General features: G+C 36.7%; 3 protein-coding genes and 1 long non-coding RNA gene across 4 annotated transcripts; 1 reads left to right on the top strand and 3 right to left on the bottom strand.

Annotated features, from left to right (window-relative positions):
• Window positions 1-723: 723 nt before the first annotated feature.
• On the top strand, window positions 724-17,684 carry LOC132267371 (uncharacterized). Its single transcript, XM_059768535.1, has 5 exons — window positions 724-1,167; window positions 6,064-6,991; window positions 8,342-8,751; window positions 17,174-17,243; window positions 17,402-17,684. Exons 2-5 carry the CDS (start codon window positions 6,225-6,227, stop codon window positions 17,463-17,465), a joined length of 1,311 nt encoding a protein of 436 aa, XP_059624518.1. The 5' UTR covers window positions 724-1,167; window positions 6,064-6,224; the 3' UTR covers window positions 17,466-17,684.
• A 592-nt stretch (window positions 17,685-18,276) lies between these two features.
• LOC132267370 (STOREKEEPER protein-like) lies at window positions 18,277-22,388 on the bottom strand. The gene has a single exon (XM_059768534.1). The coding sequence runs from the start codon at window positions 21,086-21,088 to the stop codon at window positions 19,601-19,603; it is 1,488 nt and encodes a 495-aa protein (XP_059624517.1). The 5' UTR covers window positions 21,089-22,388; the 3' UTR covers window positions 18,277-19,600.
• A 13,858-nt stretch (window positions 22,389-36,246) lies between these two features.
• Window positions 36,247-67,304, bottom strand: LOC132267368 (uncharacterized). The gene is made up of 8 exons (XM_059768533.1): window positions 66,791-67,304; window positions 66,219-66,354; window positions 66,041-66,110; window positions 65,817-65,910; window positions 64,659-64,872; window positions 56,932-57,073; window positions 47,488-47,658; window positions 36,247-36,569 (listed from the first exon to the last, which is right to left on the bottom strand). Exons 1-8 carry the CDS (start codon window positions 67,113-67,115, stop codon window positions 36,378-36,380), a joined length of 1,344 nt encoding a protein of 447 aa, XP_059624516.1. The 5' UTR covers window positions 67,116-67,304; the 3' UTR covers window positions 36,247-36,377.
• Window positions 48,247-55,877, bottom strand: LOC132267369 (uncharacterized). The gene is made up of 2 exons (XR_009469003.1): window positions 52,732-55,877; window positions 48,247-52,582 (listed from the first exon to the last, which is right to left on the bottom strand). It is a non-coding gene; the product is annotated as an uncharacterized LOC132267369 (long non-coding RNA).
• Window positions 67,305-72,089: the final 4,785 nt, after the last annotated feature.

Here is a 72,089-nt window from a genome sequence, read left to right as displayed (position 1 = left end):
TCGGAGATATTTTGAAAGATATTTTTGGGAAAAAGGACAAAAGTGGTTAGTGGGTGGTACAGCTGTAGATAGGATCAATCATTTGAATAAGGACAAAAGTGTTCGATCGATCGAAGGGTGGTGTTCGATCGATCGAACTTTTGGACTTTATACTTTTGGGTCAAGGTTTGGATCTATCTTGAAGTGCTGAGATCGATCATTGTTCGATCGATCGAACCTTGAAGTTGGATCGATCGAACTTTGCTGCTTCTCACCTTTAGTTTCATTTGCTTCTTTCTTTCTCCACTTTATCGAACCTTGAAGTTGGATCGATCGAACTTTGCTGCTTCTCACATTTGGCTTCATTTGCTTCTTTCTTTCTCCACCTTGCTCATTTCTTTGTTTAATCCCAGAATTGCTTCAATTAAGCTCTTATTTGGTTAAGTTAGCTTATTTTCGGAATACGTGCCTGAAAATAAAAATAATATGAAATTAATCTAAAACGGTAAAATAAGATAGATAAAGGTGCTAGAATGCCTAAGTTTAAGGATTTTAAATACGCACTTTTCAGTGTTCATCAGCGGGGATAAAAAAAAATCCAACCTAATAAAAAGTAAATCTACTCCATCAAGCCAAAAATAAGTCTAACAGTGGTAGATTTAACAAAACAACAACGAAAACGGCCTAAACAGCCTAAAAAAACTACCACCGAGCGACTAGGAACAACACTGCCGCCGAGTTTATTATGCGAACCTGAAAATAAAAAAAATAAAAAACGCGTTATCGGAAAAGGTCATCTTGTGTAATTTCACACGTGATAACAATTGGCCATTGACTTTTGTTCCCTCTCTCAAACTCTCACCGTCGGAGACCGATTCGGAGAATCTCTCTCTAAAAACTCTCTCAGAAATTCTCAAAGAAGGCTTAGGGCGATTGGGAGAATCTTTCTCTAAAACTCTTACCGGCTAAGGATTCTCGCAGGAGGGTTTATGGATTACGGTTGCAGATGTTCTTCTTCGTCTTCTCTGATTGTTTATGACTCGTCCTTCCGTCTGATTCTTCTTACCCTATTTCAACCGTCCGATCTCTTGCTGTCTCTCTCCATTCGATTCACACCTTGGTTACGAGACCTCCGCTAACATAGACCACTTCGTATTTATTTATAATACACAAAATCCACAAAGAAAGGTATTATTGCTATTCCAAATTTCAAAATTTTCAGTTGCAATTATATGAAATTCCATCATTCTGTATTTTAAAGAAAGTATTGCTATTATATTTGCTCTCAATGTTGTCATTTATTTTCCCCAATGTGTTCTGAATGTTATAATTTTGATTAAACATTAAACACCTAACTTAATGTCTGCAAAGGTAAGTGCCTTATTTAGGGTCAATGGTGGACTTATTTATTTAATAAGTGTGAAAAAGAAAACGCCAACAAATATGGTTCATTATTGAGTTCTGCTAGTTTTGATTGCTTCTCTCTCTATATTAATCCTTTATATAAAGTATAGAACCGGGAGCGGATAAAAAAAAAAAAAAAAAAAAAAAAAAAAAAAACTACACAAGATTGAAACGAGGCCCCTAATATCCCAGCCTAAGAAGTGCACTCTTGGACACGTTTTTGACACATCATGAACATGTCCATAATTTAAAAATAATTTTATCATTTCAGACACTTTATGGGACACTTGGCCAACACATTTGGACACTTGGTCATCACATTCTACACTCCGTTTTATGAAAATTAAAAAACCACAATTCTGGAAACAATATTATGGACAGACATCAAAGTGTCAAAATTTTTTTTTTTTTTTTCTAAAAAATTGACATTAAATATGTCACATAATGTAATGAACAAAAACATAACTATAATAACAAGATAGGAGAGTAATAAGATATATAATAAAAAATATATATATATTTTTTGTAGTTGAATAGTTTCATTCTCTAACTTATATAACTTTAGTATAGAAATTATAAATTAATTAAAGTATTATAATTATTTTAATCATTAGATATATAAATAAAAATTTATATTATATTAGTTGTGTCCATGTTGTGTGTGTGTCTTACTATTTTAGAATTTGCGTGTTGGCAGATCTGTGTCATATCATGTTCATGACTCCATGTTCCGTGTTCGTGTCTTTGTTTGTGTCTATGTCTGTGTCTGTGTCCATGCTTCTTTCCTTTGCTTCGGCCATTGTATAGTCTTCGGGTTTCTTTCCCCTTTTGAATGCTTTCTAATATTCTTACATATCATTTTACATTGCCCAATGGCTCAAGATTGATGGCTTTTGTTTTTTGGTTTGTTTGGGATTCATTGGGTTATGCCACGAGCTACCAAAGGCTGGATTGAGGCTTAGAGAGGGTGTATAGTGGGGGTCCAAGCTAGAGACTCTTGGAGGGTTACTTCGCTGTGCATTTGGTGGTGTTTGTGGCTTAAAAGGAAATGGAGATCCTTTGAAGGAAAGGAAAATCATATTGGGTCATTGAAGTTATCCATTTTTAGCACTCTTTTTTGTTGGGTTCTAGGGAGAAGTTGTAAATCCTTGGATGAGCTTGTAGAGTTTTTGGATTTGTTGAGGGTTTAGAGGCCCTACTTGGCCTTCTGTTGTTTCTGAGGGATGTGTTCCCCTATTAAAGGCTTTTAATGAATTCTTACTTATAAAAAACAGAAGAAGAAAAAAGTCTGTGTCCTTCTTAGCTCTCAGTATCCACAAAATCCCCTAATAATTTACAATTCCTCCCATAAACCCAAAAAAGAAAAAAAGAAAAAAGAAAAATAGAAAACTAATAATAAATCATGGTCACTTACGTGTTGAGGCTTAGACAGATGCTGATTATGCAGGATCAATTTCAGATAGGAGGTCTACTTCAGGTTATTGTACCACTATTGGCGGTAACTTGGTTACTTGGCGCAGTAAGAAGTAGGATGTTGTCTCTCGATCTAGTACAGAGGCAGAGTATAGGGCTATGGCTCTTGGGGTAGGTGAGTTGCTTTGGCTGAAAACCTTGATGACAGACTTGTGCCTTCCAGTGTCGCTTCCATTCTCACTCTACTGCGACAACAAGTCTGCCATTAGCATAGCAGCAAATCCCGTTCAACATGACAGGACTAAGCATATAGAGGTGGACCGTCACTTCATTCGAGAGAAGATCATCTCTGGTCAAATTTGCACTCCATTTGTCACAAGTTCTCAGCAGCTTGCAGACATTCTTACAAAGGGCGTCAGCAAGATTGTGTTTGAGAATGCATTGTCCAAGTTGGGCGTTTCAGATATCCACGCACCAACTTGAGGGGGAGTGTTAGCATTTATGATACTACGATTTATGGTATAACTTACCATAATAGCAGAGATTTGACTATGCATATAATAGCATATATATGATACCACGATTTATGGTATGACTTACCATAATAGCAGAGATTTGACTATGCCATAGAATATGCTTTAGAATAAGTTGTGATTTGATTTTGATTTGATTTAGTTTCCTTTCTTGTAATATGAGCATGTGCTCATTTTATCTATAAATATTAGACCTGTGAATGAGTAATTCATCTCATTTAAGCCTTTACGCAATTCTCTCTTTTCTTTTCTTTTTATATATTTCTACTAATATCAAATATAAAAAGTAAATCCATCAACTGTATAAGCATTCAAGAACCATAAACAGACCACAAATTTGTTTTCTTGAAAGGCAAAACAGAGCACAAAAGGAGTTAAATCTATTAACAAAAAAAAAAAAATAGTTGTTAACAAGAAAAGAAAAGAAAAGAAAAATAGAGTCAAAGAAACAAAAAAGATGCCGAGACAAAAGAAGTAGATGAAGAGAGAGAGAATGTGTTAAAGAAGAAAAGGAGAAAAAATAGAGCTAAAAAAAAAAAAATAAAAAGACAGAGAGGAGAACTAGACGAAGAGAGAAGTAAACATAGATGAGAAGAGAGGAGTAGAGGAAAAGAGAGAGGAGAAGAAGAAGAAAGAACTGACATGGTTTTGTCGTTCATCTCTGCCACTAGTGCTTTGTCGTTCGTCTCCACCAATAGGGTTTTGTCGTTGGTCTCGCAGCCTCACTCTTTCTATGTTCGGTTGACACTTTGACTCTTGGACTTTTTTATTTGTTTACTCTTTTGAACAAAAGTTATTTCTCTCATACACAGGTTTTCTTATTTGTTTATTAAATTGCCAAAAGTATCCTTTTTGGCTTAAGAAATAGAATAATCATTTAAAAAAAAAAAAGCAGTGAGACGCGTTTGACAAATAGGACGAAGTGCAACCAAGTCACGCGCCTAGTAAACTTTACTGCGCCTAGGATGACAACAAGCGCTAGATTTGTGCCTCGAGCACCTAGGCGCGACTTTAACAACATTGGGCTCAACAATGTACTCTTCATTAAATTTAGCCTCCCTTCCTTCGAGCGGTATTGCTTCTTCCAGCCTACTAACCTTCACTCGAAGCTCTCAATTACCTTATCCCAGACAAACACGCTCCTCGAAGCCAACCCTAAAGGTAGCCCCATGTACGAAATCAGAAATGCCCCGACACCGCACCCCAGAATGTCTGCCAAAGAAGAAACCACTACAACCTCTCCCACCGGCACAATATGCTCTTTCCATTGTTCATTTTCGGAACAGAGACTGCTTGAAAGCAAATCAAAACGCATCTCAAGTATCTTAGCTAAGACTCGACTACATCACAAAAAACTATGGTAAGACTACAAATGAAGAGCTCTAGCTCTGCTTGACTCGGTAAAAGTTCAATTGTATTTCTTTCCCAAGTAAACGAGGTTGAGGTTGAGGTTGAGGTTGAACAATATTTTTGAACTCCTTTAGCAAAAGAGCCGAGGCATAATAACTCATAACTTGACTCGTTAGGTTCTCAATGAACACTAGTTCATGCTTATGGCTTGTGCATATGGTTCACTTTTTACTAGAATTTGTTTTGTGAATTGGCTAGTGCATTTGGCTCTTTTCTACTAGAGTTTGTTTTCTTGTATAGTAACTTTTCTCCTTATCAATCCTGTTCTAAAGCTTGAGTTACAGCTCCTTTTGTCTGAACTCAAGACTAGCTAAACGGGCCAAGATCGAGCTTGGTAAGCAGTGTCTGAGCTAGAACAGTTTTCAATTGATTGACCCGAGCTTGACACCTAAGTATTTGGATCTGCTCAGTTCAATTACAGTCATAATCATTGGATTATATACGTTTATCAAGTTACACATTTCAAATATGAAGTCAAAGGTAGCTGGTCGAATAATTCAAAATTCTTTAAGTGAAATATTAAAAGAAAACACTAACTGAGAGCTTGATTTGATAGTATGTAGGAACACTAAATCTCTGATTATTATTATTTTTATAAGTAAACTATTATAAAAGGCACTCAATTGGGGGAGCACATCCTACAAAAATTACACAAGGACCAAATGGAGCCCATATAATCTCAAAATCCACTAATTCCCCTATTGATTTGGGCTATTCTCTATGGCTTGTCTGGGGTCCACTCGGTCATACCTCTTTCCACAATGAGCATGCTCGAGATATGGAGAGGTTGTATGGTGGGGTCTCAGGCTACCAATTAATTTGATTTTTGGTGTGTATTATAAATATGAGAAGGGTATTTAAATTCTCACCAAGATTGAGATTGAACTTTGTATATAGTTGATCCCCTCATATCAAGCACTAATTGAGCAAAATTGACTGACTTACTTGCTTATAATACACAGCAATACGAATGCTAGTATTTGGTAGTAGAGAAACCCCATGCACAATGGATGTTTGGTTTGTGCAGAACAACACTGTACTGCTTACTGGTTGATCTTTATGTCGCTGTTTAAGAAAAGGGGGTTAAATTTTGTGTGGACACAGTGGACTACTTCCAAATAACACATGGGATGTGCATTTTCTCAATTGTCATGAATTGAGAAGTCTTAAATGTATTTTTTTTTTTTTTGATAAGTAAAGATTGTATAAAGAAGCCTTCAAAAGGGGAACACATCCCTCAGAAGATACACAAGAAGTCTTAAATTCTTGGGGTTATGGTGTTTTTTTTTTATTAACCCCTTTTTGGAAAATCATTCTATTTCAGGTCTCTGAAAGAGAAGTTTTTGCCTTGTGGTGCTGTACAAACAAATTAAAGAGTTACTTCATTACCTAGTAAATACATATAGCAGAGGAACACACTTAAAGAATGATATGTGCCATCCTAGTGCATGACATAAGACGACCATTTCAGCTAGCACTTTGCATATGAAGATGTCAATGAGGAGGACTAAATCACCTGGGTGGGCTGCATTTGACCTCAAACAGCGACAGAAAAAAGTTTTTGTACCTGAAGGTGAAGCTGATTCTTACCCACCTATGTCGAGCGCTATCGCTCCTCTTCAAACATGCCAAAACCTTGTGAAGAACAATGATCCCTCGGCAAAGTCTTTCTCATCTGTGCTACTCCCTTCTGCAAATTTTCCGTCTTTGGTGAATAAGGATTTTGGGAAGCCATTATCAAACAGCAATTCTAATGAAAAACATTGCAATGCAGTCTCTGAGGAATACTCTGTTATTCTGGCTTGTAAAAAGCTTAGAGAGATCCACTGTTGGGCTGACAGAAGCTTGATTGAGGATATTATGAAAGCTGTAGATAATGACATTGACAAGGCCTCAACTTTATTGAAAGAAATGGTTTCTTCTGGTAGCTCTGAGGGGAATAACAGAACAGTCAGCGGACTTAAATCTAATTCTAAGGATTTTCTCTGTGACAACAATTTATTGCGAGATAAAGGTGTTTCTTTAGGAGAGAGCACAAGCCTTGCAGAACTTAGCCATGTTCTTGAAGATTGTTTTAATGACAAGAATAAAGAACCAATACATGGCCATACTTCTCGAGTAGAAAAGCTTTCTGATGACATTGAATGTATGAAACTGACTTTGCAGCAGTTGAGTTCTATACCTGTTGAGCCTGATTGGGAGGAAGATGACATTTACTTGATTCATCGAAAAGATGCATTAAGGATGATGAGGTTTGTGTTCAATATTCATAATCTGCTTTTGGAATTTATTTAGCATTGGCTTAAATGATTTAAATGACTTTTTAATACTTAGAAAAGATCTTTCTGATTCTTATTTCCATTTTCATTATTTCCACAATTTCACTTGCTTATGGACCATGAATGGTGCACTCCCCATTGAACATTTTTTACATGGCATGGGATATTTTCTACACACTTCATTTGGAGAAAAATAATGTATATCATATGCCAAAAGCATTTCTTAGAAGGATTATGTCGGTGACCGATAAATGTGTTAGTGGTGAATTTTGATGCTGTTTCATAACTTTGGTATCAAATCCCAAATCTTTGGACGTAAGAACATGAGTAAATATTAATCCCAAATATTAAATGATTTAAATGACTTTTTAATACTTAGAAAAGATCTTTCTGATTCTTATTTCCATTTTCATTATTTCCACAATTTCACTTGCTTATGGACCATGAATGGTGCACTCCCCATTGAACATTTTTTACATGGCATGGGATATTTTCTACACACTTCATTTGGAGAAAAATAATGTATATCATATGCCAAAAGCATTTCTTAGAAGGATTATGTCGGTGACTGATAAATGTGTTAGTGGTGAATTTTGATGCTGTTTCATAACTTTGGTATCAAATCCCAAATCTTTGGACATAAGAACATGAGTAAATATTAATCTAATAATATTTTTGGGGATTAAATAATGTAGTTATGTAACATATAGTGTTCAATTTCGCACTTCACTTGTTTTGGAGCAGTTTTGTAACAAAATAAAAGTAATAAGTGAAATTAAATTAAATTATTGAATATACTTACTGATGATTGCTCAACCAAACATGTCAGATACACATCTCATATCCATACCCAAGTGTTGTGTGTTTGGCATTGGTACTTCACACATTTAGAATAGTTCATATAACACAGGAAATTATAAATGTCTGGTTTTCTCCTTTTAGGTTACTTTACTTTGGAGAAGTCTACTGCATTTGTGCAAAGCTTGATAGGAAATGTGTGTTATATCCTTAACTAAGTCATGCATTATTTGTTGATCCTTTTGAAAAAATCCCATGCTTGTCACCATAATAGTTAAAAACATGCATAGTCTCCAAAAAGCCCCATGATCGTCAAGGCTCAGCTTGAGCATCCACGTACACTGTGATATGAATTTCTTCCTGAAATGGAGGCAATTTTTAAACACTCGTAGAATGTATTTGTTACATTTGTGGTCCCAATGTACTCATGCTTCCAACTACCCTGGACTATGGTTTGTCAAATACTATGGTTTGTTGGTTGCTTTGTAGTCATATATGAAGTTCCTATTCTTTTTATTGTTGCAGGTCAGCGTCTCATCATTCAAGGGCAGCTACTGATGCTTATCTAAGAGGTGATCACTTCTCTGCCCAACAGTCTTCAATAAAGGCTCGGAAGGAATGGCTGGCTGCTGAAAAGCTTAATGCAAAGGCAGCGAAGGAAATTATAAGTATCAGGAATTGTAACAACGATACCTGGAAATTGGACTTACATGGTCTTCATGCAGTAGAAGCGGTTCAAGCTTTGCAGGAACACTTGCAGAAGATCGAATCCCAGGTATTATTAAATCGTTCAGTATCTCCTAGTAGAACCAACGAGAAAGCTGGTTTTGTATGTTCTGCATCTCTTGAATCTTTGGGTTGTATGGACATGGAGAAGTTGGATACACAACAGGCATCATCAAGGCAGAGACCAACATCATTGCATGTTATAACAGGTATTGTTATTTATTCGGTGAATAACATATAATTCCTATCCACACCTGTGCTACATTTGAAGTTGCTCCAGGCTATTTTGCTTTACATACCTACATAACTAGATTAATTTTAACTGTTCCATAGCCTACAATATGCGCAGATTTTCATTCCTAAACCTAAAAGAAAGATTTATTGCCAGTTATATGCCTAGAACATCCATTATCAATCTACCAATTATCATTTGCTTTAAGAGTCATGTGGATTACTATGCATTTTACCTCTTCTTTTTCATCCAAATTTCATTTTTATTAGAAGTGTTTTTTATTTCTATTTTTATTTGCCGGTAGAGACTTAATTGGGAAAGGTTTAACCATCTCTGTACTTCCTCTAGTCTTTTCTTGGAGAAAGAATGTTTAATGCTTTATTTCTTCTTCTTAAGATAATTTATGCGTTTAGTGCATTGTTTTTTATAAGTATTTATGAGTTTAGTGCATTTAAATCATATATGACCCTTTTCCAAACAATAATGACTTGTTGGATTATGTTTAAGGAGATCTAACTTCTTAGACTCACTAGATTTCTTATGGCTATCTTACTTAATATATTACCAATCTTAGCCTTAGAATGTACTTTTCCAACTGCATTATTTTTTGTCCTTTGAATCAATTCTAGCTTTTCTAATCTAGTTTACAGTTCTTTGTTCATATTTCTAGACCGTGCAGTTTCTAGTTCATCTTTGTTCATCTCTTTCCATCTTAAGTTTAGTCACTGGAACTGTTGTACTAGCAATTTCTAACTTCAGACTTTCTGTTCAAAGTTCCATTGCTTTTAATTTATTCAACAGTTCAAAATTTCAGTTTTTAAACTTAAGAAATCATTAATGCAGCTCAGCAAAAGCAAGCCAAAAAATATAATCTTCATTATATTCAAAAGTACATACCTTGGGAGATTATATATTAGCCAATTCATGATCAGAAGCGTCACAAGAAGAGTTGCATGCTTTTTAAAGCTAAGTTCCTTATCACAGTCACTATCAGAAGTTGTATTAGATAAACTAGGATGATCTTTAGGCATCAAATTGTCAAATGAAACATAATCATCAGTATAAACACATTCAACTGATTCTATCTTCCATTTACCGGGAAAAGAAACTTATTATATCTTCTTAATATCCATATTTTTCCTATAGATCAACTATTTGTATTGAGTAATACGTTGTGATACCAGTTGATGAATCTACAATCGATAAGCTCTAATACCAATTGATATTTCGTGAGATTGATACCTAGGCTCTGATGTGTGAGTGGTGATCTAGACCTAGAGGGAAGGGGGTGGAAGAGTTCTTATGGAATTATAAAAAAAAAAAAAAAGTTCTTATGGATACCTTTTTGGCAATTAATTTTTAAAATTATCATTAATTCTTTTTGAAATTCAGTTATGATGATTGATATTCAAATTTCTATTTATACCTATTAGATTTTAAATTTCATCCATCATATCCACAATCATGCATTAATAGAAAATCAATTAGAGCATACCTACAAATTTTTACATGCAAAACCGAATGTGGAAAAACCAAGGGACCTAGTTCAGATTGGCACAATGCACCATATGAGAAAGAAACTACAACCACATTGACAATTCCTACACCCTAGAACCCCTAGTTATATTTTGACATAAACTGACACCAAACTCTCCACTTGCGTCTTCAGGTTGTTCGTCCGCTTGTCAACAGACTTTCCTCTTCACGTATCTGCTGCTCTATTGATTGTTTACCTTTTTGCTCTGAAACATGATTGATTGATTGGTATTGAATTGATGAATTTTTCCTTGATCAACACTTGATCACATATAATGGTGTCCAAGGAAACCCTAGATTGAGTAATAAGAAATTCTACTCCCCCCCAAGGTCTTTCTCTCTATATATGATTAGAGGCTTCAATTTCACACCTAGACTGACTATAACTGTATATTTATAGCCATTATAGGTAGCCCATACGTTTTAAATAGTTGAATTCTTGTAATTTTATATTTTATATATTTTTTAATCTTTTTTTGGGAGTGTTTTCAAAATATATGTTTGTTAGGTTCAATCAATCAACTCTTTGATCATCACCCTGAGGAGTCGCTTTGATTGATCATTCGATCACTTATTTGATTGATGCTCTTAGTAATTCAACCCAGTACTCAAATGACTTAAAACACTTCGACACATTACAACTCAAGTTTTGAGTAGAAAATTGCCAACACACGATTCTTATTCCTAACACCTTGCATAGGCAGCAACATCGAGGCCCTATATGGAGTTTAATGCTGTCATACATTCTTTGATCGTTACTTTCAGCAGTAGACTCAATGTGTGAGGTATTAGACCCAAGTTGACCAAACTAGAGCACCATCTCCATTGTTTCAACCTTGTCATATTCATTAAATGAATTCATAAGTCATGATGGCTGAAAATATCTCTCTGCTGGAAGTTGAGTTTCGGGATATCGATTTTGCTGTCCTATCATCCATACGGACTGATTTCACAAAAAAAATGTCAACGTATTAAATGACTGCATGGTATTTGCAAGCAAAAGGACATTAGATAACATCTATATGAACATTACGTGGGAAACCAATCTTGAAGTTATAGCATTTACTGGTTTGAAGTGTGTTGGTGAGATACTTGCATAAGAAAGCTTAGGCTGCGTTCATTAACGTGAAACATTTTCTATTTTTGCTTCTGCAAGAAATAGAAATATAATTTCGTTTTTTATGAGTGAAAATAGAAAACGGAAAACGGAAATGGTGTTTATTAAAATCATTTTGTCGTCACAATTTGCAAAAGTAAAAACAGAAAACCGTTTAGTAACACATTTGTTGAACATTTTTTGTTTCCTATTATATTTCAGATTCATCTATTAAAAACTTACCTTCAAATCCTAACAGTACATGGTTTACTTAATAATTTGGAGTAGATACATGGAATACATTCAGGGAAAAAAAAAATACAACATCAAATTTAAAGCAACACATTCTAACAATAACATTTACATGAACATAAAATATATCCAATTTAAAGTCATAATTTGTGATTGAATCACGAACTCCTTATTCTTCAATACATTCTCATTTTCATATTCATCAAATAAAATGCAAGTGGCTTTGAGTAGCTATACAATAGTGATCTCTTGCTCAAGCAAGAAATTTTCTACACATTTACCATTGGATTAAATCCAACAGTGATATTACAAATCTACCTTTCTACCTTCCTAATCCAGCAAAACCATTTTTCTACCCATTTAGAGTTTCCTAAACCACTTTTCTCCCTATTTAAAGTTTACTAAATTGATTTTACCAAAAAAATCCCAGTATAAATTAATATTTCGAATTTAGAAATTTTTGACGACTCATTCAATTTTTGATAAAGTATTGTTATTGATGTGAATAAAAATATTGTTTCATACTTTTCATTTTTGGGAATTAAAATTGATTTACTATACATTGATATGGTTGGCACATTACTTTGTTTTTAATCATTTTTTGAATTCTTTGATTTTTTATTCTTAATTTCAACCGTTTATTAGTTCAATTCAGTCAAGACGAGACGAAAAAAATTCTATTGGATTTTCATCTTCTTGAAAAAATTCTATTGGATTTATATCTTATCGAAAAAATTCAACATGTACATATTCTTTTATTATTTAAACTTTTAACTTTGCCATTTAAAAAAACAAACAAAAAAATTTCCAAAAAGTGACGTGCTACAGTGATGAAAATGTTTTGGCCGCTACAGTGAGAAAAAAAGGAAACGACTTTTATGTTTTCTCTTTTCTTCATAAATTTGAGAAACGGTTGAGAAACGTTTGCACTATGAAAAAGTAAAAACACATTATTTAACATATTTTCTGCTTTTGTTTTGCCTTTTTAGGAAATAAAAACAGAAAACAAAAAATGTTTCTTGTTAGTGAACACACCCTTAATTATATAGAGGGGGAGAGAGAATGAGAGAGTTAGTGAGAGAGAGAGATTGGGATCGTGCAAGAACATTTGGTGACCATACTTGTTTGATCGTTATATATATATATATATTTTTTGACTAATTCATAGAAACACTAGGACTAAACATCTGATATTTCTCAGTGACTTATACATATACAATAAATGTATATGACATATCACTACCAAGCATACGATATTGATTCTCCATTTCTGGATTAAAAGTAATAATAAAAAAATTCACACACACACACACACACTGACAAACAAGTACAGAATTCACCTTTAGAGCAATAACAAAGTAGTTAAATTATGTTATAAATGCAATTTCTATGTTCAACACTGAGAAGTTCTTGAAAGAATCCATTCTTGCTCTCATTTAAGAAAACTAATGCTATGTTTGGTTAAGGGAAATATTGAGGAAGGATGGAAGAGAGGAGGGATGGATGAGCTTTCTCATGTTTGGTTGGAAGGAACGGAAGAGAGGGAGGAAGCAAGTTTTCTTATCCGTTCAAAATTGGGTGAAAGAGAGGAGGGAAAGAGTGAATGACTACCTAAATATATAAAATACTAATTTTGACCTTTCCGAAAAAATTGTTTTTATAATTTTATATGAGTGTATACTGGAAAAATATATAAAAACCCTCCTTTCCTTCCAACCAAAGAAAAAAATTGTGTCACCCGACCCGACTCACCCCATCCATCATTTCCACTATCCCTTCTATTTTTTTTTTTTTTTTTGATAAGAAAAAATATATTAGAAAGCGTTCAAAAGGGGAACGTGCCCAGGAGCTGTACAAAAACTAGAAACAAGAAACAAGGAAAAGACCTATGGTCCCAAAGAACCCATAAAGTCCACCAATTCATCTATGGATGAATAATTTCTCCCCCAACCCCAACGAAAAAGAGAAAAGATAATGGAAAACTTCAACGCCCTAATGGAAGATTCCTCCCCATCAAAAGATCCCTTGAGGGAGACACCTTCCCTTCTTTAGGGATGCCTCATCCATCCTTTCCCCTCTCCCTTCTGTCCATTTTTCCATCACTTCAACCAAACAGAGCATAAATAAAGAGGCTTAAGGAGATACAGAAGAACCCAAAGTGCTACCTCAAAGAGAAAATTCTTCCTGGACATAGAATCAGGCTATCATCCTTTTAGAAGGATGGAGGAGGTCCATTGAATATGCAATGAACAGAATACTTCCCTTTTGTTCTTTAGTCGGCCAACCAATGACATTATTTGGATGATCTTTGACAAAAGAAGCGCTTTGGATGTTTTTAAGATCTCAAATGAGAGCTTGAACATAAATTTTGCAAAAGAATTCACACAATACTCCAAATTATATTATCCCGACTCAATACTTGTGTCAGGGAACACTTTCACATCTATATTAGTCAATGGAATGACTTTAATCCCCATAAAGGCCAGATCTAAGATCCCATCATGCAATCACTGACGTAGCAACCAAACAATCAATAAACCAACAATGCGACTTTCAAATTTCCAAAACTATATCTGAAAGAGCTTACTGGTAACGAAATTTGGGGCAAGAGGAATCTGAGTGAAAGAGAGACAGATCCAAACAAGCAAGTTTAGGGTTATGGTTTATTCTTTGCCTCAATGGTCTGCTGTGAGCTCTGCAGTGCTGGAGAGTGAAAAACAGAGCGACGAACAAAATTTTCCTTGTTTTCTGTTCTTCTTTTATTTTTTATTTTTTTTTTCCTTTTTCTTTTTTGGCTTTTAGGAACAAAAATGCATTGCTACCAAGTGACCCCTTCGCTTTCAGATCTGTCTATCATACCAATTAAAATACTTCTGAATGGAAGCAAGCGAATTGTAGACTATCGTAGGATCATTCCTTGAGAATCTGAAACTTCCATCTTGACTTTTTGTTAACGTCTCCACTTGTATCATGTGGATAATGTCAGCATTTCTCTAGCAAGTTTATACTTCATTCAAGTAATACTGTGACACCCTATAATATCAGGCAGCACTTGATTTCTTCCCTTAAGGAAAATTTGCATGCTGGCCTATTTGTCGGTCCTCTTGATTCACACCATTCTTGGCATCATTGTACTCTACGAAGTGTCTTCTTTGCACATGAAATGTAACATCACCATTGGGTTGAAAAGTTTGGATAGTTTATTTCTTAAGATAAAGTTTTCAGTTGTCTTATAGCTCAAATAGAAACTCATATAGCATAGCATTAGTTAGTCTCGTTTCTTAATGATATTCTTGAATGCACACATATGATTTAGAACCTGCACTTATACCAAACTGATGAAGAACATGTTCGTGGAACACCGTCTTATTACTTATAACACCACTATTGATATAGGACATCTGTAAAAGCGGGCCTCTAGTGGTTGAATGTCTCAGGCAATATGGGGGTTCTTAGGCTTAGTAGAGGGTGTAAGCGGAGTGTAAGATTATGGGAATTTAGTCGAGAAAGATGTGAGTGTTTAGAAAGCACTAGGAAGAGGTTTAGCAGTTTAGAAAGCATAAACGAACAAAAATGAATTATGTGCTGGACCTGCTGGTGTTAATGTTTAGGTTTCATTTAAAGATGGACAGAAGAGTTGTTCGAGGCAAAGAGAGAATTGAAGAAGAGGCATTTTTTTCTGTCAAATAACAAAACTGACAGGTAAATATTTTAAAAATTGTAGTACTTTCTTTTTGTCCCTGTTAGACATTATCAAATCCACGCCACAAAAGGTGTACAACTTTTTATTTTACACCTGGTGTAAGTGGATCCCATGAGGTAGGATTGAAATAAGGGTTGTTTGGAGGAGGAAACCAAGACACAACTGGATTGGGTGGGATGGGATGGGAATATGATAAATTCATCCTGCCTAGCCTACCTTGATTATGCAGTGAAATATATTATTTTTTTCTTATTTAATCGCATTTCCTTGAAGATTTTTTTCTTGTATAAAAGCCCAGTTAAAAATACCATTTCCTCATTTCAATGGTTTCATGTACTCTCTCTCTCTCTCTCTCGATCTGAAGCCATCATTCTCTGTCATCTATTTTTCAACTTTATTATATACATATATAAATATATGTATGTATTGGCGGCACTCTCATGTTTGCACACGAATTGGCAGAGTGGGAGCAAGTTCACTTGAAAATCGGTTACTCAAATTGTATAGCTCGTGAATTCATTGGAATCCACAGGCCCACATAATTTCCAAAGCATTCCACTTCCAGTGCATGTATTGGTGCTTCATCTATCAAATATGCAAGCAAAAGTGTGAGTTGCAGGGCTTTAGCCCAAGACCTGATGGGCTGTGGTGAAGCTGCTTACCAACGTCCTACTATTTTTTTTGTCGCCAATAATTTCATTTAACATAAATTTGGTATTCAGTTAAATTGAACCACATGTAGTTTTATTTCGACATATGAATGGTGACATGTTTATCTCATGAAGTCTTGGACTCTTTTGTCTTTATCCGATAGTCTTGAAGGCTTTGGAGTTATTAAAGGAAAATGGACAAAAATGATATTTAATAAACTAATAGGACGACATATTAATTGGGATCATTATATTTACATGCAATACACACTCTCTAAAGAGTCCAGCTCTCAAGAAATTTTTGAGTTTGATGCTAGCGTCTGCTCCCGCTTTGTGTGACTTAAATCATTACCCAGTGTGGTCCCCATTAATTGAGGGTGTTAGGAGGAGTAGATTGGATAGTCATACAGAGTCTGATATTAATTACATAAAGTGGTTGTCCTCTAGATTCAACCCCACCTTCTCATGCTTGATAGTCTCAGTTATGTGATTGTATTGAGTGTCCCTATTATAATGTTCATATCCATATCAATGGATCTGTGTATAATACGGTTATCCACTGTTTGTGTGTGTGTGTGTGTGTGTAGATGTAGATGTATTTATTTCGTATTTTTAATATATGAAGCAGTACGGTTTTCTTGAAGAACTGTGAAGATATGAGTTTTGTGGTTACTACTTACTAGATGGGGTGCTTATGAAGTGGCAGCTAGAGAACTTGTAATGAAAATTAAATTATTATGTGTAGGCATGCCATTTCCTAAGCAAAACACTTCCCCCCATAAATTGCGTTTTAAATTCTACGTTTTTGGAATTTATCTAACTGGTAAATCATCCACGGCCTTGTTATTCTTTTTCTTGTTGCTATTAATACTGAAATGATATCCTCTACTATTGACAATAAAATGACCAGTACAACTGGCCTCCCAATTGTAAATTAATCAATGCTCCTCCTTTACCTAGTTTGGTGCCCGCGATCTATCTTCCAACGGCACCTTCAAGTTTTTTAAATGTAGGACCAATCTTGAAAGTTTTAAGCTCCCATACTGATCTGATCACCATGAAATTATCTTTTTTGGGACGAAAACTGTGAATGTCATCCACATACGAAGTTTTAATATGTGCATCTGCACTGAAAGTGTGCACCTGTTCTGTTTTCTAACAGGTATAGGCAATCATAGCCGGGGACAAGCTGCACTTCCAGCAGCTATCAGAAATTTCCTCGATGAGAATGGGTGAGGTTACTGTCTTGCAAACCTCAACACATAAGTGCATTCACACTTTTGATTACTCTTTATGCCTGCGTTTGGGATACAAAATTTTGGAGATTTGGTTGTTCACTTCATTATTATTATTATTATAAACAACATATTGGTGTATATTTGCATTGCAGATACCGCTACCATGAGGCAAGACCAGGGGTAATTACAGTACGGCCCAAGTTCCGTCGCCAGTGAATCCTTAAGGTTGATCTGGCTGACTAATACACAAGGGTGTAGCCGTTTATCTAGGAAAACACCTTATCTGGGTTTTCGCAGAATTGGCAAAGAGATCATTTGTATTTCCGCACTAATTTATGCATTCTGCTCATGTAAAAACGATGTTGTTGAGCACTTATTTTCCTGTATGAAAACTCAAAAATTTTGTTATTAATATTATTATTTTTTTTTCCTGAATGGTGGCATTTTTTAGGTTTACTTAAAACCTAGAATGGAATGAATTTTAAATTGAATTATCCAAAATGGTAAATAAATTAAAGGGTTAAAGTGGTTATCTTGTTGTTGGGGTTGAGAATCGTATCCGCTCCGTCGTGTTGGAGGGAATTGTCATCTAAAAGATGATGAGGTAAGCTACAATGTCTCTAATTTGCTTATTGATGTGGGGACAGACAACGAGAAGTTGTTGAATGATGAGTTTTAGGTCAAAAGATACAGTATTTTACTGAGCTAAACTACAAGCATTGAAGCGTAAAAGTTAAACTATAAACAATATGGACTAATTTTTCTTCATGAGTTCATCACTGTTGTGAAGCAGAACTATTGTGAAAAAATATTACCTTCATTTAAATGATGATGTTATTGTAATATTTCTCTATTGTAGCAAGGATTGTGTTGGTGTTTTATTTATTTCATAATTGGTGTGGTATTAGAGTTACAGGAGCATAGAGGAAGCTCTCTTGAATGTGAACTTACCACCATTCCTGTGAGTTGTATGAGAGAATCATTGTCGATAAGGGGTATTTTGCAGACACTGTTTCAACTCATCAAACCTTTCTTAATGCATAATACACCACTTCCAAGTGCCATTGTGTTGCAGACCGCTCCAATTTGGCATGTCTAAGGCAAATGAAGACTTCTGTCAAATAGATGACCGAGTTTAGTCTGTTGAGACCAAGAGAACTTTAAAAAAAAATAGTAATAAAAAAATAATAATAAATACTCCCTAACTTTAACAGGTGAAACTAAAATCTGAAAACAGAAAGGAAATAATATAATATAAGAAAAAGAAAAAGAAAAAAAAAATCAGCCTGAATGTACCATAACAATTATATTTCAGTTGATATAAACTGAGACAATCAACCAAAGGCAAACGGATCCAAAACATTATAATAAAGACATCAGAAAGTAAAAGCCCAAATCCACTAAGCTCAGATCCACCGCTATAACTATCTCCTGGTCATCCCTCACTCTAAAACCTCATCCATCATAACATATACCCATAGGGTCCACCTTCCCTATGCAGCATTTAGAGCCACCTGGATTGACGTGTGATTGAAAGATACCATCATTGGTATTGACTTTTGAAGACTGGCAAACAGTTGGCGTTGGGCTCGAGGAAGTGAGCGCTCTGGCGAAGCACTAGCGGTTGGATCCTTCTGAACCAGTTTCGAACCAGTTTCTAACCGGACTAACAAAAAAGATACCACCACTGAGGGTCGGACACACTTCCTTGGCAGTACTACTCCTTCCGCCATTGCCAACGTTGGACAGTTGCGGCTATAAGACTCATCCATGGATGAAAAGAACAGGATGGAGTAGCTAAAAACTAACCACCAAAATAATAGAACAAGTAACAGAGAACAAAGAGCTTAGAGCATCGCCTGTATGAGATCCTTTCTGCGTTTCTTTGTTTTCTCTGTCAGCTGACTGATACTGAGGGAAGGAGAGAGAGAGAGAGAAGCACCAGCAAAGTCACCAGGAAGCAAAAAGGAAACAGGTAAAAGTAAAAACTAGAAGATTAATAGAGCAAGCTGCATGAATACCCGGATTGAAAGTATAGATCGGCTGTTCCTCGGTAGAAATACTTCCAACTCCCAAAAAACCCATTGGGTACCACCATCACCGCACACCCAATTTTACCAAAAATCAACCAAACCACACACTTCGCTTGTGTTAGCAACTGAGACAATCAACCAAAGGCTAACGGATCCAAAACATTAGAAGAAAATAATTTTTCTAACCGTTATTGTCAAAGCCCAGAATCTTAAATATATAAAACTAATGCCATTCTAGTAAACACAAAATTTGACAACTCCAAACCAAATATAAGCACCCAATTTTACCAAAAATCCACACTAACCTCAACCAAAACTCTAGCAGTTGCCCGACTTCATTGCATCCAACACTAGTTTAGTCTGTTGATGAATTAAGTCAACATGTTTTAGGTATAATTCCATTTCATGAATCTGCAAATTTCTCCACTTCTCCTCCATCTTCTTTGCCTTTGCACTTCCAATCAAAGTCATTCCTTCCTCCAACAATTTCCTCCCAGACTCCGACAACGCGTGGTTTGCCCACTGCAATGACTCATTCAATCTGGGATACATGGACAAAAAATTCTCTCCACTAGCCTTTACTCCACCACTAGCTGCTGCTACTTCTACACCACCCCATATCTTCTTTGAGAGCTCAAATATCTTGCGCTCATGGGGCTTAGAGAAAAACGGATTCCTGCCTTTTCCTGCATTTTTACTGTACTTTTTCTTCAGCCTACCCATTTTATCAGTCAATTGTTTCCTTAACGGAACAACATGAAGATAATTTTTGATATATTCATAAAAGGCACCCATATCAGTATATGCATCACCCCCATCACTCGATTTGTACTGGATCATTCCCATCAAGAGTGCAATTTCATCCTCCTCCCTCCAGAACCTACTAAAAACAGACTTCTTCTCTTCCATAGCTTGACTGCCATTGTCAACCTTTCTCTTCTTCCTCTGCCGCTCCGGTATGTCATTTTGTTCCGACGTCTCCGCCGGACGTTTCACAGCAGGTTTTGGGAGGGGCTTGGAAGAGCGGCAATCAGATTTACATTCAGATTCTGATTCTGATTCTGAATGAGAATCTTCTTCAGAACTGGTTGAATTGGATTTTTGGACAGTCTTGTCAACAGCAGGCAGAGGACTATTTCCCACTTTTCCTTCATCTTCATCATCTTCTTCTTCTTCTTCTGCTTTGTCACTCACAGATTCGTCTTCACCTTCATCATCTTCTTGTTCCTGCGCTCCTGCTTCTGATTCTGATTCATCATTTTCTTCTTCTGCGTCTTCATTTCGTTCCGACGTCCCTGCCGGACGTTTCACAGCAGGCTTTGGGAGGGGTTTATATTCAGATTCAGATTCTGAATGAGAATCTTCTTCAGAACTGGTTGAATTGGATTTTTGGACAGTCTGGTCAACAGGCAGAGGACTATTTCCCACTTTTTCTTCATCTTCTTCTTCTTCTGCTTTGTCACTCACAGATTCGTCTTCACCTTCGTCATCTTCACCTTCATCATCTCCAACATCTTCTTGTTCCTGCCCTCCTGCTACTGATTCGGATTCATCATTTTCTTCTTCTGCGTCTTCATTTTTGCTGTTTGTATTAATCTTCTCTTCTTCTGCATTTGTTTCCTCCACCTTCTCATCATCATCATCATCTTCTTCTTCATCACGGTTTGTTGTAACCGTGTTCTTCTCTTCTTTTTGTTGGTCGGTGGTGTTGTTCATTTGCTCATCTGTTTGTTGTTGGTTGTTGGTGTTGGAATTCATTATCTTATTTTTCAGATGATGCAACAGGAGGGGAAGTTTGTATAGCATATGTGTATCAGTAGTGTGTATGTTAATCTATAGAGAGAGATGGAATATTTCCCTAGCTAGAGAAACCAATATACACGGTAGCTTGATTTTACTCCTTAATTGAAGTCGAATATATATATATATATATATATAGTAAATAGCAGCTTATATAAGAAGGTGGTTCGTCAACTAGGTTTAGGTTTTCTAAAAGAATTGAAATACCCAATTAATTAATTAATTAAGAGTACCCAATTAATGACCTGTCATGCGCTTGATAATTGCAGTCTTTTCATCTTCTTTTTTTTAGCAGTATTTTTTATTTTTTTTTAAAGATTTTTGTTACTGAGTGATATGACCATTATTGAGAGGGATTTATTACTTATGTTGGATTCTATTTAGCAAATGAAAAAAAAAAAAAAAAAAACTAGTTTTATCATTACTCGTTTAAAAAAAAATTCTTTCAACATGGGTTATGGCGTGACCTTCTGAGTTCTTCCAACGCAAGATTTAGGTTTTCATAATACTTATAGAGTAGTCAATTAGGTTTTCCTCCATTGCATATTTCTTTGCAGTCTTTTCATCATTCTTTTATTTTTTATTTATTTTTATTTTGTGGTAAGAAAATTGTATTAGGTGATATGGACCATTATTGAGATAATAATAATCAACATAAGAGAAGAAGAGGGATTTTATTCTTATATATGTTAAACACTGTTTAGCAATCAAAAAAGACAAAAAAAATAAATAATGAAATTATAAAAAATAAATAAATAATGAAATTATAAAAAAAAAAAAAATACTGCCTATAATTGTATCATTCATTACTCTTTTTTAAAATTTTCTTTGTGAAAAATATTTTATTTGAACAACGGCAGCTTAATTTTAGTCCTTAATTGAAGCAGCTTATATAAGAAGGTTGTTGGTTCGTCAACTAGGTTTAGGTTTTATAAAAGAATTAATTAAGAGTAGCCAATTAATGAGTTCCTCCAATTAATTAATTAAGAGTAGCCAATTACTGACCTGTCCTCCTTTGTTATTCCATTGCACGCTACATGCGCCTGATATTTGAAGTCTTTTCATCTTTCTTTTTTTTTTGGTGGAAGTAAAATGCGATTAATTTTTGTTATTGAGTGATATAGGTCATATGACCATTATTGAGAGGGATTTTATTCTTATGTTGAATTCTATTTAGCAAATAAAAAAAAGAAAAAAGAAAAAAAAAGTTTTATTATTACTCACATCTCTCAATATGGTTATGGTGTCTGTGTGACCTTTTGAGTTCCTCCGCAAGGTTTATGGTTTCGTAATACGGATGGAACAAGCAATTAATGACCTTACCTTTTATGTCAAGCGCATCTTTGCATTAATGTTCAAAATACAAGGTAAGTGGAGGGCCAATGGCCCCCCCAGCTTGTGAGGTCTTCACGCTTTTATATTTTATTAGCAGAATCAATGTGCGTTATACTTGATGATAATTCTATCCTTAATTTCTTACAAATAAATGATTGCAGTCCACTGGTAAATTTTATTTTATTTTTTATAAAAAAAAATACTCCATTTATTTGAATTGAGATGGTTTTGGACCCTTAAAAATTAGAAAATAATTTTATTAGTTATTTTCAATTTTAATCATTGGATGAAATTCAATAAACTGAAATTAAAGTCCCCGCATGTTGCTCCTTACTCACCAAGAAGCAACTTAATAGTCACACACACACACACACACACACACACACATATATATATAATGGACGTTGATGATGCGGTCTCTACAATCCAACACGAATACACAAGTTCTAACAGACACGGAAGCCAAGAAGTCAGATAAGCTACAGTTACGAAGCGATATGGATAATAATAAGTTCTTCAGATCCGTATTGTATTAGAATAAGAAGATTAATTCCCTTATCAAATACTATAATCTATTCTATAAAAAGGGTAACCAGCCAATTCAAAATGTACGTAAACAATATCCCTAAAAGAGTCCATTGGTTTTTCTGGTCTTGTACTAACTTGACCGTCGGAGACTCTTGGGCCGGTCCTGTACCGGTGCTTTTTCGACGACGCTTTCTCTTCTCTGCAGGTAACGACGTCGTTCTGGGTCGTGACCGAATCTTGCATCATCAGTTGGCGCCGTCTGTGGGAAACGCGAATATTTGTTTCCTGAAAAACAATGGTTCAGTTGTGATCCGGAGTCCAACTCGGAGAAGGAAGCCAGCACCTTTCACGCCTTGACAGCGGAAGTCAATCACAGCATGGTGGTAGCAGCCACCATCAACAGTGTCAAGGCGGAAATCAATCACAGCATAGTGATGGCAACCACCGTCAACAGCGTTAAGTCGCAAATCAATCACAACATGGAGATGACGGTAGCCGTCAACCACATAACGATGAGAACCAGTCGCGTCACAACGATGGTCATCAATCGTATCATGATGATAATCAACCTCATCACAAGAATGACAGACCTCACGTTAGTCAGTCTTGCGCGAGAGAAGATCAGTCTGAGCATGCATCCCGTCAAGGTAACGCCTCCAGGCGGGTTCTAAACGATGGGAAAATTGTCACGTTAGAACAACAAGTTCAGAACCTTACTCAAGGTATGAATCAGTTGGTCCAGCAAAACACAACAATCATGCAACACTTGGCCATCCCTGTAATACCCTCTAAAGGTAACGATGACAGCGATAGAGTAGACTATAGTCAAGCGGGAGGTCGACAGGGAGACCTGCGCACTTCCACACCTCGTTCCAGAGATATGTCTGATGCTGGAGAACGCACTGAAGCAACTTACATCGATCAGGTTGGGTTATGGTTTATGTAGTCTAGTACTTATAGGTTAGTGTATTATTTTATATAAATTAATAAAATAATATTGGTGGAGACATAGATGATTTGTCAAAGCTTAAATTTTGGATATGTAATTTAAATAATCAAAATTATTATTGGGTTTTAGATTTATTATATTATTCCTTTAATTGTAATTTGTTGCTTAAATGATTAAACTACTGTTTATGATGGAATTAAGGTGAGTGGAGTTTATGTTTTAAGAAAATTATGTTGATGTATTGGTTTATGTTTGATTATTAATTAATCATTGGTTAATTTGTGGTTTTAACATTTTAATGTACTTATTAATGGATAGGAGTATTGTATTATATATAAGTGTTTATATCTATGTGTATCATCATATATTAAAGTTAAAACTTTATTAGGGTTGGTTTTGTTATAGATAATTTGTTTATTGGTTTTCAGATGCTTTATAGAGAGAGCTTGCTCGTAGGGTTTAACCCGCGATTTATTTTTCAAGTGATTAGAAGTTCAAGTCTCAAGGTGAGGATCCGCAGCTGGAGGACTTATCCATTCTTTCGGTTTATTTACAATTAGGATATTATTATTATTTCATTTGATGTTGGTATTTAATAATAAACTTCCGGATAGTGGATTTTTGGTTAAGGGGTCCTTGAGTTACAGGATTTCCGAGTTGTAAATTTTGGAGGGTTATTAATGGAACTATTATTTAATAGATTTTTCTTAAACGAGTTATTTATTCTTTTTTTTTTTTTTTTGTACTCTGTGCTTGTTTGAAATACTTTAATTGTTTTGATATCCCTTTATTTTGTGCGTGGAATTGATCAACACGTGTTCCAAAATTAGGGGGTTTCAGAGTTGGTATCAAAGCTTGACCCAGCCGGAAATGTGCCGACGGGGATGTCGGGCCTCCAAAAGGGGTGGATTGTGATGACCCTGTAGGCGGATGCGAGACACTGGCATGCTACCACACTGGCGAGCTACAGGTGCATAATCCCACATCACCTGGGTAAGGGAAAGGTGAAGTGCTTATATGTAGGTGTGTCACTCCAATTGATATGAGGCCTTTTAAGGTAAAGCCCAAGAGCAAAACCGTGCGGGCTCAGGCCCAAAGCGGACAATATCATACCATGTGGTGTAGTGGGTCATTACATCAATCACCAATTGATGCCATCCACACCATATCCTACCATCCACAACAACATAATTATTACACCAGTGCCAGTTAGGTCTAATTCTTCCACTGATCCGATCAAACTTTGCTCTTTGAACCCTTGTCTCCATTAGGTAAACAAGTGACAAAGAGAGCTTGCTCAACCAAGAGTGGACCTCATATTGCATCCCCCTCCTGTTGAGACCCCTCACATTCTACATTCCAATCGTAATGATACAGTTGGTAGTGGAACAGCTCCACCAGCCACCACACCTTTAGTGATTCTAGCATTAATAACTTCATTCTCAGCCTCCTTTTCATATTCTTCTTTTTTTTGTTTTTTGGTTAGAGGAGTGACCTCTTGAGAGCTATTCACTGCAACCTCCTTCCCTTTGTCCTGATTTAGCAACCCTTACAGGAGAATTGATGGGCTGCAGTCCATGATTAACTTCGTTGGGGCTATCCCCTGCAACCTTCTCCCCTCTGTCTTGATTAACATCCTTGACAGGAGACACCACCACTGAAGACACCATTGGATTGTGCTGCAATCCATCATGATCAAAGGTTTTCCCTATATAAATATCCTCTTCCTGCACCACAGCTGCACTGTTGTCCTCCTCCTGGATCACATCATTAGCAGGCCTTACTTGACCATCAAAGCCTGGATGCTCTGCATTACTATCCTCCTCAAAACCCACTGTGACCATAACATTTACTTCCTTAGAAGCTGTATCTCCTTGAAATGGAATTAAAGCCAGAGTATCATTAACTTGTTTCGTATCCCTATCCATTTCTCCTCCACATTATCACCAGGATCCCTTACAATTAAGTCCTCTCCCACAGGAATCAATTTCCCATTCTGCTTGACAACCCATTCTGAGGTCACCTTATTTATTCTGAACCTGCATTATGCATTTACCTTCCGAGTGGTAATAACCATTACACCTCCTGCATAATTGAGGTTTCCAATCATATTCCACAAATACCTCACACTCTGTTTGTGACGGCCCTGGTTTTTCAAGCCAGTGCGTCGTGTGATGAACCAAAGATTGACCCGATAGCGGATCCAGATGCGGAAGCAAGAAACAAGACAACGGTCTCCCAAGGCACAACACACCTCTAAGACACTTTAATGACTTTCCATGAGGTCGTGGAATTCAATGAGAACTGATGCGGAAGCAAAAGATCGAAAAAATAACAATTAAGCCCCCAGGGGAAAAATAGTCATTTTACATAGAAATGACGTCCCTAGAATGTATATCATTCCTGAAACACATCCGTGACTTTCCCAAGAAGTCACGGGACTCAAAAGAAAGTAGCGGAAGCGGAAAACAAGAAAAATCGAACAAAAATAGCCCCAAGGGCAATATAGTCATTTTTAAAAATATAGATTTAGGTGTCATCGAGCACACCGCTAGAAAGACAACGACAAACTAATCAAGATGGACTCAAGAATCGCATGATTCGGAGTCCGGACGAAGGAGAAACAGCAAGACGAAGAAAAACGAGCACTTAAGGCTAAAAGGGTAAATTAGTAATTATCCAAAAAGATCCAAGTTTTACCGAGTACACCGTTGGAAAGATCAAAGAAAAGTTCACTCGATTTGGAGTCCGGACGAAGGAGAACGAGAGAAAACAAAAATCGACGTCACGACGTCGAGACGAGGCACCACGAGCACCCCACGAGCATCCTGACATACACCATGACATGCTAGGGGAAGAAAAAGATTCAGCCAGAACTGAGAGCTGAAACGAGGTCCGAAACGATTTTTTCTGGAAAAATACGAAAAAGAAACCCTCTCTAAAATCGAGTTTTCTACCCGACTTGAGGAAGGAAACAAAAAAAACATACTACTAAATACCTAAAATGGCCCTAGATTAGAAGAGGTCAAGAGGGCCAAAAGCTGCTACAGTAACTGTCCACATCTTAGAGCAGAAACGGGCTATCAAACGAATTTTTTTGGAAAAATACGAAAAATAAACCCCCCCCTAAAATCACGTTTTCTATCCAACCACATGGAAGAAAACTAAAAAAACACATTGTGAAATACCCAGAATGCCCCTAGATCAGAAAAGTGCAAAAAAAAAAACCCAACTAATGCCTTATGGAATTTTTGAATCTGTCAACAACTGAGAGCAAAAATGAGCTAGTAGGTGGATTTTTCTGGAAAAACACGAAAAAGAAACCCCTCCCAAAATCAAATTTTCTACTCGGAAACTTAGAAGAAAATGAAAAAAAAATACACTGTGAAATGGCCAAAATGCCCCTAGATCAGAAAAAGGTTAAAAACTCAAAAAAATGCAACTTTGCACCAAGTATGCATTTGACCCTAAATGCATTTCTAGGTTGAAACGAATGTGCACGCAAATGTAATAAATGATTCTAAGCGCACGGGAATGGTCCACGGCTCCCGAGAAGGCCTGACTCAAAATTCGACCCCCCAACGGCCAAAAATGATAAAAATGAACTTGGAATCGGAATTTTGAAAACCAAAAATGTGAAATAGTATCAAATTACCGTTTGGCCCTTGGCCACACTTCATACATGATTAATGAGACCCTATGGAAGAAAAAGAATGGAATTCCTACACCCGATGCAAACATGGTTAAGCAATGACTTGCGATTTTTCAATATTTCATAATATTTCATGAAGTCAAGAATTTCATAAGATGCAATATAAATGTCATTGACCTCCGGCCTCACCTCTTACAAGTCAAATACATCGTAAAAGGTATACTTATGTACACATTAGATATATGGAATCAAGGATACAAATTTTGACATATAAGGCTACAAAATGACATTTCCATCCTAACATTTGCATGAAATGTAAACTTAAAAACTAAAAGTCATCCAAGGAATGATGAGCATCATGAACCAAGTCTTCGTACCTGAAAAATGCCCCGATAACTTTGGGGTGAGTAACATAAAGCTACTTATAGGAGATGAGCATGCATAGACCTAACATTTACAAAATTATCACCTTAAAGTAAAACAAATCAAATGGGCTCATACCACCTAACGTCTATGTCAAAGTGAAACTAAGGGAGCATCTTAAGCTACCTTAGAGTATTTCTCGCACAAACCACACATCATTCATGCAATTTAAACGACATAGGAGCACTTTGTGTAACGCAACAAGACATAGGTATCCAAAGTTATTAACTTTTAACCTAGAATGCGATAACTACTGAAACGGTTCATGCCACCTAGAATCTAAGTCAAGATGCTTATATAGGATCATTCCTAAGTCATATCAACATGAAGCAACATGAATCACGATATTTATGAAATTGAACAAAGTTGGGATAATCCAAAGAACACGACAAGTTTATAATTTAGCATGAATCGCATTATCAATGAAATTGAATAAGGTTTGGAATAATCCATACAACACGAAAAGAAGAGTACTTGAATACAAGGATCACATTATCAATGCAATTAATATGATTGGAACATTCTAATTAACACGACAAGAATAATACATGAAATCAAGGATAAGACATAATATCTATGCAATTAACAAGATTGGAGCATTTCACATAACACGACAAGTTTTAATCTTCGAGGAATAGCAACTTGAAATTTAAAGAGTGAAATCAACCAATGTGGATACTCAGATATCGCCCGGATTAAAACCATACTCTTGGGATCACTTTAGGGTTACTAACCCATGGGTACCTTCCCCTAGTGCGCACTATAGTATAGGGAGCTCTCTATCTCCCATATTAGAACCAAGTCCTAGCTATGTCAATTCTTGATTGATATCCCAAGTTCCAAAATCAACAAGTTGTGTAAATCAAGATACAAGTAATGCATTAACCACGTTTCATACACAACCAAGATTTTGGAAACACACAAGTCATACCCTTAATTCTCAACTATGATGGCATGTGAAATGTTAAGAGATTATGGTATGCATCTACATAGACTACAAACTAGGATTTAAAACACAAGGGATCCATTGATATAAATATACCACAAGTATAAGATTAATGATTTAATTATTTACTAAGCAATACATGGATAATTAAATCATTCCAAGACAATTGTGCTAATCTATTAAACACATTAATGGAGTCAGGTTACAAGAAGTCTAGATACATGATAAAAAGCTAAAACCCCATGAAACACAAGTTACAACCATGTGAATTAAGTTCCATATAAAGAAAATAATTAAATATAAGTTTTAAAACTTATCCGATTATTCTCAATTTGATACACGTGAAGGAACTTGTCAAGGAAATCATGAATACCAAGTTAGAAACTTAATCAAGCTCATGGAACCATTGAATATGTTTTAATTAATTCTTTTAATTAAAGTATGTTATAAAACATGCCAAGACTTGATTAAATAGCCTAATGCAAGTGATTTCCATGCAAGTTACAACCATGATAATTAAACCTTCATACAAAAATAATAATAAATGAAAGATTTCAAAAGCTAATCAAATATTCCCGATTTAATATATGTGAAAGTATATGGCATGCACATCAATAATATCAAGTCAGAAATCCAATTGAGTGAATAGTACACTTAGAATAAATTAATTATCTCAAGATTTTAAAACACCTCCGATTACTCTCAAATTCACATATGTTGAAGAGTATGCTAGGGCTTAATATAATATGATAGCACATATTGATTTCAAGCTAGATAAGACCATATGAATTAAATTTTCATTCAAGAAAAATATTAAATAAAAGTTTCAATACTTATGCAAATGCTCTCAATTTAATATATGTCAATGAACATATCAAGGAGTAATTTAATATCATGCCACATGTTTAAACCAAGTTATAACCAACTGGGAAAATCAAATCTCACACAAGAAAAATAAATAATAAAATCTCTAGATTTAATACAAAGACATGTAATTGAGTTGTATAAGCATCAATAGCATGCAATACAACAAGAATATAAATTATAACAACCCCTACCTCAATTTGAGATGAAAATCTCAATTCCCCACAGAAAGAAAAGTGCTCTGAATCCAACGATACCATAGGGTTATGTCGGGGACAAGGAGAGGAACAACTTTAACCTTTGAGGTACCATGAAAATCCAAATCCGAACTTGAAACCCAAACTTAAAAGTGGTCGGAAATGAATTCTAATAAGGGGGAAAGGTAGAGTACGACGAGGCCTACAATAAAGGTTAAGGCGGAAGACTTTTTACAAAGGAAATCAAGTGGAGGAAAAGAAGAAAGGGTGGCAGCCCCTTGGGCAGCAATGGCCGCCGGCCATGAAGTGGAGAAGAAGGCTGAAAAATCTGATTTTAAAAATTAGGGCAACCTATTTATAGAAATCTCAAAAACTGCCCCGACGGGTCCAGAAAAGTGGAATTTGAGCAAACGCGCTCAAACGGAAAAAATCCGTGAATGAAAAAGAACCAAAATGAAAAAAAATGAATAACGAAAGAAATGAAATTAAAAACTAAGTCTCGAGTAGAGAGATATGTCCCGAACAAGTTCGGTAGCAACCAGGGTCAAATCCCTAAAATTGGGAAAAACGTTCGGGAGGAAATTCTAAGAGTACACTACTCGAAGAAATGTAAAAATGAATCCTGTATGAGGATCCAGGCTCAAAACGAGATATTTTGCAATAACTTTCGTTAATTGCACAATAGCCCCTCCAAAAAGGGTTAATTGCAAAACTGGCCCAGAAAGAAAATATCTTCTAAAAATATTTTCTTAAAAACCCCTGAAATAAAATATCTTCAAAAGATATTTATGAAAAACACCCCAAGAAAAGAAAAAGATTCTGAAGAACTGTGCATCCATGTCCCTATGGACACCGGGAGCAACTAAAGTACTTTTCTACAAAAGTAAAGATACGTATTTCATGGAAACCACTTAGAATGAAGATACGTGAAGTCAAAAACCAATTCCAAGCACAAAAAGTGATGTTGTGCCAAAAAGTGACAAACGGAGAAAAGACAAAATAGGAAAAGGACGACAAATGAATAGTGTCTAAAAAAGTAAAAATGTGGAAATGACTCGGTCCTTAAAGGAAGTTGTCAATTCAAATGAAAAGGTCTCGGAAACCATTTCTAAGCACTCAAGACGACACCCAGTGACGAGAAACAGAGCTCAGAAAAGAAAATTAAATGAAAAAAAATTTATCCGTAAAATTTGAGAAAAAGGAAATGGAGGAAAATGACCGGGTCATTACACTGTTCGATGAATATCCATATGAACAACTTCAGGTAAATCATCATGAACATTTACTTCCACCATAACTTTACAAAACCCCCACGTTCCCCGGCTAGAGTGGCCTCGTTAGGATAAAGAGGTTTTGAAAACTGAGAGCAAAACCTAGCAATTGACATCTTCCCTCTGCAATGTATAAGAAGCCCAACCAATCTTTACCCAAATAGGTACAAAACCTAATACCTCCTTCTTAAGGTTAACATTTCTCTCCTAACATTTCTAGATCATGGGGTGTCCTTGATAAGTATAGATACGTTGGGTAATGAGATTAACAACATTTTCGTTTTCGAACCTCACCATGAAGAATCCTTTTGGCAAAGATACCATTTTCAGAGCACCTACATTCTTCCAAATCCTTTTGATAAAATCATTGAAGTGTGGAAAATAAGGTCGTTTCCCTACTATATATCCCACTATGGAGTTCTTCCAGCATTCAACCTCCTCCGTTACATCCTCCTCTGTGATCTTAACCACCTGTGCACCCCTATATTATACATAAGAATTGGAATAAAGAGGTAGGAGAAGTTGCACAGCAAAATTCAGTCAAAATAGCAAAAATTTCTAATGAAACAAATGTGAGATATAATATTGTAATTGTCAATATTCAGTGTCAAAACAAGTCTGATTGAGTCGTAATTTTAATTTGGATTTTGAATCTCAAGGTCGGAAGCAGAATTAAAGATGTGAATCATGTTGACATACTTCGGTTTGATGAGAACACATATTAGATTAGGTAAGTATGTGAGAATATTTTTATAAGGTGTGAGTATTTAGGCATGAGCACTTAAGAATTTTTTTCAAAAGATAGTTTTTACAAAAGTGCACTGCTAAAGCAGAACCAGTCACGTCCTCACGCAATCAGTTGCACTATTGTATATTAGAATTCATTTTTGAAGTATAACTCATTACCTTAGCGAAACTGGTTGTGCTACAAAGGAACCAGTTTCTCTTCCCTGGAAGCAAATTGAAAATTATTCTCCTACTCCAATTAGGTTATCTATTTTATCATATTTTTGTGAGACTATTATGCACAAATTAAACTTCTTTTTCAAGTATTTACAGGTCGAAAAATTTTATATAAACACATCTTTTCACTTAGGATTTTCTACGGCCTTTGCATACAATTTTCAGCAATCTTAGAGAGCCAAGTTAGTGAGATTTTCTATATGTTTATTTTTCATATTGAGAGCATATACTATACACGTGAGTGATTTAAGATGTTGTTCATTATCTGATCGGAGTCCAAATCATTGAAGATCCATTGATACCGTTCAGAAAAAGAAGATCTTCTATTTATGTTCATCAATTTAGATTTGAAGAAAAAAAAGGAGGGATCATACTTCGAAGAGGTCAAAACATTCGTGGAGTATTGTTAATCTACTAGCAATCCTTCTACAAAAGTCAAGGGAGTAAGCTTGATGTCATATCCTGAATTTTTACTAGCTCTTTAATTACTATTACGAGCTTACTAATAGTTATTTGAGTTTAAATTCACTCATGCATGGTACACGATACCTATAATTATTCATATTTATTTCTTACCTATTCCTGTTTAGTAAGCAAAGTTTACTATGTGAACTTGTAGCAGTTGATTGAAACGAAGAAAAAGAAGGACTAGCGTGACACATGTTGTGTATGTGTGGTGGCACTTATAGTTAAGATGTGTGCTGATATCAAGTGCGGAGTATGGAGTTTGGTGGATAGTTTATATAAATAATAATATTATATTTCATGCAAGTTGCAAAACAATTAATGATATACATTAATATAGCTGCCAGCACCAGGTCTATATATAAGTATGTGTATCATTGGATTTTCAATAGATATGTTTTATATAGAAGCTTTCTGGTAAGCTTTTGGACAACTGATTGAAGGAATTAAATAGGAGGGTACGAGTAAACTTGGACACATGTCATACACCTATTAAAAGTTTCATATATACCTTATGTTACTTTTACATTTTGGAGTTCTCCGACCAGCATGTTTTAAAACAAAAATTTGTAGAAAAAGAAAAGAAAAATAAGGAAAGAAAACTGTGGGACTAAAGCCGAACTAGAGAGGAGAATAGGGAAAGTGAAAGAGAGTGAGAAAAAGAAGAGAGAACCAGAAAGTGGGTGTTCTGTAAAGAAGGAAGGAAAGTAAAAATAGTGGAAGGAAGAGGAGACAAATAAAAAAAGTTAGGAAAATTCGTGTATGCAATCCTAAAAGGTAGAAAAATTTTGTAATTTTAATTTTATATTGAAAATTTATATCACCTAATTGTTCAATACTTTATTTATTGAGGTGCTCTTGAACAAAATCTCTTTCATTATTACTTTCTTAATTAAGTCGTTAAATTATATGAAGTAATACAATTCTTACTTGATTTTAATTAATGCCCTGAAATTAATCTATATGGTTGTAGTTAGAATTTCAATTACAATTACATACCAAGGCTGGGATTTATATTTGAATTGATGATTAATTGTTTAATTATTTTTAGAATGAATATAACATGGCTATAATGTTGTATAGGCAATGAGAAAAAATTGACAACTTTGACATTACCAAGGGATAAGTAAATAATTCGGGAAATAACCAAGGTGAGTGTACTCACTAGAAGTATACTCTTGAATGTGTTTAATTGAAGTATTGAAACTGTTTATGTGAAATGAAGATGCATATATATAATTTGATTGTATTATATAATGTCCATACTCTGGTCTGGAATGAGAGTAATATATTATATAAGGTCCATACTCTGCCTGGAAGGAGAGTAATATATTATACAAGGTCCATACTCTGGCCTAGAAGGAGAGTACTACATTATATAAGGTCCATACTCTGACCTAGAAGGAGAGTACTATATTTTAAATGCCGGTATAGCTGTAAGTTATATGTTAATAAAGTTTAATTGAAGTTATCAGATAATATTTGTTTATATTACTCTGATGTAGTAGTGTTGCATTCACTGAGCTTTAAGCTCATTCCTTCTATATCTATAATTTTTCAGATACAAGGGTGGATTGTTAGTCTAGAGTCTTGAGTGTGATAGGAAAAAAGAACAATGAAACGTCTTTTGTATAAAATGTAAATATTATAGTAGAATTTAATAGTGTGACTTGTAATTAACGGTTTAGTTTTCTTAGAACTTGCATGGTGGATTTATAGTTTATTTTTTATTATAAACTTTTAAGCAGGCACTGTGATATATGAAGACGTCACGTATGTATGAGGTTAATGCAGATGGTTAGATACATTCCAATTGTTCAATTTATTTAATACTGTAAATTGGGTTGGGGTGTGTCACTTGAGGTCGAGAGCTATTTGACGGGGGAGTTGCAAAGTCGAAGGAAATTGGTTCTTGATAAAATGAGATGGTGTGAGCCTAAGTCGAAATCCATTGTACTTTGCTTCAACTATAGGTGAATCTTTTCGCTTGAGATCGTGTGTCCAAAAATGCATTTTCTAAGAGTTCTAAACTCAAAGAAATACCCTAATCAACTTTCGAGACTCACATAACATGCTAAACGGTGTTCGGCATGCAAAACAAGGCAGAAAATATATAATTACAAAAAATACCAAAAAATTCAAAACGTCACGCTAGCACTCACCTAAGACTATTCTAACCAATTCTTTGATATTCCTTTTCTTTAAGCTTTGGGTTTATGTCTCCATCTTTGTTTTTAATGTCTTTTGGGCTTCGAGATTTTATCTTTAAGCATATCATTCATCTTGGCTTTGCTATTGATCCACTAGCTCACTTGAGTTTCTTATATATATAACCATTTTAGAATAACTCAAGTAGACATTAAATTTAACACCTTCAATGGTTTGTTATCATCAAAATATCTCATTTAGCCCTGATTAGAAACCTTGGGTCAAAAAAAATTATTTAGAAATAAGCCCAATTTAGGGTTACGAACTCATAGGTCCTCTTTATTCATAGGTCCTCTAGAAAAGATGCAGTTATTAGTCACTTCAGTGAGCAATTATCAAATTGATAAACGGTTTGTCAATTTTGTGGAAGGAGTGTGAACATACTGTCATTAAGTAGGCCAAGTGCCACTTCATGCTTTCCTAAGAGCTACTCCGTTGTTAGTTTAATAGTCCTTAACCGGTAATCTATCAACTTAAATCTGAAACTTAACCGGTAATCTATCAACTTAAATCTGAAAATGACTAAGAACTGTCTCATTAGGAGAGAACTAATTTTGAAGACCATTCTATTAATTCTCTCAAGATTTGATTTAAAAATTCATCTCTTCAATTTAAGCTCAAGTTTAAAAAGCCAAAATTTGTGTATTTTGTGAATCCAGTCCAGTTGTCTAACCATCTTTAGGATCTAAGGATCTAATTAGCTAGTTGTCTGTGGGTTCATGCCCAAGTGATTACAGGTTAACAAACGCTTAGTTCGGCGTCCTAGTGATCCTCCCTCCCCGATTTGGAGAAACCCATATCACTCTTTCCAACCACCACTCATTATCCAATGGCTGCACCTAGAACCTTGAATGATTACTTTGCACCCACCACAGCCAACCCACCAAATTGCATTGTTTTCCCCGAGAATATTGTGGCCCAATTTGAGATTAAGCCCACAACGATCAGCCTAGATCAGCCCAAATTTCACGGACTTGAAAGTGAGCAACCTTGTGTCCACTTAGAATGACATTTTTCATGACCAAAACTACCTTCACAGAAAAGCTAGATTCTAAAACTGCATCAAATCACCAACAATTTTTTCCATCAATGCCTTATGCTACACGAGCAATGAAATGCTAAGTGTTGATAAGGTCAACGGTTCAATGATGAGGGCCATGTAGCTGAAGGGAAAAATGAAAAAAATCTAACCCTTAATGAAATAGTAAAAATTAATACCGAACTAAAAACACCAACAATATCGACAAGTCAGTGGCCTAGCGGTACCAAGCCACTACTTCTCAAAGAGAGGTCAGGGGTTCGAGCCTCTGTGGGGCATGTGTGTGTGAGTACCCAACTAAAAAAAAAAAAAACCAACAATCCAAAAAGAAAAAAGACATGAATTCTTGTACTTCTTTATTTAATCTGTTCCTCCTTTCTTCATTTTAAGTGACATTAGTCATACACAATCACCTGTGCACTACTTATTTTGCTTTCCTGTTGCAGAGAACACGACTACATTATCTCAACCACGGCACGACCTATAATACTTCCCTCGTTAAGATCTTGGTATGCCTTGTTTACCTCCTCAAATTTGCATTTTCTTGAAACTGCAGCAGTGAGATTGAAGATACCGCTTTCTGCCAGCTTAACCAACTTCGGAAGATCCTGCCTTGCCCTGCCTCCATAAGAGCCAACTACTTTTATCTGCTTAATGAAATCATGACAATAAAATGAGAAGCTGTTAAACCATAAATAGAGCTGACAAAACTTAAAATACTCGTGTACTTGAAGAAGACACATCATGGCTACAGCACCATCTTAAGCTCAAAGCTAAACTATATAAATTATGTTGCGATATGTGCCATGACATAACCACCTTCCAGATTTTACTAGCACTTCTCAACAATCAGATGATACTTCCAACAACAAAATAATAGCATATTGCTCACTTGCAATTTTGTACTTTCTTTGCTGGAGGGCAAATAAAGACTCGCTGCAATTCACAAATGCATCTCTCTCTCTCTCTCTCTCTCACACACACACACACACACACACACATTATCCATTTAATGGTGAAATCAAGAACTCAAAAACAATGGATGGATAATTTGTTTTGACCTGTATGTTTGTGATCCCCTTTGGACCCCGAATTAATCAACTCAATTTCCATGATATAATCACTCACTTCCTGGTTATAATAGTCAGAGCTCCATTTTATTTTCTATGATAAATTCTTCACACTCAGGGACAACAAAGACTTGACTTCAACCAAAAAAAAAAGGTAAGAAAAAAAAAATGGTAAAGCTTCGAATGAAATCCACCACAAATTTCTATTGAGGTGTAAAATTTTATCATTACTATTGTAAATAGGCACTTCATAGAATAGTTAAAATCCAGTGGCCTTTGACTTGTGATGCAATCTATAAATCATCCAGAGAGCAAGGGTAATGTAGATTCAATAAGATGATGAACTAAAGATGTAACGACACTTTATTACATGGATTCTCCTATTTCTCTTCACATTCCCATATTGACTTGACACGACACAACACAAGACGAGCATGAGTACATGATATGTGTCCGACACACGAAGCCACATCAAACATCCAAATCCATCAAATGGCAAGATTAAAAGAAAAAAACTAACTTTAATAGTAGAGAGAGATGAAAACTATCACTAACATTAGTTCGAAACTCTTTTGTTTTACCATATACCATTTAATTTGTAATAATTCAGCATATTCTTATAAAACAACAATAAACATTACATTATAATAGAGCATGTAATGTTTAAATGCATAGTATGTGTTTACGTAACTATATTCAACTTTTGGACATATATTCCTGTATCTTAAGAAAATGGGTTCGAGGAGGTCTGGCACTTGGACACACATCCACACCCAATACACTGACCCAAGTCCAATTAACATAAGCGACAATATGTATGTTTAAAAACTAGAAACACAACATTAGAGGTATAAAGAAGAATGACACAAAATAATTTGTTGTATATGCATGTCCCAAAAGAATTCTGGGTCGATGCCGCTTTTATTGCTTGCTACCTAATTAACCTTATGCCTTCTCCTTTCTTAAAGGGAAGTATCCTTACTCTATTCTTCATCTCGATAGCCCGTTATTTGTGTTGCCCCCTTGGGTCTTTGGTTGTGTTGGCTTTGTTCATATATTAAGTCCTAGAACTGGTAGATTGTCTCCTCGTATAGAAAATCTGCATTCATTGATAACTTGTGTGTAATCACTTCAAGTATATATTCGATGACTGTGGCAAGCAACTCTTGTCACACCACACAGTCTGTTTCAGTTAATGTACCTTCCATTGATGATCTCCCTATTGTATTACACAAAGGTACCCGTTCTTGCATTCATTATCGTTAAACATGTTATTTCTTTTACTAACTTATCTCCACGTTTTTTGTTAATTATTTGTGCCGTGCCTTCTAATTCTGTCTCAATCCTATCTTCACGCCTTGTTCTCCCCTAATTGTAAACATGCTATAGTTGAAGAAATGGTAACTCTCCAGAAAAATGACACATGGTTTTTAACTCCTCCAAGAAACAAATAGTTTGTTAACCATTGGTGTATGCCATCTAGTACCAACCTGATGGTACAATTGAAAGCCTAAAGGCCCGATTGGTTGCTAAAGGTTATAATCAAACATTCGAGGTCAACTATTTCAAAACCTTTTCTCTAGTTGCATGCCATAGTTCTATCTGTGTTCTTTTATCAGTTGCAGCAATACAAAATTGGTCTATCTACCAACTTGATACTGAAAATGCCCTCTTAGATGGAGATCCTTAAGAAATATACATGAAGCAGCCACCTAAGTTTGTTTTTCAGGGGGACTTACATCTGGAGTGCAGGGAGGTTATGCCACACAGGCGGCAATCGACACGCAGGCAATGTAGACGATTGCACAAGGTGTCTGCATGGCATGAGTAGAGTTAGAGTTAGAGTTCTAGAGTCTTCCACATTTTTGTGGGAAATATGGAGTTTTGTAGAGAGAGTTGGAAGATTTTAGAACATTAGAGAGCTTCTATAAATTGGTAGATTAGAGAAGATTCTAGAAGGGTACAGAATTTTGTAGGTATGTAGATATTTGAGTAGAGAGTTTGTGATGTCGTGGCCCAAATTTTGTTTTGGCTTGAGTCGCACAGGAAAGAGAGAACTACAGTTTGGGAGCTGAAACTTGTAATCTGCTATTTTTCGTATAGTGAAATCTTTCGCCTACTTTGCCAAATCACATAAATCATTGTGTTATTTGTGAGTGGTGTGTTTACTTTTTTGTTGTGATTCTTGACTGTGTTCTTGGTTCGCAGCATTTGTCGTAATAGTGTTCTAGAGAGTGGATCTTTATTGATTGTAATGCATCATAGCCGTCCATTAGGAAGAAGGATGCCTTAATTTGAATGAGGTCATGAGATGACCGGGTCAATTAATTAGACCATTGGAGCCAAGGAGAGTTTAGGCACATATAAGATTCTCACTTCTAGCCAACCTTGAAACTTAAGCAGAGAGAGTGGAATTAGTGTGTAGGATGTAGAGAGTGCTTTGGAAACTCTAAGGGTTTATATATATTGGGTTATAAACCCTATAGCCTACTCTTCTTCACAGGAGAATTTCTCTCCATATAAAGATGCGCACTCTTATACTACACTCTCTAAGATTCCCACAAATCTTGGCTTAGAGATTTCATAAATGGGTCATATTCTTTGGGCATTTGAGGATTGGTGGAGAAAGGAGAAAGAAGAAGGTGGCCAAAGGAGTTGGGAATCTAGCAAGGGCGGGCTTGGAATTCTTCTTTCTGCAAGTGGGTTTAGAGATTGGAAGAAGGGACTATAAATCCTTATGTATGCCTCTACATATCATCTATATATGGTTTTTGAAAATGGTTTGTGTCTCTACACAATTCCAGTCTATACATGCTTCCAAGTAATTTGAAAAACCCATGCAGGGGCGGAGCCAAGATTTCAATTCAGAGGGGGCACAATTTAAAAAATAAAAAAAATAAAATCAACTATCAATGATATAACACGCAAAAAGACGAATTTTAAGAAGAAAAAAGAAAAGGAAGAAAAAAGAAAGAAAATTGAAATAAATTTGAAAGGAAAAAAATTAGAGTATGATTCAAAAAGGGAAATTTGACTTTTTTGTTAAAAGAAATTTAAGGAATTTAAAGAATAAAGGAAATAAAAAGTTAAGATAATTTTATAAATTAAAATTTTAGGGGGGCACGATATATAATTTTTCATACATACTTAAAAAAAAATACAAATTAACTACATATATTTCTATTGGGCGAGACCAGGCCGGGGGGGGGGGGGGGGGGGGGGGGGGACGTGCCCCCCTAGGCCTTTATTGGCTCCGCCCCTGCCTACATGTACAACTTGCGAAATAATGTGGAAAAATTCCCTTTTACAAAATATGTGTTTTTCAGTCACAAGTCTATGAGAATGATTTGTGATGATCAAACTGCTATGTATATTAATTATGAAAAAAAAGAATGAAAAAAAAAACAGCTATGTATATTGCTAAAAATTAAGTGTTTCATGAGAGGACTAAATATATCAAGGTAGATAGTCATTTTGTGAGAGAATTGACAATGAGTAAAAGGATAGTTACCTCATATGTGAAATCCAAAGATCAATTAGGAGATATGTTTACTAAGGCATTGCAGAAGTCTCATTTTATTAGTTATGTAACAAGCTCGGAATGATAATTATCTATGCTCCAGCTTGAGGGGAAGTGTTGAGTAATAGAATAATTAGTAAGAGTTCGGGTCATTTTGTTAATAGCCAAACCTTGTGTAGACATTAAGGAAACACATTCTTCCCCAAAAAAAGATTTGTGTGTGTGTTTTTTCCTTCAGAATTTGTAACACGGTATATTAGGCATGCTCTAATGGTATCACATCAAAAATACATTCATTGGACTAGCCAATGGATTAGAACATAGGAACCAGGAATTCAAATAAGACGAACTTCAAGAATCAATTGGTTAATTAGCATAAGTTTTGCAGAAATTATGCTGTAAATGGAGAAAAACATAATAATAAATAAATGAAGGAGATTCTAGGGCTAAGCACTTTACAGTTTTACTCGACTCAAATGTGTTTCTTTCTCTCTGCAGGCTTTCAGTCATGTATATGTCCCAAGGATTGCAACTTGGTTTTCTTTCGCCAATGCAAGTATCAACTTTAATACATATCAGAATATACTTGCTGGAAGACTTCGTTTTCTATTATCATTAGTATAAAAAAGACATATATGATTGTGTCACAGTAGCATGGATAGCAGACGTTGCCGAAGGTAAAACATGTGTATTCTACCTAATCTATATGCTCCAATTTATAACCAACAAGACGTCGGCAAATAAATTTATGAAACAAACCTTATCATAGGCAGGGTAGTGATAGAAGATGCTATTCTTCCTTTTCCTATGACTTACTTTGTAATAAAATAAAAAAACAGGTAACAGCTGAATCTATCACCAACAAAAATACCTTAACAAAGATAATGTCCGGTTCCTCTCTTTCCACTGCCCATATACCCCAACCCCACCACATTGAGGACGGGAGAAGTGAGCTCTCAAAATATTGGAAATTTTGTTCTCAAAGAATTCAGAAAAAAAATACAAAAGAAATAACAATGTATTTACAATCCAGCTAAAAAAATGTTTTCTTAATACTTTCTTATAAATGAAACTTTCTAATGGTGTCGTAATCTCTGTGGTCATATAATTTTAGTTATCCCCAGATGGTGTGCCTCGTGGGAGGATAACACTCCTGTTGTCAGGGGCTTATTTGTTATTACTTATATAATGTTGGGGCTTATGTGTAATTTCTGAAACTTGTTATTATAAATAGAATATGGTGGAGGGATGAAAGTATTCTTTCATTCTTTCTCCCTTTCCCCATCTCTCTCTCTCTTTCTCTCATCCGCTTTCTTCTCTTTTTTTTCTTCTTCTTTATCACTTATTCTTGATTTGATTATATCTTATAGTCAACATGGTATCAGAGTATGGTTTGTAGAACTCTAAGTGTGTAGTTGAAACCCTAGGGCAAGTTTGTATAAACCCTAGTGGGTGTGAAGGGTTTTGAAGAGATTCCAAGATGGGATTTGTTAACAAGGAAGAAGTGTTAATCACATCCACATGTATCGCGGATCCAACTCCACGGTGAGTTGGTTGGGGGTCGCAGTGAAGGCTTTTTGGACCTATTTTTATCTATTGCAGTCTCTATTGGTGTTTTTTTGTGTTCGCGGGGTTCTACAATAGCGGCTTTTTCTTTGTCGCCTGCGATTCTGGTATTGTCTACTTTGTTGCTTTCTAGGGTTTGTGTGGTGACTGCGTGGTCGCTTTTTTATGCATATCAAAAGACGGTGATATTTCTAGTTAAAGTTTGTGTGTTAGAGAGGTGGTTCTCTACGTATTTTGTTGCTATTTTTGTTTTTGAGGATTGTATACCCAGAAACTATTTGATAAAATGTCTGGCTCAGAGGTGACTTCAAAAGAAGCTGGGTCTTCTTCTAGTCTGACTCCAATATTGGGAGGTAGTAGTGATTGCCATCCAGACCTTTGTATTATGACTGTTAGGCTGGATGAGACGAACTATATGGAGTGGGCTCAATCTGCTCATATGCATATCACTGGTCGTAGGATGATCGACCATATCGAAGGGACTGTCACGTATCCCTCCAAGAGCGATCCTAAATTCAAAGGGTGGAGTTCAAATAATGCATTAGTTATGACGTGGTTGTTGCAGTCAATGCAGCCACAGATCAGCAAATGGTTTCCGTCTGTGAAAACAGCTAAAGAACTATGGACGACTGTGGAAGAGACGTATTCCTCGGTTGGTAATTTTGCAAAACTATATGAACTTCAACAACAGATTTCAAGATTCAAGCAACATATTACCACACTCTACATGGTAAATGGGAAGAGTTAAATCACTACCAAGACTACATACCTATGTGTGCAGCTGATATTAAAGCATTTCATACTATGGTAGAAAGGAATAGAATATATGAGTTCTTGGGTGGTCTGCATTCGAGATACGAGCATGCCAGGGTAGAAGTGTTAGGCAGGTTTCTAACCCCTAATTCTGTTAGAGATGTGTTTTCATATATCCAGGCTGAGGAGAATAGAATGAAGGCTATCTCTGCACCCGTATACATTACGCCTGAGCCAGAAGTACCGTTGTCTGAGAGGTCTCCTCTTGCCACACAACAATGGAACAAGCCCAATCCTCCAAAAGGAGGGAAGCAGGATGACAAAAGCAAGTTGAGGTGTGATCATTGTGGGCCTATGCGCCACACTAGGGAATCATGTTGGAATCTACACCCTACTCCAGATCCTGCTCATGCGAATGCTAGGCCAAGGCCTGGTCCATTTAGGGGATTATCTACGACACATACTGCAAAGCGTGAGACTGCTTCTACTGGTCATGCCTCCTCAGGGCCACCGAGTTCTTTGTCCGGTGCTGAACTTAATGCTCTCCGACATTTACTAACACAACATTCCTCCATTTCCACCTCTAACTTCGCTCAGACAGGTACCTTTCATTTGGCACATCAAGTTTTCACATTATCTGGTGGGCCACCCTGGATCATTGATTCAGGAGCCGTTGATCACATAACTAGTATGGCATCTGATTTTTCTTCGTACAGTTTATGTTTTGGTAAGGATAAGGTTAAAGTGGCTGATGGCACCTTCACCTCCATTGCGGGGAAGGGCACTATTTCTACCTCCCCTAATCTTACCTTATCATCTGTTCTTCATGTCGCAAAGTTTACCAATAATCTCCTTTCTGCCAGTCACATTACAAAAGGCTTGAATTGTAGAGTAACCTTTTTTCCATCTCACTGTGTGTTTCAGGACTTGGACACAGGGAAGACGATTGGAAGTGGACGTGAGGACAATGGCTTGTATTTGTTGATCGCGAGGCCAACTTCTTATTATGTTGCAAATCAATCTAGCGTTAGGAATGCTAATGTCAATAAAGATCTGTTAAAGTGATGGTATAATAGACTAGGTCATTTACCTCTTCCTGTTTTGAAGCATATGATTCCCCAGTTTGCTTCTGTTGAATCTTTTGAGTTAAATTGTGAAATATGCGTTCTTGCCAAACAATGTCGTGTTTCTTATCCTACTAATATTAATAAAAGTACAGCTCCTTTGCAGCTTGTTCATTCTGATGTGTGGAGTCCTGAATCTACTACTTCGTTACATGGTTTTCGTTACTTTGTTGTGTTTGTTGATGACTTTAGTCAATATACTTGGCTTTATCTTATGAAAACCAAAGATGAAGTTCATTCTATTTTTAAAAACTTTCATAGGATGGTATGTACTCAGTTTGGTTGTCCCCTCAAAATCCTTCGATCTGATAATGGAGGAGAGTTTATGTATGGTGGTCTTGCCACCTTTTTTGCTGATAACGGGATTGTCCATCAAACCTCTTGTGTCGATACACCACAACATAACGCTGTAGCTAAAAGAAAACACCGTTATATTACGGAGGTAACCCAATCTCTTCTAATGGGGATAGGAGTGCCTAAAAGTTATTGGGCTAATGCAACCTTAACAACTGCATACCTTATCGATCGCATGCCTTCTAAGGTTCTTGGCGATCAATCCCCCTTCTCTGTCGTACACCAAGACATTGCCTTGTTTACTGTCCATCCGAAAGTGTTTGGTTGTGTTTGTTATGTTCACATTCATCATCACAAGGACAAAATGAACCCTATGGCAATCCGATGTGTCTTTCTTGGATACTCCGCCACTCAGAAAGGGTATCGGTGGTATAACCCTACCACTCGTCATCGCTTTGTCTCCATGGATGTTACATTCTTTAAGTCTGTTCCTTTTTTCCCACTGCTCAGGATTCTCTACAAGGGGGAGACTACTGTACGGGTAGAGAAACCGTTGTCCATTCAGAGGGAATGCCCCCTTCCTTTGCCTGTTCCCATTCAAGGGGAGGTTCCCATTCGGGGGGAACTTCTTACTGAGGTGCCTATGTCTAGTCCTCCTAACACAAATGATTTGCAGTAGGGAAAGCAGCCAACTGTCTATACTAGGAGGAAAAACAAGTTATTGACTCACCCCAGGATCAAGATGTCTCCCTCGATCCAGGTGATTCCTTAGTTGACATTGATACTCCTGATTCTTTTCCCAATAGCATTCCTATTGATTTTGATGTCACTATTACCTATCGTAAGGGGTTCGTAGTTGTACAAAACATCGCATATCTCAGTTTGTATCCTATGATGCCTTATCTCCAACATATTGTGCTTTCACTTCGTGTATCTCCTCTGTATATGTTCCTTCTAGTGTTTCAGATGCTCTCAGTCAAACTCCACAGAAGAAAGCTATGCTAGAAGAAATGAAGGCCCTTGAGAAGAATGGTACTTGGGATATTGTTCAATTACCTAGGGGTAAGATACCAGTAAGCTGCAAATGAGTCTACACAATAAAGTATCATTTAGACTGAACGATTGAGAGATATAAAGCTCGGTTAATTGCAAAGAGATTCACTCAGACCTATGGAATTGATTATCTGGAAACATTTGCTCCAGTTGCCAAGATGAACTCTATACGCGTTCTTCTTTGGCAGCTAATTTGAATTGGCCCTTACATCAGCTGGATGTAAAGTTAAGCTTGCCAATGGTCATAATTTAGTGTGCAAGCTAAATAAAGCCTTGTATGGGTTAAAGCAGTCGCCACATGCTTGGTTTGAGAGGTTCAGCACTGCTGTGAAAAGAGTTGGGTACACACAGAGTTAGGCAGATCATACGCTCTTCATCAAGAAGCACTAGGGTTGCACCACTGCCCTTATTGTATATGTTGATGATATTGTTATCACTGAAAATGACCCAGAAGAGATTCGTCGAATGAAGTCATTCTTGGGGACAGAGTTCGAGGTTAAAGACCTCGGAGCATTGAGATAATTTCTTGGCATCGAGATGTGCAGATCGAAGAAAGGGGTGTTCATTTCTCAACAAAAGTATGTGTTAGATTTGTTGGCTGAAACAGGCAGACTTGGAACTAGACCTATTGATATTCCCATTGAGTAGAACCATAGGCTTAATGATGTAGATGGAGACCCATTAAATGATGTGGGAAGATTTCAGCGATTGGTTGGGAGACTGATTTACTTATCTCTCACGCGCCCAAATATTGCCTACGTTGTTAGTGTGATTAGTCAGTTTATGCATGCTCCACGTACGCCTCACCTTGAGGCAGCTCATCATATTCTTCGCTACCTCAAGGGTTCACCTGGTAAGGGGAAACTGGTTGGCAGTCATGGCCACTTGCGTGTTAAAGCCTATACTGATGTTGATTGGGCAGCATCTATGACAGATCGACGATCTACTTCAGGATATTGCACATTTGTTTGAGGTAATCTTGTTTCGTAGCAAACCAAGAAACAGCCTGTAGTAACTAGACTAGATCTAGTGCAGAGGCTGAGTTCAGATCCATGGCACATGGAGTTTGTGAGTTGTTATGGCTACGTACGAGGTTGGGTGAGTTGGGTTATCCTGTTTGCGAGTCAATAAAGTTGTATTGTGATAACAAGGCTGCCATTAGCATTGCTCACAATCTAGTTCAACATAACAAGACAAAGCCCATTGAAGTCGATCAACACTTCATCAAGGAAAAGCTTCGTCTTGGGCTGAGTTGTACTCCATACATCTACACACATGATCAGGTTGCTGATGTTTTGATTAAGGGTGTGAGCAAGACTTGCTTGCAAAATATGTTAGTCAAGCATGGCATGATAGATATCTTTGCACCAGTTTGAGGGGGAGGGTTGTCAGGGGCTTGTTTGTTATTACTTATATAATGTTGGGGCTTTTGTATAATTTCTGAAACTTGTTATTATAAATAGAATATGGTGGAAGGATGAAAGTATTCTTTCATTCTCTCTCTTTCTCCATCTCTCTCTCTTTTTCTCTCATCCGCTTTCTTCTCTTCTTCTTCTTCTTCTTCTTCTTCTTCACTTACTCTTTATTTGATTATATCTTGAAGTCAACAACTCGTAGATGGCTTTAACTAATTTGAACAAAATATTTAATTTGAGAGAGAGAAATAGATGATTATAAAAAATAAAAAAACTAGGAATAAAGTCAATAACATTAAGTTGCAACTTGGAAGATAAACAGATACAAATGGAAATCTCCAAGTTAGGATAGGAATGCTACAAAATACAAGGATTTGGATAAATAAAAATTGCCATACTGTAGGTCTTTCATTACTACTCCCTGAGTAGTTACTCTATTCGTTTATCATTCTGGATATCACTTTCCAAAATCTTGTTCGTTGGACTAATAAAAATGTACTTTGGGTGGTCAACCAACCGTAATACTGTCTTCTCTTCCTCTGTGTGTCTATTTATTAGCACTCTATTCTTGAACTTTTTCTAATCTAGCCACACTTTTTTCAGACTGCAGCATACTTGAGAAAACTAAATTAAGAAAATAGGCATACTATAATAAAAGATTAGCTACTGTTTTCAAAAACAGTTGTTATCTCAATTAGCATGTGAAAACAACTGAACAAATGCAAATAAAAAAAACGTAAAATTTTCATTGCCAAACACAGCATACACACCTGTCTACGAACCAGACGATTTATATCTATCTCCCCTTTAGCACTGGAGTCTGCAAGGCCAATCATTACAGCTTTTCCCCCATCTCTTACACTTTGTGTGCACTGCAAAAATGTCTCAGGTTTTCCCAGGGCTTCCACAGCAATGTCCACTCCCATTCCTCCAGTTATTTCCTGTCCAACCAGACCTCTTAATTAGCGATATCCCTGAAAACATTTTGTTCTGAACTAAACAGACATAAATAGCTTTAAAATCAATGTCTTTTCATTGGGCAGATATACAATTGAGTACTATAATGTTAGCAATTTACTTCTGATGTAAAACCCTGGACAAGTATCAACAAATTATAAGTCCCAATATAGATGCACACACATAAATATATACAAACAACTCTTCTGTTTTATCAAACAACTAACATTTTAAACAATTATAGAGTCATATTACAAACCATATAGAACAAATTAGAGACAGCATTTGGGTATCAAGCATTTAATGCATGCTTTCCTTGACTACAGAAATATGTATAATATAAACAAATAAAGTACATGACAATTACTTAAGGCATACCTTCACTTTACGAAGTGCAAAGACTAAAATGGATCCAATCTAAAAGAATTGATATTGAACAAAATATATATATACGTTTCTGGTTTACTTTTCATGTGGACAATTAAGATTCAGCTAGATGATTCTGTATGTTTATTTTTATTTTTTATTTTTATATAGAAAATAAGATTCAGCTAGATGATTCTGTATGTTTATTATTATTTTATATATATATATATATATATATATTCTGTATGTTTATTTTTTATTTTTTTATTTTATATATATATATAAAATAAAATAATAAAAAAATAAACATACAGAATCATCTAGCTGAATCTTAATTGTCCACATGAAAAGTAAACCAGAAACGGATAGCATTAAGATCCTCAATATTCATCCCCAAAGTATCCAACACAGATTTCTAACAGAAACAGAAGCTTCTGTACCAGTACCATGATGACCTCTGGGTCCCTCCTTGCGGTTCAGCCAAAGTTTTGCAATAACAAACTTATAGACAGCTTGGTATTGATTTTTTTTTTTTTTTCGATAAGGAAAGATTGTATAAAAAGTGTTCAAACGCGAGAAACACATTCCTCAAAAGTTACACAAGGCCAAATAGGGCCTCTATACACTCGAAGAGTCCCAAAAATCAACAAGTTCCTCCAAGGATTTACAATTTCTCTCTAGAACCCAACAAGAAAGAGTACTAGTAATGAAAAACTTCAACATCCCAATAGGATTCTCCTTTCCTTCAAAGGATCTCCTATTTCTTTCAAGCCATAAACACCACCAGACGCATAAAGTCTAACCCTCCAGAAATCACCAACTTGGGCCCCCACCATACAACCTCTCCAAGCATCAACCAAGTCTCTCGAGGACCTGAGCGTAACCCACTGAACCCCAAACAAACCCAACAACAAAATCCTGCAATTCCGAGCCACGAGACAATGCAAAAGGAGGTGATCAACCGTTTACTCGTCATTCTTACACATGCAACACCAAATGACCACAATCTGTTTCCTCCCCTTGAGGTTATCTTGGGTTAAGATCTTCCCCAAGATGGACGTCCATGCAAAGAAAGCCACTTTGAGAGGGGCTTTTGAACGCCAAATGGCCCTCCATGGGAAGGTAGTGCCCCGAGCATCCGAAAGAATTCTGTAAAATGACCGAACATCAAAATGACCCAGAGAAGAAGGAATCCACACACAAGGTCGTAACCTCCCCCACAATCTCTAAGCGATAAAGCAGCTCCAAAAAAACCAATGGCACCCTCAATCACCCAATCTTGAAAATGCCTCGGGAAATTAACATCCCAAACCATTCTCCAACTGTTGAGACAATAGCAGTCGATCACCAAGGCATGTCTATCTAAAGCAATTCGGAAAAGTCTAGGGAAAGTGAAGGCAAAAGGACAACCACCGCACCAAGTGACCTCCCAAAAACGGATACCCTGACATCCCTACCATGAAATCTGATGTGTTTACAAAATTCATCCCACCCCTTCCGGATGAATTTCCAAACCCCAGTTCCGTTAGGGACTCCCACCTCAGAAGAGCAAGTAGAAAAAATATAAAAAGAAGAAGACGGAGAAAATTGTGTAAAGGCTTGAATGAGATGAATCACTCATTTACAGTTCTAGTTTTTATAGATAAAAAGAGAACATGCTCATATTACAAGAAAGGAAATTAAATCAAATTTAAATCAAATCATAGCATATTCTAAAGTATATTATATGGCATATTATATAGCATAATCAAGTCTCTGCTAATATGGTAAGTCATTCCATAAATCGTGGCTATCATATCTGCTAACACTCCCCCTTAAGTTGGTGCGTGGATATCTGAAACGCCCAACTTGAACAATGCATTCTCAAGCACAATCTTCCTGACGCCCTTTGTAAGAATGTCTGCAAACTGCTGAGAGCTTGTGACAAATGGAGTGTAAATTTGACCAGAAATGATCTTCTCTCGAATGAAGTGACAATCCACCTCTATATGCTAAGTTCTGTCATGTTGAACGAGATTTACTGCTATGTTAATGGCAGACTTGTTGTCACACTAAAGTGAGAATGGAAGCGACACTGGAAGGCACACGTTTGTCATCAAGGTTTTCAACCATGCAACTCACATACCCCAAGAGCCATAGCTCTATACTCCGCTGCACTAGATCGAGAGACAACATCCTGCTTCTTATGCACCAAGTAACCAAGTTGCCACCAATAGTGGTACAATAGCCCGAAGTGGACCTCCTATTTGAAACTAATCCTCCATAATCAACATATGTCCAAGCCTTAACACTTAAGTGACCATGATTGGAAAACAAAACACCACGGCCCGAACACCCCTTTAAGTAGCGAAGGATCCAAATAGCTGCATCAAGGTAAGGGGTACAGGAGAATGCATGAATTTGACTCACGACACTCGCGGCATAAGCAATGTCAAGTCAAGTCATGGATAAAGAGATGAGCTTCCCAACAAGTTGTCGATGCTGACCAACATTCGACAACAACTCCCCCTCATAATCAGCCAACCAATGATTCTGCTCAATCGGAATATCAGCACGATCGAGCGCTAAGCTGACCAGAAGAAGAAAGCAAGTCAAGAACATACTTGCGTTTAGAGATGAAAATGCCAGCCTTGGAGCTAGCCACCTCAATGCCCAAGAAGTACCAAAGGGGACCAAGATCCTTAATCTAAAACTGACGGCCAAGTTAGCTCTTAATCTCAGCAATTCTGGTAGTATCATCGACATACATAATGAGAGCAACTGTCTTACCACCTGAATGACACAAGAACAAGGTATGATCAGCTACACTCTGATGGAAACCAAATCGGATCATGGCAGTGCCAAAGCGATCAGACCAAGCTCGAGGAGACTGCTTGAGGCCATACAGGGAGCGACGAAGACAACAGACCATACTGGAATGAGCAAGAGAACGAAAGCCCAGAAGGGGAACCATATACACCTCCTCGTGCAAATCACCATTGAGAAAGGCATTCTTGACATCTAACAGAAATAGAGGCCAAGATCGAATCGCAGCAACGGAAAATAATACACAGATGGTATTCATCTTGGCAATCTATGCCATAAGTCTGAGCATAACCTTTGGCAACCAACCGGGCCTTGTAACGAGCAACTGACCTATATGGATTATGCTTAATTGTAAACATCCAACGACAACCCACAGCCTTTCGTCCAATAGGAAGCGGAACCATGTCCCAAGTCTGATTTTTCTCAAGTCTTATAATTCTTCTATCATAACATCATGCCATTGAGGTTGTGCTAAAGCATCTGCAACACAAAAAGGAAGAGGAACCGAGGCAACAGAAACAAGAAAACTCCGATAGGTGGGTGAGAGAGCACAATCAGAAACAAAATTAGAAATAGGGTAGGCTTGTAGCTATTGTCTCCGACTATAAACCTGTGGAAAAGGAACAACTCCCCCTGCTGGAGGAGTATAACAAGGAGGAATAACAGAAGACAAAACAGGTAAAGGTAGAGGATTTGAAGATGAAAGAAGGTGATCATCGATTGTGTTCAATGAAAACCATTCACTTTGAGAACCAACCGAACCACTATAGTATGGTGTATGCTCAAAGAAAGAAACATCCATAGATATAAACCTCTGACGACTCAGAGGATGGTTAACACCTATAACCTTTTTGAGAGTGAGAATAGCCCAAAAACACACACTTCAAAGCCTTGGGGTCAAGCTTTATACGAGTCTGTCCCAACTGTTGAACAAAGCACGCACACCTGAAGACTCGCGGAGGAATAAAAAAATAGATGAATTGGGATGTAAGATTAAGAGTGGGGCTGCAAAGTTAAGAACCTGAGAAGGGTCCTATTAATGATGTAGATAGCTATGAGAACTGCATCTCCTCAAAATGAATAGGGAACATTCATGCCAATGCAGATTGCTCTTGACTTGGGCCAAGTCAAGGATGTGACGATTTTCTCTCAGAACGGTCATTCTGTTAAAGAGTTTTAACATTAGACATTTGATGCTCAATCCCAAATTTTGTACATAACCGTTGTACCTCCCAATAAGTCCGTACCTTGTTCAAATCTAATTTTTTTAATGGTACGACCATAGAGTCTGAACCATTGTCATAAAAAAATTAAAAATGGTGTGCACCTCATTTTTGGTTTTCATAAGATAAACCCATGTAACACGACTATGATCATGAATGAACAACACAAAATATCGAAATCCAAGACTAGAAGTAACTCGGCAAGGACTCCACACATCTGAATGAACAAGATCAAAACGTGTTAAAGCAGATTTATTACTACTAGCAGGATAATTGGCACGTCTCGCGGGATAAATCTGAGACTGTCGCGTTACAAAATAAAGAAGGAAACAAATGTTTTAAATAATCGAAAGAAATGTCCTAAACGCATGTGCCAACGCATAATCTGGGTTTCATTAGATGAAACAGAATTAGAAAAAGAAATTGAATGTGCTTGAGGTGACAAAGGAGTATGCAACAAGTATAGGCCGTCCATTTCACGTCTATTGCCAATCGCCCGTTTCGACACCAAATCCTGAAAAAAACGGTGAGAAGGAAAGAATGTTACACTATAATTTAATTGTTTAGTAAGGCTACTAACAGAAATAAGATTTGTAGTCAACTAGGGAACATGAAGTGTATCGGACAAAGTTAGAGTTAATGAAGGAGTAACTGATATGTGACCTTGAGGTGACAAAGGAGTATCCAACAAGTATAGGCCGTCCACTTCACGTCTATTGCCAATCGCCCGTTTCGACACCAAATCCTGAAAAAAACGGTGAGAAGGAAAGAATGTTACACTATAATTTAATTGTTTAGTAAGGCTACTAACAGAAATAAGATTTGTAGTCAACTAGGGAACATGAAGTGTATCGGACAAAGTTAGAGTTAATGAAGGAGTAACTGATATGTGACCCTTCCCAGTAATGGAAAATGGAGAGCCATCGCAAGGTACGTCTTGCGATGGCTAGAGCATATACTATAAGATTGGAAAAATGAGGACATACCAGTTATATTATCTGAAGCACCAAAATCAATGATCCATGGTGTCGAAGATGTAGATACGCTATGTGCAGACGCAATAGTACCTAAGTGGGCATAAGTTGAAGTTGGTAGAGATGATGCCTCCATTTGATTGAAGAATTGTTTGAACTTGTCCAAATCAGCTTGAGTAAAGTAACTGTGGAAGAAGATGACGAGGCAAAGTTGTCAAGAGTCGACAACGAGACTGGATGTGTAACAGAATGGGCAAAGGATCGAGGCTGTTGTTTCTGTTGCAGTGGGCTTCCATGTAGTGCATAACAACGAAATTTGATGTGACCAATTTTTCCGCAATGGTCACACCGCCCACATTGTCGTCCCAGATGAGGACCAGTAGTAGAACTCTGAACTGACTGGGATGGTGCAGTTCCTGAAAGGTTGGGAACACGAACTGCAATAGCAAAACGACCAACAGTTTCAACACCTAATGAATGAGTTTGACAACTCTCGTCTGACAACACATAGGAGTATGCATCATCAAGAGTGGGGAATGAAGAAAAGCCTAATAAATGAACAAGAGCATACTCAAACTCGTCTTTCAACCCGACAAGAAACTGAAACACTTGATTCTTCTCCGCAATCCCTACATATAAAATTACATCATCTGGATCCTTCCAAGAGTGAAAGGAATCATAATATGACATCTCTTCCCAAATAGGACAAAGCTTGGCGATGTAACCTGAAATTGTCAAGTCACCCTCAGAAATCCTAGTGATATCTCGCCCCAACTGGAAAATTAGTGCATTATTCTGCCTCTGAGAATAAATGCATTGAACTGAATCCCAAATCTGCTTAGCAGTCTTCATAAACATGTAGCCAACGGCTATGTTTGGCTACATTGAATTGATTAGCCAAGGCATAACCATAGCATTATCTGCCAACCACTATGGTTATGCCTTCCTGACTCCGCTGGATTTTTCTCAGAACCAGTAATATAGCCAATCTTGCCTTTGCCACGAATGAACATCTTGGCAGACTGTGCCCAAATCAAATAGTTGGAGCCATCTAACTTCACTATGGCGATTTGAAGTCCTGGATTTTCTAATGAGTTGGTGGAAAAAATGGCACCACCACCCACAGAACTTGAGCCAAGAGAATTAACAGTCGATGACTCTAAATCTGCATTATCTGTCAAACGACAATAAACAACTACAAAAACACCACAAATTCTGTTAATAAATCAAAGGATCTCCTCAGACCATAAACAATAACAATGTCTGCTCAAACCATTCCCGAAAAGTCCAAATACAGACTTTTTCAAGGAGCGCTACCCACTTACATATAGCCGGACAGCCTCCTAAACAATATCCGGAACTTCTCTGTAGACTCAAAAAAAAATTACCCAAGCCCTTCTAGGTGTTGGAGACCAACTATCCCAATTTACCCAACCCTAGAAGAGTAAAAAAGAAATTGTAAAGCTTAAAAATACCTATACTCATTCACAACCCTAGTATTTATAGATAAAAAGAGCAAATGTTCATATTACAAGAAAGGAAATTAAATCAAATCTAAATTAAATCAAAGCATATTCTAAAGCATAATCAAGTCTCTGCTAATATGGCAAGTCATTCCATAAATCGTGGCCATCATATCGACTAACAAAAATGATAACAAGTGAATCAAAATTAAATTAACAATTATATCAACAACCAATCAATGATATAAATTCTCATATGTTCCCAAAGATGTCTAATCAAGTCAAGATTTCATCAAACGTTTGAACTTTAAAATAAAATTCAAATTGAAACACTGTTTTGAAACACGTCCAGAACATGAGCATAAGAAAAAAGAGAAGAAACACATTAATATTTGTCTGTTAATAGCCTTCTTGTTCCATAAGAAAATACTTATCAGAAGAATAAAAGTTAATGTGAAAAGAATATAAGAGAGCTACTTCAGCAAGGAAAAGGAATATTAGAGCAATGAGAATAAAGAATCAATACAGAAAATATAATAATAAAGGAGACATCAACAAATAAAAAGTAAATAAAAAGAAGAAATGGAAAAGCTATCACCAAAACTGATTTGGTTGCTTCCATGGCCATTTAGTGCAATTTTATTAGACAATTCCATTAGAAATATGGAAGAAACCAAATACAAGGACACTATTGTAACTGCTGAAATTTTATCTTCTTAATATACAAATAGGCGAGAGGTGTGAACATGACTCAGCAAGAGACTCCCAAATCTACTTAAAAGAGTCACAAAATTCAATTGTACTAGCAATAACGGGTTCCATACTATGCCATAGCCATCCCATAACAACACAATCATCACATGCCCAATCTTCAAGTTCCTTCTTGTGAGAGGGAGGATTTTCAGTCAAGTATTTCAACTTTCTTTTTCCACGCAGAAAAATTTGAACAGCATGTGCCCAAGACAAATAATTAACACCATTTAATATTTTCGAGGTGATCAATTTAGGCATATCATCGTGTGTCCTTGAGGGGTTGTAATTTTTTTTTTTTTTCCTAGTTGGGACTCACACACACTGCCTCCACTGAGGTTCGAACTCCTAACCTCCCTTTGGGAAGTAGGAGCCTTGTACCGCTAGGCCACAGGCCTGTTGGTTTTGTAATTTATTTTCAGCCATGGGTAGGATTCAGACCAATGCAATAAGAATAGAATCAATAAATGTTAAAGAGGACAGAACACAATTCTGTTCTAGGGAGTCAAGCAGAAACATACTGAAAAATTGGGTCTAAACGGCAAGCCAAGTACAAAATTGGAGAGCCCAAATATCCAGAACAGACCAGAAGCAATAAAAGGTAAAAATAAATCAATTTCAGAAGGTCAAAACCTGACTGTCGAACTTCCGTTTAGCCAGCAGCTTGTTCCAAACTCAATTTATCATCAAACAATCAACAATCAATCTCCTTTCCAGTCTAGGCACACCATATAGAATGGATCTCAACCAACAAAAACAACCAGAAACGCCCAAAAAAAACAGATCGAAAAATTCTGGGCCGAAAGACAAAAATATTCGAAAAATGGAAAGGCAATTCAAACTTCTTCAGAAAATTCTACAAAAATCAACATAATTACCATAATGGAGACGAACTAGCCCATACAATTTCTGAGCATCTCAGCAACCGCTCATGTCAGCATGATGTCAGCATAGAGATCTGACATCAACCCTTCTCTCTCACCTTCTGATACTACAAAATCCTTGGATGAATTTCTGCTCAAGTTTTAGCTCTGATACCAAGTTAAAATTGATGATGTGTTTGTAGAAACAGAGAAGAAGAGAAGAAGAGAAGAAGAGAAGAGGAGAAAGAGACGTTTTGTAAAAGAAAGAAAGTATGTTAGCCTGTTAGGGTTTCCCACACCTCTCACCTATTTATATATTAAGAAGATACAATTACAATAGTGTCCTTAATGCATAAAAGAAATAATAATAAACTCTCTAGCACCTGTTAATAGCCTAGTTGCTCCATAAGAAAATACTTATCAGAAGATAAAAGTTAATGTGAAAAGAATATACGAGAGCTACTCCAGCAAGGAAAAGGAAAATTAGAGCAATGAGAATAAAGAATCAATACAGCAAATATAATAATAAAGGAGACATCAATTAGAACCAAATAAAATGGAAAAGCAAACACCAAAAAATAACAAAAAAAGTAAATAAAAAGAAGAAATGGAAAAGCTATCAGGAAAACTGATTTGGTTGCTTCCATGGCCATTTAGTGCAATTTTATTAGACAATTCCACTAGAAATATGGAAGCAACCAAATAACCAAATAGTTTGTGCACTAATGTTTACTTTTATAAACCCTTGTTTCATAGTTAGAAATAGATATGGAATTACTATGTGATATAAAACTCAAGAAAGGAATTAAGTACTTTAATCTTTTCAACAGCATCTTCATGTCGCGCATTTACAGTGTGAGTGGCTCCAAGCATTTTGGCATTCTGCAGTTTCTCGTCTTGAACATCCACAGCAATGATCTCAGAGGCACCAAAGGCCCGTGCTATCTGCAAACAACTGGACCATGTAATATAATTAGTCACACAGAAAAGTCTCACCTAATAACAGTGATACCAAATCAACAGCAGCAACTAAGTATTTGAAATTTGAAGTTAGAGCAGCACCCACCCAACCCCCCAAAAAATTGGCAGGCGGGGTAGGAAAAAAAAGGGAAAATAGGAAGGACATTTGCTTTTCTGAGTTAAGGTGAGCTAAACTTAAGGGGAGAGGGGGGAGGTAGACAATATCAGAAACCACCTTCAAGATTACCTTTCGTGATGTTTCCAGAAGATCATAAGTGTTAGCCAAGATGTAACAACCACGAATTATGGATGACTTAACATATTAGCAGAGATATGATAACCACTGATAAGTACTGAATGTTGCACATTCAAGCCCCTTTAATCATGTTTTAAGTTCTTATTTTGTCCGTTGTATAGATTTTATGCTATTTTCTTGTCTTTCATGTTTTCAGGTGTTTCTAATAAAAGATGGCCAATTCAATGGAATGTGGAGCTCTAACGATGAACTCGGGAACGCAAGGTCCGGAGAATGAATCAAGGGCATTCTAGGCCCCGAGCATAGTATTGAGAAGAACAAGACTCAGAAGGAGACTGAGGATTAGGCTGAGAAGGATTCAAGGCAAAAGGAAGGCCAAGGCCAACACAAGCCTTCAAGTGCTCGGGCCTACCATCCGAGCGCTCACAATGCACCCCAGCTCTCTCACGCGCGCGCATGACAAGCCCCCTGACAACCCTCGAGCGCTCAGAGGTTGCCATCCGAGCACTCGCATGACAAGCCCCAAGCGCCCGAGAGTCCTTGGGAGCACTCGCAAATGCACTCCAGAGGAAACTTTCCTTAGCCGAGCGCTCGGACCCCTGCCTCCGAGTGCTCGCAGCTACTTTTTCCAGCCTGTATTGTTGACTTTAAAAAGTCACGTTTGACCCATGTTTTGGGGATCTTGGTCTTCTTGTCTACAGATGAAGGGACAAGAATTTGGTAGCCTATATTTCTAACATGTGAAAGCTACAATTGGGGGAGATATATATTTTCTAACAGGACAATTCTAGGGGGGCTTCTTCTTGTCTTGAAAAAGTCGAGAGAGAAAAATATTAGGGGAAGAAGAGAAGTGCAGAAATGGAGCTTGGGAAGATGAAGTTTGCAGCTTCAATGAAGGCTTCAACCATGCAAATTGACAACTAAATCTCCTCCTAGGAAGTTGATGCAGCCATCTCCAAGTAAATAAGTTTTGATTTGTTTTATTTTGGGGAAAAATGATGTTAATGCATAGCTTTATTGTGTAACTTTGATATTGCAAGCAATATATATCTTTTAATGGAGTTTAATGTTTATGCTCTTTCATGATAAAACCCTTTTCTTGTCTTAAAAAGCTTTTATTGTGCTTGGACCGTGATCATCTTCAAAGTGACAATGGAAATGACAAGTTATACACATGTTTACATGGCATACAAGGAAAGAACTTTGATATATCATACCTAGGAAAGACAAATCGTGCTACACATTAGATTAATTTAGATAGGTAGACGATTTGTACCAACCAAAGATGAACAATGCTTAGTTCTTGAATTGTATGTGCATTTATCCTCTTGAGGAATTCGTTGTGAGTATAAGCCACACGATTCATTTCTATGCTTAATATTGTTTTCCCTATGACAAACATAATCTGATATAGTTACAACGGGTATGGTGAAATCACTTCCCTAGCCATCTCTCCATTTGCAAACTTAATCGTTTAATTTCAATTTCCGGTTTAGTAATCAATTTCAAGTGTTTTAATTTGACAAACAAGAACCAACCATTCAATCCCGAATTGAACCGGAAGTAAACCTTGCAAATTTGACGACCATAAACTTCGCAATCTCCGTGGTTCAACACCCTTTACGTAGCCATATCCTATGAGGATTAGTGCTATTGCAAATAGTTTTTAATTGAAAAGAACACCATGTTTTGGAATACATCAGCCACAGATCATGGAGTTTGACTTTATTTATGCATATGTCTAGCCATAGAATCTGTTGTGATTTAATTTAATTTCCTTTCTTGTAATATTAACATGTCTTCTTTTTATCTATAAATACTAGAACTGTGAATGAATGATTTATGTCATTCAAGCCTTTTGCACAGTTATGACAAATGCAACAAACCCAAGATAAAACCAAGAATCACGACAGAAAAGTAAACACACCAAACAAAGATCATAAAGATTTATACGTGGTTCGGCAATAGCCTATGTCCACGGTTGGGATCCAGCGAAAGTTTTCACTGTGTATAAAATCGGAGATTACAAGTTTCAGCCCCTCACTCTGTTTCTGTACGAATTTCAAAGTCTCTCTCTTACACTACTCCTAACCCTAAGTGCCCTTATATATTAGACTACAAGAGACTAATTAGGGTCATCTGGTCACAACGCGACCCGGCACTAAATTCGGGCCACAACATCACAAATCTCCACCTTGGCTTGAATTACGCCAAGCTTCGCAATCTTTAGCTACTCCTTTCACAGCCTCCACATGCCCCTAAAGGGCCTCAGCAACTACAAGTACCGATCAAGTCCAGACAGTGTCTGAACTTGAGAGTAGGAATGACCTTAGTCATCATATCATCGGATTCTCTGGTGTCCCAATCTTCCTCACTGCAATAGCACCATGTGCAACCACATCTTTGATGAAGTGATACCTGACATCAAGGTCCTCTCATGGAACTTCTGATTTTTAATCAGATGTATGGCAATCTGGCCGTCGGAAAACACAGTCAAATCATCCTACTGCAAGCCCAAATCACCAACCAAGCCTCTCAACCATATAGCTTCCGTCACTGCCTCTGTTGCTGCAATTTACTCGGCCTCAATAATAGACAATGGTGCCAAATCACCTGTTGATGGAATTGGTACCTTCCGCACTTCGGGTCTCACTTTTTCATCAGTTTTATATATCCCTCAATTTTCATTCAATTTATTGTCAGTTTGCAAAATCATATCAGATTTAAATTGCTCAGTTACTTTTTCTCCGTCCCGTTGTGTCTTTCAGGATCTCAAGACGAAGACGACGATCGGTGGTCCTTACTACTTCCAGCCAACTACTGCTCCGACAACTCTACATTCCACCTCCTCTTCAACTTACCAGTGGCATTGTCGCCTTGGACATCCCTCTTCAACTAGTCTTCGAGCCTTGGTCCCTTCTTTAGTTAATTTTTCTAAGTTTAATTGTACTACTTGCGAACTTAGTAAACATCGTCGGGCTACTTTTAAGTCTCGTTTTGATAATAAAAGTTTAAAATCTTTTGAGTTAGTACATTCGGATGTTTGGAGACCAGCTCGTACTACTAGTTTATTTGGTACTCGTTATTTGTGTCATTTATTGATTATTCATGTTTAACTTGGGGTTTATATTCTTACAGATAAATCTTAAGTTTCTTTGTTTTTCAATCCTTTTATGCTGAAATTCAAAATCAGTTTGATGCAAAATTATTTGTTCTTAGAACTGACAATGCTCTTGAATATAAACTTGATGTATTTTAAAAGTTTCTTAAGTCGGGGGGCATTATCCATCAAACATCTTGTGTTGATACCCCTAAACAAAATGGAGTAGCTGAACGGAAGAGTGGCCAACTCCTAGGTATCGCTCGTGCCTTAATAATTCAAATGCATGTTCCAAAACATTTTTGGTCAGATGCAGTTTTTGTCGTTTCTTATCTTTTAAACCGCATGCCTTCTAGGGTCCCTCAAGGAAAATCACCCTTCCAAATGATGTTTCTTGACAAAAACCTTTTGTCCATTCTTCCAAAGGTGTTTGGGTGTGTCTGTTTTGTTCATAATCTAAGCCCGGGACGAGACAAACTTGATCCTTGTGCTCACAAATGTATTTTCTTAGCTTATTCTCGCACTTAAAAGGGATATAAATGTTACAGTCTAACTTTTCGTAAACAATTTGTTTGTGCAGATGTAACTTTTTTTGAGGATGTTCCTTATTATTCCCAAGAAGGCAGTGGAGGACTCTATTCTTCAAGAGTCTATTCTTCCAACTCCAGATTTTGATTCTGACATCCCACCAACTCTTCGTGTCTATGCTCGTCGCCGGAAAAGAGTAGTTAATCATGTTCGAACGACTGAAGTAGTAAACCCAGCCTTGCCACTTCCACCAATTGCTTCAACGCCCGGAGATTCTTCCATCCCTCCAGACTCTGATCTTGATCAACCTATTACTGTTCGGAAAGGTAAACGGTCTTGTACCAATCACCCAATCTCTAATTTTGTATCGTATAATAAATTGTCCTCCTCCTTCCACGCTTTTTCTTGGTCATTATCCTCTATTGCTCTTCCTAAGTCCTACAGGGAGGCACTTGCTCATCCAGGGTAGAGGAAAGCTATGGAAGAAGAAATAAACGCTTTAAAATTGAATCATACTTGGGACCTTGTTCCTAAGCCTGCTGATACTCAGCTTGTTTATTGTGGTTGGGTTTTTACTGTTAAACAGAAGCCTGATGGTACTATTGACCGTCTCAAAGCTCGACTTGTTGCTAAAGGCTACACTCAGACTTATGGCCTTGATTATACTGAGACGTTCTCTCCTGTGGCCAAACTGAATTATGTTCGTGTGATAATCTCTATTGCAGCTAATCTAGACTGGCCACTTCATCAACATAAAGTTAAAAATGTCTTTCTGCACGGTGACCTTACTGAGACAATCTATATGATTCAACCACTTGGGTTTGAGCATAAGGGGGGGGGTGTGTGTCATCTCAAGAAGTTTATCTATGGACTCAAACAGTCCCCTCATGCATGGTTTGAAAAGTTCAGTATAGCAGTGGTAGCTCATGGTATGACCCGAAGCCAAACCACTCTCTTTTTTAAGAAAATGAAACATGGTATTGTGATTCTTGTGGTGTATGTAGATGATATCGTTATCACCGGCAATGACAAAGATGGGATACAAGTTCTAATCCATCACTTGAGTTCTAGCTTCCTTGTTAAGGATTTGGGGTGGCTCCGTCGAAGCAAGGCATTAGTCTTTCTCAGCGGAAGTATATTTTTTATCTCTTAGAGGCTCTGTTACATGGACTCTTCAAAAGTAGTGAAGTACCCGTGTCAGACACATATCTCTCGGACATGGGTATGGGATATGTGTCCGACACTTTTAGTTGGACATGTACTTAAAAAACATATACAATCATTCAATTACTTTATATTATTACTTTAAAATGAGTTAAATGCCTATATTGAACATTATATTAGATAAAAATATTACTTTACTCTAGAAAATAAAATAAAATAATTAATAAAATGAATATTTAGCCGTGTCCGTGTGTCCTTCTATTTGGAGATTTGACACGTCCGAAATACATACCCGTGTCCGACAACCGTACCCGAGTCCATGTAACATAGCTTACAGGATACTGGATATCTTGGTTCGAAACCTGTAGCTACACCCATGGAGACTGATGTAAAACTTAAGGTGGATGATGGTGACCCACTCGATGATCCAAAGATGTATCGGAGACTTGTAGGTAAACTTATTTACCTCACAATCACTCGTCCAAACATCTCTTATGCAGTCAATGTTGTGAGTCAGTTCATGACCAGTCCTCAGGTACCTCACATGGAAGCAATTGTACACATCTTGAAGTATCTCAAGGGTACTTCGAGACGTGGTCTGCTTTATCGATCTTCTGGACATCTTCGGATTGAGGGATACACAGATGCAAATTGGGCCGGTTCTCCTTCTTCAATCGACGGTCCACCACGGGTTACTGCACCTTCATAGGAGGAAATCAAGTAACTTAGAGGAGTAAGAAACAGTCAGTTGTGGCTCGTTCCAATGTTTAAGCAGAGTACCGTGCCATGGCACACACTGCTTACGAACTTACTTGGTTGAAAACTCTTTTACAGGAACTTGGGATTTCAGTTCAGTACCCAATTCCTCTCCATTTTGACAATAAGGCAGCTATTCATATTGCTAACAATCTAGTCTACCATGAGAGGACTAAACACATTGAAGTAAATTGTCATTTTATTCAATCTAAAGTTAACTTGAATGAGATTGTTACACCTTTTGTTCCTTCTGGTAGACAGCTGGCAGACATCTTCACTAAGGCACTTCCCAAGAACTCTATTGATTCCATATGTAGCAAGCTGGGAGTTATTGACATTTACTCTCCAGCTTAAGGGGGAGTGTTGTACAGTATTGTATAAGTTGTTACGTTGTACAAGTATTGTATGAGTTGTCACACGTGTACAATTAGTATTGTATGAGTTGTCACCTACCCTCATTACCATATATAGAATTACCATGTATAGGGTTTACTTGTTCTCCACGCACCTACTCCCGTAACTTCTCCTATATAAACACCATTATATTATTCTATTACTCACTCAATAAAATATACGTTTTCATATATTCTCTTTCTCTCTCTCTTTCAACAAGTCCAAAATACTATTGAAACCGATTCAATGCAACATTGAAAGTGGAGTTTCACAAGGATTTTAATTCGTTTTGAACTCTAATTTGGCAAATGACTTTTAGAATTATAAATGTAATTTTTCTAGGATATTTTTGTGTGGAAAGTTACAGAGATTTAAGCGATAACCCAAAGATTCAAAACCCTAGTTTTTAATGTTTCTGTTAGCTTTCTTTTCTCACAAGTATGAACTTTGATAGAACCCCCTTGAATGGTTGTGATTGTGTTGAGAGCATAGATCTTAATTGATATTAATTTACATCAACTGGATTTCCTCTTTAAACTCTTGTAATAATGGTGTTCTTTAGAAGAGTTAAAAATCATTGCGAATAGAGTAGATTGTTCACGAAGCAATCCTATTCTACGTCAGCAACCTGTTCGGAAGATCGTAGGAGTGACTTTGAAGTCGAAAGCTACTGGACTTGGGTTACCAGGAGTAAGTCTGAGACAGTAAACTAGTTATTGGCAAAGTGGTTTGGGTATCAGTCTAGGTAACTAGTCAGTATAACTTTGTTTCAATATAGTGGATTGCTTTAATCTGGATTACAGTCGTGTGGTTTTTTCACGCGAAGGTTTTTCACATAAAAAATCTGGTGTGCAACTTTTTGTTTTATTGTTTGATTGTAATTAGTGAGGATTTAACTTGATAATTTAATCAATCACAAAAAATAAGCAAGAGGACCTATTTACACCCTCTCTAGGACTTTAGAAACATCAAATATCACTAAATTAACTAACCAATTCCGCACGACACAACTCACAACACAAACACCCAACTCTAACCTCCAAATTAGTGATTCCATTCATGATAATGTGGATAAAATGAGGGGGAAAAAATAATATTTATTAATATATTTTTTTTTTATGTATTCCTACCATATCCATGTTCTATTTCTTTGCGATTTGTCATATTGCCGTGTCCGTATCATGTCGTACCCATGTCCTTATCCGTGTTTCCTCTAGAAAGCCAATCCAACTTTATAAGCATGTAAGCATCAATCGATCTACTAATCACTAAATAATGAAGTGGCAGGTTGAGTAAAAAGATGAAATAGCAGCACGCATATGAAGATCATAAATTTTAATTAATCCAAAAAAGGTAAAATAATCATAAGTTTTATCCTTTTACCTTGAGCCGACGCCCCCAATGCCAATCACAGCAATAGCATCCCCAGGACGCACCTGGGCTGCATGAGCCATAGCACCATAGGCAGTAAAAACTGCACAACCTAAAATAGCAGACTCTGTGTAGGGCAATGAGTTGGGTAGAACAGATAACGCATGTGCTGGCACAACACAAAATTCAGCAAGGCCTCCCATGCTGTACATGTATATCGGTTTGTCTACATAGATCAGGCATATTTAGTCATTCAAGTATGCATTCATTGACAGAGCAATTGGTAGTCGTTTAACTCAGATAAATAGATAGAAGAATCACTTAAAAATTCAACAAGGATGAAAGTTGAGACTCCATTAAGAAAACAACAAAGAAACGGAAAGTGCAGACTTGCTCGCATGCTTATGCACAACTCTTATCATTAATTACACTATTACTCAGCAGAAGATTTAGAGAGAATGATCTCTTAGGCTTCGGCCTTTGTATAGCTTTCGGGATGCGTTCCCCTTTTGAACGCTTTTTAATACACTTTTACTTATCAAAAAAAAGATTTAGAGAGAATGATATTGATTAGTATATGGGTTTTATATATTTGGAGAATGCCTATGATAAGGTCCATTGAGATATAATACGAGGCAATAGAAAAGCAAAAATAGGTTAGAGTCAGTCCTTCTTAGAAGTGGGGAGGCTTCCTTGCCTCCCCACCAATTGGGGGTGGAAGTGTCGACAAGAGGAGTAACCTTCAAGGTGGAGGACAGGGGTGTAAGCATGACAAATCTGATCCAATATTAACCCCAACGGTATTTTCAACAGCTTATCACAATCAAAAAGACTTTGAAACAAGGAAAGGGGACATTTCTATTTGATATTGAGAAACCGAGCGGAGATGACATTGGTAATTACAAGATTACAATAAAACAATTTTATAGCCACTAGCTCCAAGTTTCACATGCTAACGAGAAGGTGCAACGCGCCCAAATGATTACTAAAATAATTTATATCAACCGATTAACATGCCTCAAACTAATATTTATCCAACATACAGGTAGCACAAATATAAATTAAAGATGCTCAACTAGGATCACATTAACAAATAACAATGCTATATAAGTAGCATAAATTCAATTTGAGATTAACACAATAAATTGTTATCAGTAAAAGCACAGTTACCATTGCTGCGGAGGAACAACCGTGTTTCACCGTCATAGAGAGTTCCTTTCGCTCGGTTATAAGCAAAGAAAGCTTCACATAAATCATCATAACCCTGTATAACTCAAAAATTATTGATGTCAGATTGATGCTATGCAATGACTACAAATATTACATTCACAGAAGCAATCTTGATGTCAAAAGGGAGAAGAAAGCAGCTTAAGCAACAGTGATGCAGATTTTACCTGATTGCAGAAGAAACAGCTACCGCAAGGCATTATGAAAGCTCCGACAACACGAGAGCCAACAGGTAATCTGAAAAATCAAGAGAAAACTCATTTCATCATCTGTTTTGAAGACACCCCATGCACTAGGAGTTAAATGCGATTTATGTATATCTCTTCTTTAGTTAAGCTTTTAAACCTTTCAATGATTCTGGTGTCTGTGAGGGGACCATGTTCGACCACCTCACCCGTTATCTCGTGCCCCACAACACAAGGGCTAGCAAATGGAAGTTCACCTTTCAATACGTGAAGGTCAGAGTGGCAGACCCCACAGGCTGCAGCATTAGAAATGTGTGAATTTCATTGTAAAAAATATATAGTTGAGAAGATTTTCTGCACAAGTCTAAGATAGTAAAAAATAATAAATAAATAAGGGGAAATTTCTTAATTTACATCATTTAACCTTTGATTTTTTTTTTTTTTTTGGAAACTCCTTTTGTAATCTTTATACATAAATAGAGACATAGAGATAGCCTCCTCGAATCACAATAATAGGTTTTTAAATTTATATGCGGATAAGGCAAATCCTCCTAATTTCTGTAAAAATGAATTTTTTTTTTTTGGGTAATGAAGAGAAAAATGAAATTTATTGCAGCAGAACTCAAAGAAATTGGGTCATTACAACGATAGCATACAAAAATATAAAACAGGAATGGTGGGTTTTGTTGATGAAGTAGAAAGTTGAGATTGAGATTGAGATTGAATACCCACCCTTGGTTTTGATGAGAACTTCACCAGCTTTGGGGCGAGGAAAGTGGAAATCTTCCATGGTGAGAGGCTTATTGGGTTCCCAAAACACAAATCCGCGCATGTAAGAAGGGCCGCCGGACAGGTGATACGCCGATGATGAGACGACGGACGAAGACGACGACGACGACGATGATGTTGAAGACCGCTGTGTCGTCTTATCAATAATACTAGTAGTGTTGGATCCCAAAACACTGACACCGCGCCGCAATGATCCCCTCCCCCAACTCCAACCGTTGTTTCTTGCACCATTGTTGACTGCGCTACGGATAAGATGGAATAACCCCATAATCACCTCACCTCACCTCACCTGATTCAATTCAATTCAATTTCACAACTGTAGTATATCCAACTATATACTACTACTGCAATTTTCTTTTTTTCTTCTTCTTCTTCAGCCCAACATAAGAACCAAAACTGTGAAATGGCCGTCCAGGCTGGCCTATTTGTATAGGATGAGTAGACTGAGTAAGTGCTTGGGAAGGCCGAGGATTACTTAAAAAATCAATTTTTGTTCTATTTTTTTTATTATTATGGCAAAATGAATCTAATCACCGATCCAATCTTGGGGAGAAAAAAATACTCCATAATAAATAAAAAATTACCTGTCTACAAATTAATTGGCTAAATCACACGATCATTGGCGTGCTTTCTTGCTCTAGCTCCCATTTCCACTATTTGTGTCTTTTGTTTCCACTATTTATGTCTTTTGTTTCCAACAAAATTCTACTTTTTGAGTATTTTGAGTATTGTTTTGAAGCTTGTTTAGTAAAAAATTATTTATTATAAGATTTTTTTAGTAAAAATATGAATACATGTTTAGTAATGTTTGTAAAAATCAAAAGTTTTTTAACATAAATGCTTCGAATTTGAAAATATGAAAACATGTTCGGTAACGTCAATGTTTCATAAGCAAAAATATAAAAACATGTTTGGTAACCTCAATTTCTAGGTGTAGGTTGGTCAGACCCACACTTGGAGATACCAAAATAATATGGCAAATGTTGAAAGAAAACTAAATTAATAAATATAAAAATCTCTAATACAAAATTCCGAATCATAAATAATGAATCTTCAACATACAACTTGGGAATCCGAATATCATGGAACCCTAAAAATCTCATACTGAAAACAACACCTAAGTTTACTGAACATTAAATACATGAACTAAATCAATTGAGCAAAGATGAATTTCTATGTCAACGACACTGGAAGAATGATGATGATTGGTCTCTAAACTGCACGAATAACCTCTACGCCTGGTACTGACAAGGACCTGAAAAATATAACAATAAAGGTGGGTCAAAACCCACAAACAAGTTTTTTCTACTGCCATCCAAACGGAGACCCAATAAACGATACAACCCTAGCCAACTCATATAATATCTACATAGTCAATAAATACATATATACATACACACTAAAGACTCTCACTGGACTATAGGGCAGACTCAACCGGATAGTGAGTATCTCATGAAAAACGCACACAAGGAGGTCACCAGTCCTCCTTCTACCGGAGCACACACATTTCCTATATTCAGCTATCCATCTCAACCGGCAATATACGCCTTAGCCCTAATCACTGATCCCGAGACCTGAAACTCATATCATGCTCATATCATGGTACACATAATAATGATATATATCTAGTCATATCCACAACAATGGCGCACCAAATACAAACTACCGTAATCATATCCTAACGATGGTTCAAGAACATATAAAATAGTATAACCATATCTTAACAATAGCATGTCACTCATATCCTGACAATGGCATGATATAGAATGAGTCTAAGCTTATTAACTATGATACCCCTCGAATCCGAGACATGGGTTGATCAGGCACAAGCCCAAACCCGAGGGAATATCAAACAATTAATATATAAACGAACATAGAATACCAAAAAGATTTAAGAAAATGAATAATAAAGTTGAAAGAATTATTAAATATAAAATCCTCCAAAATTAAAGATTAAAATAATTCAACTCTCCAAAACCTCCAAGAGTACAACTTAAGAATCCATCTAGTGGACCCCTAAATAAAATCTCAAATGATAAGTAAACAACTAAAGGTAAAATCCAAATCAAAACATGGAATGAAATTATACGTCGTCAGTAAAGTGAATGACCGTCTCTGATCAGCCCGACCAAGCCCTAAGACTGGAACCGTCCGATAACCGAAAAATATAAGAGTGGTCAAGCCCACGAACAAGTTTTAATCTAACTGCAATCCATACAGTGCCCCGATACGCAGATACATCCTAGATATCTCACAATATCTATCTAGTCCATAAATATATACATATCCACACTAAGGGACATTCACTGAATTACAAAGAGGGTCTCAACCTGAATAGAAGGTAACATGCAAAAACGCATCCAAATGTGGGCATGAATACCTAGACCTAACAGGGTATACCTCAACCTATCATAGCCAGCTACACATCCACTGCATATATGCACCCTAACCAACGAGCCTGAGACTCAAGCTCATCTCGTGGTACCATAACCATATATTTAAAGTCCGTCCAAAACCAGAGTATGTCATTTAGTTATATAATGATCTGACATAAGATTTATAATCTAGTTAGTCACTCAACTTATTTAGTTGATCTGACATAACTCCAAACACTAATTAATCCATATAGTCACTCAACTTACTCAGTTGATTTGACCTAAATATAAATAGGATTCAATTTTTACAATCCATTTCCTTATTCCAATAGGGTAGGTCTTAGCGTGTTGAGCTAAACCATCCCTAGTATGCCATCATCTCATACCGGTATATACAATCCACAACATCCAGATAATTGACAGAATTTAATGTAATAATTTAGTAATTATAATCCAACACATAAATCCAGATAATTGACAGAATATAAGTTAATAATTCCTCAATTAAAATCCAGGTTAACTTCCATGTAATTGGCAGAATATAATACAATAATTCAGCAATTAAAATCCAACACCTAATTCCATGTAATTGATATAATATATTTTAATGATTCTTTAATAAAAATCCAAGAGAAACATAACAAAATCTAATATGTATAAGACCTTATTATGCATCCAAAACAAATTTAGAAATCATACTACAGTCATCGAAGTTGCTAAAATAAGTTTAAGCAACTAAATACTTTATATCCATCAACAGTGTGCGACATTGCTTAAAACTTCAACACTGTGAACACCATTAGCATATAAAGATAAATTATGCATTGTGGGTTCTAATACATCATAATTTCATGTTTAGAGTCCATGATACAGTCCGTTAAATTGTTAACACAAGATTAAACAATTTTATCCCTCCTATCTGTTAACAGCGTGCAAAGTTGCTTATTTTTATATTGTTCATTCTATTTGCACTACGGATCAAATTATGCAATTAGAGAGTTTAAAATCCCATGAAATTACTTTTAAAATCTTCAGTCCAGTCCTTCAATCCAAAATACCAAACACGTCCAAAATAATGCCCAAAACAGTTCCGGAACGCATCAACACAAGGGAGCATGCTCTCAAAACCACAGAGCAGGCTCAATGCACTATGGAGCCGGCTCCCTAGCCCTTGGAGCCGGCTCTGTGAAGAGGGGAGCCGGCTCCCAACCTCCTGGAGCCGGCTTTCTCCCTCTTTGAGAGCACTGATCCCCTTTTGCTCTGTTTCTGATCATCTGCTTCGTCTCTGGCCTCTTCCTACCCTTTTGTTCTTCCTTAAAACTGATCTTAATAGTTGTGATACCCCTCGGATCCGAGACACAGGTTGATCAGGCCCAGGCCCAAACCCGAGGGATATCAAACAATTAATACTTTAAATGAACACAGAATACAAATTGAATTAAGAAATAAAATTTAAGCTGAAAGAAACTAAATATAAATCGTTTAAAAATAAATACTTAAATCCCAATAATATAATTGGTAGAATCCGATAGTCCAAATTCCATAAGTTTAACAACCCGGGAATCTATCTCGTCGGTAGAGTGAGTAGAAACCTCTGCTCAGCACGAACACGTCTAAGTCTGGAACTGTCGTGTACCTGAAAAATAGAAGTGGGTCAGGCCCATGTGCAAGTTCTATACTTCTACAATCCAAACAGAGGTCCGATACGCATGTACATCCTAAACAATTCCACAATAGCTAATAATATGTAAATATATATATATATAGTCACACTAAAGGACTCTCACTGGACTACAGGCCGGTCTCAACCTGAGTAGAGGTAACATGCTAAAACGCACACGAGGTGGGCATGTGTACCTAAACCTAAACAGGGTACACCTCTAACCATCGTATCCAACTATGCATCCCAATGCATATACGCTCCCTAACCGTCGATCCTGAGACTCAAGCTCATATCGAGGTACCATAACAATATATTTAAAATCCATCTTGTATCCTAGTAGTGCCGCTCAACTAGTCGTTGCCATGACACTAAAATCAATAGGACTTAACTTCTAGTTAATCCAATTCTTAATCCAAAGTAGGTAGGTTTTGGTATTTTGAAACCAAACCGTCCCTAGTATACCACCGTCCCATACCGGTGTATACTATCCATGTGACGGCCCAAGTTTTGTAAACCCGGTGCGTCAATGATGACTAAAAGATGACCCAATAACGGATTCGAAATGCAAAAGTGAAAGGTGAAACAACGGTTTCTATAGATACAATGCGTCTCTAAGACACCAATGTGACCCTCAATGAGGTCATGGACCCCAAAGGAAAACAAATGCGGAAGTGTCGTTTCAAAAACGGACAAAAAAGAACCTAAGGGCAAAATGGTCATTTTTCAAAAAAGTGGATTCAAGTGCTATCGAGCACACCACTGGGAAGATAATGAAAAACTAGTCATGATGGACTCAAGAATTTCATTATTCGGATTCCGGACGAAGGAGAAAGGTCAAAAACAAAAATGATGTCGTGGCGGCCCGACGAGGACAGCCTACTACTGCTGCAACTGAGAGTAAAAACGGGCATCTAAACGGACTTTTCTGGAAAAACTCAAAGAAGAAAACCCCCCTAAAATCATGTTTCCTACCCTGAATTGTGGACAGAAACAAAAAAAAAAATGCATTGTAAAATGCCCAGAATGCCCCCAAGAAAATCTGGTCAAGGGGGTAAAAATTTCTCCGAGCTACTGCCCAAAGAAAGGAAATAGGGCTTCGGGAGGTTTTTAAATTGCCTAAATTGAAAATTTAATCTTAAAATACACCCACAAGAAAAGTCGATGAATAGTACCAAGTACATTTGTACTAAAAATCTGCAAAACC

The sequence above is a fragment of the Cornus florida genome, unplaced genomic scaffold, assembly GCF_030987335.1.
Source record: "Cornus florida cultivar Cherokee Brave unplaced genomic scaffold, ASM3098733v1 CherokeeBrave_3.0.0_Hap2_Chr07, whole genome shotgun sequence".
Taxonomy (NCBI): Eukaryota; Viridiplantae; Streptophyta; class Magnoliopsida; order Cornales; family Cornaceae; genus Cornus; species Cornus florida.
The sequence above is the reverse complement of the archived record's forward strand: the minus strand, read 5'-3'. Positions and strand labels throughout refer to the sequence as shown.

What these genes read in the sequence shown, in the direction of transcription:
- LOC132267370 (XM_059768534.1), bottom strand. Translation starts at nt 21,088, where the DNA reads ATGCTATACAAACTTCCCCTCCTGTTGCATCATCTGAAAAATAAGATA.
- LOC132267368 (XM_059768533.1), bottom strand. Translation starts at nt 67,115, where the DNA reads ATGGGGTTATTCCATCTTATCCGTAGCGCAGTCAACAATGGTGCAAGA. An exon ending in AGTTCTCATCAAAACCAAGG is followed by an intron (nt 66,355 to 66,790) that starts GTGGGTATTCAA and finishes CTAATGCTGCAG; the next exon opens with CCTGTGGGGTCTGCCACTCT. An exon ending in GACACCAGAATCATTGAAAG is followed by an intron (nt 66,111 to 66,218) that starts GTTTAAAAGCTT and finishes TTGATTTTTCAG; the next exon opens with ATTACCTGTTGGCTCTCGTG.
- LOC132267371 (XM_059768535.1), top strand. Translation starts at nt 6,225, where the DNA reads ATGAAGATGTCAATGAGGAGGACTAAATCACCTGGGTGGGCTGCATTT. An exon ending in ATCATTGCATGTTATAACAG is followed by an intron (nt 8,752 to 17,173) that starts GTATTGTTATTT and finishes GTTTTCTAACAG; the next exon opens with GTATAGGCAATCATAGCCGG. An exon ending in AATTTCCTCGATGAGAATGG is followed by an intron (nt 17,244 to 17,401) that starts GTGAGGTTACTG and finishes TTTGCATTGCAG; the next exon opens with ATACCGCTACCATGAGGCAA.